This window comes from Bombina bombina, chromosome 1, assembly GCF_027579735.1.
Source record: "Bombina bombina isolate aBomBom1 chromosome 1, aBomBom1.pri, whole genome shotgun sequence".
In the NCBI taxonomy this organism is placed as follows: domain Eukaryota; kingdom Metazoa; phylum Chordata; class Amphibia; order Anura; family Bombinatoridae; genus Bombina; species Bombina bombina.
In genome coordinates this window covers 802,727,481-802,799,569 of record NC_069499.1, presented here as the reverse complement: position 1 = coordinate 802,799,569, position 72,089 = coordinate 802,727,481, and the positions used below count along the sequence as shown (strand labels likewise).

At 38.8% G+C, this 72,089-nt stretch overlaps 1 protein-coding gene across 1 annotated transcript; it reads left to right on the top strand.

Moving 5' to 3' along the window:
* Window positions 1–20,108: 20,108 nt before the first annotated feature.
* LOC128639932 (cadherin-1-like) lies at window positions 20,109–64,706 on the top strand. Its single transcript, XM_053692201.1, has 4 exons — window positions 20,109–20,266; window positions 30,459–30,573; window positions 58,010–58,215; window positions 64,603–64,706. The coding sequence occupies exons 1-4, from the start codon at window positions 20,225–20,227 to the stop codon at window positions 64,612–64,614; spliced, it is 375 nt and encodes a 124-aa protein (XP_053548176.1). The 5' UTR covers window positions 20,109–20,224; the 3' UTR covers window positions 64,615–64,706.
* The last annotated feature ends 7,383 nt before the right edge of the window (window positions 64,707–72,089 follow it).

The window sequence follows — 72,089 nt, the reverse complement described above, 5'->3', positions numbered from 1 at the left end:
TGCAATGTATAAAACAATCACAATTACAATCTCCTATTGCAATAAGGATTACCAGGTCAACGCGTTTCGGCCCTCTCTGGGCCTTTATCAAGACTGGTGTTTAGCAAGATTTGGTAGTCTTTTATAGCGGGTGGTAACATATTACCGGAAATGGTCAAGATTAGCCGTTTCCGGTTTGATTATGTGTTCTAATCTTAAATACGGTTATAGTCAAGCTATTGTGCATAATGACTACATAGCCTTGTAATATAAATCGTTTTTTTAACTCAGAAAAGGCTTTCAGAACCCTTCATGTGTGAGTTTAAAGACCTCCGTGTGTCATTTAAAATTAAGAGCAATACCGCTTGACGTCACTTCCAGTGGGTACTACTGCGGCTCAGAATCAAAGCTGCTTAATAATCTATTTGTACTTGCGTTTATATTTTATCCATATTGAGATATATTTTCGATCTTGCTTTGTAATATATGATGTATGTTATATATATATATTTTCTTTGTCGCTTCGCAAAAATAAAAACTATTTTGCTTTTCGATTTTTAGTCTGATTGCTATATGAGAAGTCCCATTGGTCGTGACGTCATGCCTTAGTATTGTCAATGCGCCTGGAAAAAGGACTGTCTCTCGAGGGAGAATGTAAAAGAATAATTAAAACCAAATATTATTATGGTGAAAAGTGAAAAAATTAAATTAAAGAATGGATGTTTTTATAGGAAATATTCTTTATCTGTTACTACAATAAACAATAAACATTATTCGGGCTATGATCCTAACAGAAAGTTTCCTTATGATATTAATAGCTGTTGTACTAAAATGAAGTGTGGTGGATAGTAAGGGGAATCTTACTTGAATAGGAGGGCCAATGGAAAGGGAAGGGTTTCCTTAATTTAAAAGAAGATTTTATTTTATTTACTTGCTAGAAGCAAGTCTAGTTTGCACTTAAAGGAAGCCGTTCTTAATATATAAAGTGCAGACCTTCATCTGTCTATTAGGCTGAAGTGTTGTTATTTAAATATGGTCATAGTGTTCCTAAAATTTCTAACATTTCTAACATTAGCCACTTAATCAGGTTAGGGGTGATCTTAGATGCAGATATATATATATTTATTCCTCTAACTATAAATTATCGTCATTATGAGCAGAACAATTTTCACTTAGGATATAAGTATTCTTTTATTTGGTAGAATAGGATTATCATTGGGGTTTATCATGGAGGAAATTTGTTCGCGTAATTTGCTGATCATGTCTGAATGAAAGTAAGTCTGAATGAAAGGATTCGCATGCTCTTAGATAGTATATATAAAATAAAAAATAAATGAAATAAATTAAAATAAAATAGACCACTGGGAGAATTTAACTATTAGTCAAGATGAATTCGACAGGGGTATGTTCTGAAGTTTTGTCCATGATTGAGTATTGAAGAGGAAGACACATTTTGTCTATAATTGGGCATTGAAGAGGGAGAAACAGTATGTTCTAACATGGAAGTACATTTAGGCGTGTTTGAAATGAAGTAGTGTTTATTTTGACTTCAGGAAAGAGGGGGGGTCCCATATACTACTAACTTCATACTAATTTACTCTTATAAGTGATATATTACTTGATATATTACTTTGTTCCTTTTGTTTTTGAAGGAACTATGTATTAGAGATGGGTCTTATTAAGTTCCACATACAACAGGAATGTGAGATGGTTTCCTGTTAACCTGCCTCTAAATGATCCTTGTTGGTTATGTCCAACATTTTTGGGCAGGGATGTGAAAAAGGAGGAATAGTATTTTCCAGCTGGACTATGATCTTATAATCTGCGGGGTTATAACTTTCTTTTTATATTTCAGAAGTTCAGTTCTTTTGATCTTGTCGACCTCTTGGATCTTCTGAGGTCGACAAGATCAAAAGAACTGAACTTCTGAAATATAAAAAGAAAGTGCACCCAATAGAGGAAGACAGTCTCAATGTGGTCATGATCACAGAATACAGTGAGAACAAGGGTATCATGGAAAAAATATTCCAGAAACACTGGTCACTTCTGAAAGACGATGACCTAATAGGTGACAAACTACCGTCAAAACCAAAGTTTGTGTATCGGAAGACTAAGAATCTATGAAGTAAACTGGCCCCCAGTATAGAAAAGAGGAAAAAACAGGGCATTGTGGATACATATGGAAGAGAAGTGAAAGGTTTCTTCCCCTGCCTGTCATGCAAAGCGTGTAAATGCGGCAAAAAAAACACAAAATTCTGCAGTTTTAACACTAAAGAAGAATACAAAGTGAATGAGCTGATGAGATGCCAAGACAGTGGAGTGATCTATATGTTACAGTGTTCGTGTGGTCTGAAGTATGTGGGCCAAACGTCAAGGGTCCTGAAAGATAGGATACGCAAACACTTGTTATTAATTGAAAAATTAAATATGGATACAGCCCTGTATAGACACTTCTCGACCAAACATAAGGGCAACATAAAAGATCTAACGTTTATAGGCATTCAGAAGATCAGAAAAGATTGGAGAGGCGGTAATTACACAAAAAAACTACTTACCGACGAATCAAAGTGGATATTCAATCTAGACTGCCTCCACCCAAGAGGACTGAATAATAAAGAAGACCTGTCCCACTTATGCAATTCGACCTGACCATAGTTGTGTATCTCTCTCCTCCAAGTACCAGTCTCTATATGAATTAGAGTATATGTCTCAATTTAGACTTTATCAGAGGTCTTAAATTCTGCTTCTATACCATTAGAAGGTATGATTTCCACCTGTGGCCTCAAGACAGATAAGCCATCATTTCTACTATACTTATACTCTTTCTAGGGCTAACAGACGTTATAACCCCGCAGATTATAAGATCATAGTCCAGCTGGAAAATACTATTCCCCCTTTTTCACATCCCTGCCCAAAAATGTTGGACATAACCAACAAGGATCATTTAGAGGCAGGTTAACAGGAAACCATCTCACATTCCTGTTGTATGTGGAACTTAAAGGGACACTCAAGTCAAAATTAAACTTCATGATTCAGATACAGCATGCATTTTTAAACAACTTTCCAATTTACTTCCATTAACAAAATGTGCACAGTCTTTTTATATTTACACTTTTTCAGTCACCAACTCCTACTGAGCATGTGCAAGAATTCACAGCATATACATATATGCATTTGTGATTGGCTGATGGCTGTCACATGGTACAGGGGGAGTGGAAATAGACATAACTTTTCAATTTATTTAACAAAAATGTACTATTAATTTGAAGTTCAGACTAAGTGCTATTGCATTGTCTTCTTATCATGCCTTTGTTGATTATGCAATTCTACAGTATTGACTGGTCCTTTAATAAGACCCATCTCTAATACATAGTTCCTTCAAAAACAAAAGGAACAAAGTAATATATCAAGTAATATATCACTTATAAGAGTAAATTAGTATGAAGTTAGCAGTATATGGGACCCCCCCTCTTTCCTGAAGTCAAAATAAACACTACTTCATTTCAAACACGCCTAAATGTACTTCCATGTTAGAACATACTGTGTCTCCCTCTTCAATGCCCAATTATAGACAAAATGTGTCTTCCTCTTCAATACTCAATCATGGACAAAACTTCAGAACATACCCCTGTCGAATTCATCTTGACTAATAGTTAAATTCTCCCAGTGGTCTATTTTATTTTAATTTATTTCATTTTATTTCATTTATTTTTTATTTTATATATACCATCTAAGAGCATGTGAATCCTTTCATTCAGACTTACTTTCATTCAGACATGATCAGCAAATTACACGAACAAATTTCCTCCATGATAAACCCCAATGATAATCCTATTCTACCAAATAAAAGAATACTTATATCCTAAGTGAAAATTGTTCTGCTCATAATGACGATAATTTATAGTTAGAGGAATAAATATATATATATATCTGCATCTAAGATCACCCCTAGCCTGATTAAGTGGCTAATGTTAGAAATGTTAGAAATTTTAGGAACACTATTACCATATTTAAATAACAACACTTCAGCCTAATAGACAGATGAAGGTCTGCACTTTATATATTAAGAACGGCTTCCTTTAAGTGCAAACTAGACTTGCTTCTAGCAAGTAAATAAAATAAAATCTTCTTTTAAATTAAGGAAACCCTTCCCTTTCCATTGGCCCTCCTATTCAAGTAAGATTCCCCTTACTATCCACCACACTTCATTTTAGTACAACAGCTATTAATAACATAAGGAAACTTTCTGTTAGGATCATAGCCCGAATAATGTTTATTGTTTATTGTAGTAACAGATAAAGAATATTTCCTATAAAAACATCCATTCTTTAATTTAATTTTTTCACTTTTCACCATAATAATATTTGGTTTTAATTATTCTTTTACATTCTCCCTCGAGAGACAGTCCTTTTTCCAGGCGCATTGACAATACTAAGGCATGACGTCACGACCAATGGGACTTCTCATATAGCAATCAGACTAAAAATCGAAAAGCAAAATAGTTTTTATTTTTGCGAAGCGACAAAGAAAATATATATATCAAACATACATCATATATTACAAAGCAAGATCGAAAATATATCTCAATATGGATAAAATATAAACGCAAGTACAAATAGATTATTAAGCAGCTTTGATTCTGAGCCGCAGTAGTACCCACTGGAAGTGACGTCAAGCGGTATCGCTCTTAATTTTAAATGACACACGGAGGTCTTTAAACTCACACATGAAGGGTTCTGAAAGCCTTTTCTGAGTTAAAAAAACGATTTATATTACAAGGCTATGTAGTCATTATGCACAATAGCTTGACTATAACCGTATTTAAGATTAGAACACATAATCAAACCGGAAACGGCTAATCTTGACCATTTCCGGTAATATGTTACCAACCGCTATAAAAGACTACCAAATCTTGCTAAACACCAGTCTTGATAAAGGCCCAGAGAGGGCCGAAACGCGTTGACCTGGTAAGCCTTATTGCAATAGGAGATTGTAATTGTGATTGTTTTATACATTGCATTTTTTATTCTTTTCCCACAGGTCTTTTTGCAGCAAGTTCGTTTTTGCAGCAAGTTTGTCTGTTTTTTCCTTTCCTTTTTTTCACTACTTTCTTCACACCATCCAACTCTTACTGAGGCCAGAGCCTCTAGGGGCATCTGTGAACCAAGAGACAAGCACTAAAACCACCTGATTTTGGATTAAATTTGTACACCAAATCACTTCTCAGGATTGACACTTTTTTATCTTTTATTTTGAAAATATGCAGTTTGGAATTTGCAGTTTGAAACACAGTTGCAGTTTTTTAGACATTACATTTTTAGACATTATATCTATTTCACTTTTTCTCCTTCTATTTGGATATTTGGAGCCCCTTTTTTGTGTTGGATTTTTCACATTTTTTACATCTTTTACATTATTTTTAAGGACACTTTTTAGTCACGTTTGATCCTTTTTTCTGTGACACCGCATTGTATTAATAACCTGGGATTAATTAATCCATAAGTGTTTTTATACACACCACCTATTGTTTAAGCATACCTCGCCAGATATTTTACTGTTACTTACTATGTTTTTATGTTAATTCAGCGTGGATTCATGCATTTGTGAATTTGTATACTTAATTTTATAATCGTTTTTATTTTGTATTAATAAAATACCTTTTAACTACATTTTTACCTTAGCCTTCGTATTGCTGGCGCCTGGACACACCCCTCATATTTGTTTCACACAAGGTGATAGCTAGGTATCACCGCCACAGGCATATAAGGTATAGGTGGCGCTGGGATACACTTCTACTTTATCTGTCCTAAAAAATGATATATACTTACCAGAAGACACCCATACACATATATCAGACAGCCAAACCAGTACTGAAACATATCAGCAGAGGTAATGGTAGGAGTATAATGTCAATCTGTAAAGGGAGGCAGCAGATGAATCCCTGTGACCGATTTACAGAGAGCCCTAGAATAGATTTCCCATAGGCAAAAACATGGTGTCATCAGGAAATACTCCCTTCACATCTCTCAGACACTGTACTTAGAGAGGAATTGGGCTTCAAAAGACTTAGAAGCACCTTTCACAGAAGAAAATCAAGCATATCTTGCTTTACCACCTTCACAGGAGGCAAAGTTTGTAAAATTGAAGTATGTGTGTGGTGGGAGGTGTATTTATAGGCATTTGAGGTTTGGGAAACATTGCCCCCTCCTGGTAAGAATGTATATCCCATACGTCACTAGCTCATGGACTCTTGCCAATTACATGAAAAAAATGGGATGGCTCCTAAGCTTACATTCCAGCTTGTTCAAATAAAGATACCAAAAGAACAAAGAAAATTTGATAAAAGGAGTAAATTAGAAAGTTGCTTACAGTGCTCTATCTGAATCATGAAAGAATATATTTGGGTTTTATATCCCTTTAAGGCTTCTAAAATATTGATCTGCAACCCCCATGTGTAAGCCATCACTTGTGTTATATGCCCTAAAGTCATCACTTCACATGTGGCTGTTGTATTTGGAGATATATTCACAACAGAAATAAAGTAATCAATTTTGACCTATTTGTAACTGCTTAGAAAACAATTTTGACAACAAAAGAAAAAAAAGAAAGTTGTAGGTAAATTATATACTCTGTGTGAGTCCCAGCATGCTAAGAATGTTTACACAACCCCCACTAACTGTGGTCAGGTTAAGACCTGCTGTAATGTTGTATATATAACATTTTCAATGCAAGAAACATTAATCTCTGTGTAAGAAGTTTGTGTTAGGTAAAAAAATTCATTTAAATATATAGAAAAATTAGTAAATTAGAACCACTAATCCCCATTGAGAACATAAAAACATTTATAAAATGATATAACACGAAGACCTTGAGATTTGTATATAAAATGTTCAGTTATGTGTAATGAAACAACTTTGCAATTTACTTTATTTTGCCACCTTTTTAATTAATTTAACTCGGACAATTGTTGATTTTTCAATTCACAAAACTTGAAATGCACCCTTCCGACCTACCAAGGCTAACCCTGCTACACATCTGCACCTTATTATCTTTAAAGGGACAGTCAAGTCAAAATTAAACTGTCATTCAGTTAGGGCATGCATTTTTAAACAACTTTTCAATTTATTTTTATCATCAAATTTGCTTTGTTCTTTTGGTATTCTTTGCTGAAAGCTAAACCTAAGTAGGCTCATAAACTGTTCTTTAAGCTGTTGAAGCTCATCTCAATGCATTTTGACAGTTTTTTACCGTTAGACAGTGCTTGTTCATGTCTGCCATATATATATAACATTGTGCTCACTTCTGTGGAGTTATGAGTCAGCAGTGATTGGCTAAAATGCAAGTCTGTCAAAAGAGCTGTGATAAGAGGCAGTCTGCCGAAGACAACTGAAATAAGGGGGCAGGCTGCAGAGGCTTAGATACAAGCTAATCACAGAGATAAAAAGTGTATTAATATAACCGTGTTGGTTATGCAGAACTGGGGAATGGGTAATAAAAGGATTATTATTATTCTTTATTTATAAAGCGCCAAAAGATTCCGCAGCGCTGCCCATGGGTACAAGCATAAAAGTACAATAAAGAAACAATACAATAAAAGACAAAATTTTACAGACAAATACAGGGGGAATTGAGGGCCCTATTCCCGTGGGAACATACAATCTAGATGTATCTATATATATCTTTTTTTCATTTTTATATTTTTTATTGAGGTTATTGTCATAACAACTTCAAATAAAGGACATAACATATTACAAGAAGTATTCAAAAACATTTTCTAAGGTTAGCCCGGTACCCAGAAGTGCTCAAGTAAATTATACAATTTTATTTAATCAAAACATTTCCTGAAAAACTCCAAAATGATAACTCTATAATGGTACCCAATAAGCTCAACTGAAACCTCATTTTATATTTTAAGGAATCTCCCTTAACTATTAGGAGGAGCCCCTCTTGGGCTCATGTAACCAAAGCTGCTTTCTAAAGGGAGTAAAATGATAAAAAATGGTCTCTCTTTGACCACAGGTATATTAAAGTAAGATTCTTAACTGATAACTGCAACTGAAGTATTTCTAAACAATAATAGCGGACAAGAGCCGCTTCATGTAAATTCCAGCCTAGATGCTGGATGTGAAGGATGGGGGGGGCGGAGGTAATTATATATGGGAACAATATAATATGAAAGGGCATTAAGTGTTGTAAAGTGAGAGCCAAACATATATGTTAATGGGTCTTAGTTTAGAAGCTTGAATATATACAACAAAATCTATAAATCCCTTGCCCATTTATTAAAAGTCTGAAAACTGCTCACTCAAGCATTAAAGAACGAAAGTGTACAAGAAATAATGTATATGCTTAAACTACACCTACAGCCCTAGGGGGGTAGTTATCAACGTGTCAACTTTCCTGCCTTCGCCGGCCCAATACACCCGCCTAAGCTCGCCTCACATCGCCGCCGCGGACCTGAAAAAATTCGCCTAAGTTATCAAGTAAAGCTGTCAAAAAGCCGCGGGGCGATGAGCAGCGGACTGTGAGAGTTATCACTCATCCGATCTCGCTGCTCTTCGGCTGTTTGACAGCTTTCTTGCTAGCCTGTCACTAAGCACTCACACTAAACTACACTGTTCTACCCCCTATACCAGCGCCCCCGGAACCCCCGCAACTAAATAAAGTTAGTAACCCCTAAACCGCCGCTCCTAGACCCTGCCGCAAGTCTTATAAATGTATTAACCCCTAAACCGCCACTCCCGGACACCGCTGCCACCTACATTATACCTAGTAACCCCTATCCTGCCCCCCCTATACTGTCGCCCTCTATAATAAAGTTATTAACCCCTATCCTGCTGATCCCGCACCTCGCCGCAAATAAATAAATAGTTTAACCCCTAAACTGCCGCTCCCTGAACCCGCAGCAACCTATATTAAATTTATTAACCCCTATCCTGCCCCCCACTACACCGCCGCCACTGTAATAAAATTATTAACCCCTAAACCTAAGTCTAACACTAACCCTAACACCCCCCTAACTTAAATATTAATTAAATAAATCTAAATCATATTTCTATTATGAACTAAGTTAATCCTATTTAAAACTAAATACTTACCTATAAAATAAACCCTAATATAGCTACAATATAAATAATAATTATATTGTAGCTATCTTAGGATTTATATTTAAGAAAAATTAAAGAAATTTGAACAGACTATAGAACAACTAAAAGAAGAAAAAATTCATCAGGGATTATCGAGACATGCAAGAAATCACAGATGATAATAAAAATGATATTGAGACAGACAAAGACAATGAGGTATGGGAAGACATAAAAACTCCAGACCCCTCCACAAGTAATTCTTTCAACTTCATTAACACAGGAAGCTCGCAGCCAATAGAATGCGAGCTCAATCTGATTGGCTGATTGGATCAGCCAATCGGATTGAACTTGAATCTGATTGGCTGATTCCATCAGCCAATCAGATTTTTCCTACCTTAATTCCGATTGGCTGATAGAATCCTATCAGCCAATCGGAATTGAAGGGACGCCATCTTGGATGACGTCCCTTAAAGGAGCCTTCATTCGTCGGTAGTCCGTTGGGAAAGAAGGATGTTCCGCGCCGGCGGGATGAAGATTCAAGACCCGGCTTCGAAGATGACCTCGCCCGGATAGAAGACTTCTTCAGCGCCTCTTGGAAGATGACCTCGCCCGGATGGAAGATTTCTTCAGCGCCGCTTGGAGGATCACTTCATCGGATGGAAGATTTCTTCAGCGCCCCTTGGATGATCACTTCTGCCGGTCCGGATGTCCTCTTCAGTTCCATCGGTGGCTCGGCTGAGTGAAGACAAGGTAGGATGATCTTCAGGGGATTAGTGTTAGGCTATTTTAAGGGGGTTTGGGTTAGATTAGGGGTATGTGGGTGGTGGGTTTTAATGTTGGGGGGGGTTGTATTTTTCTTTTACAGGCAAAAGAGCTGAACTCTTTGGGGCATGCCCCCACAAAAGGCCCTTTTAAGGGCTGGTAAGGTAAAAGAGCTTTGAACTTTTTTAATGTAGAATAGGGTAGGGCATTTTTTTATGGGGGGGGTTTGTTATTTTATTAGGGGGCTTAGATTAGGTGTAAGTAGCTTAAAATTGTTGTAATATTTTTTTAAATGTTTGTAACTTATTTTTTTTATTTTTTGTAACTTAGCTTTTTTTATTTTTTGTACTTTAGTTAGTTTATATAATTGTATTTAATTGTAGTTATTTGTAGGTAGTTTATTTAATTTATTTAATGATAGTGTAGTGTTAGGTTTAATTGTAACTTAGGTTAGGATTTATTTTACAGGTAATTTTGTATTTCTTTTAGCTAGGTAGTTATTAAATAGTTAATAACTATTTAATAACTATTCTAACTAGCTAAAATAAATACAAAGTTACCTGTAAAATAAATATAAATCCTAAGATAGCTACAATGTAATTATTAATTATATTGTAGCTATCTTAGGGTTTATTTTACAGGTAAGTATTTAGTTTTAAATAGGAATAATTTATTTAAGTATAGTGTAGTGTTAGGTGTAATTGTAACTTAGGTTAGTTTTTATTTTACAGGTACATTTCTCTTTATTTTAGCTAGGTAGCTATTAAATAGTTAATAACTATTTAATAGCTATTGTACCTAGTTAAAATAAATTGAAAGGTACCTGTAAAATAAAAATAAATCCTAAGATAGCTACAATATAATTATTATTTATATTGTAGCTATATTAGGGTTTATTTTAAAGGTAAGTATTTAGTTTTAAATAGGATTATATATATATATATATATATATATATAAATATATATACAGAAAGATTAGTATACCATCGTGGTAACTAAAACAGACCCAATTTTAAATTTAAGCTGAGGACTATCAGGTATTACTATATGCGGGAAGGATATGCATAAATGTGGTGTAAAACTTTGCTAGCTATAAACCCTCATTCATTTCTCTCATTTCATCTTATGCAAGTCGGGCCAGCCCACCACCCCGGCCGTAGGTAGCGGAACCACCCCAACCACCTTAATATCATAGTGAGGGGTCAACTTTCCCTGTGAAACCTGGTCCCTAGATAGCTCAATTGTCAATTCTCATCTATAAGGGGTCATAACACAGTTAGAAGATTAAGTACTACCTGACATCCATGTAAAATATTATAAATCATAGCCAAGATAAGTGCCATATAGAGCCAGTTAACCATAGGCGTGAAATATATGCCTTCAATTAGAGTAGCAGCTGAGTAATTTTGAAGCAGCACAGACATACTAACAATTAAACAATGGTCTCTGTAAACAGGTAATAGTATTCACACAGGGACATCTGAAACATCACATAGTAATATAAAACGGGCCACAAGGGATTAAGCACCCATGTAACTGTTCCATACAGTTTAAATATGTATTATTTTCACTAACATCTATAATAGTTATAGAGTGTGTTAATGGAACAGGTAATGTGTACGTGTAAGAACACCATCCCTGATGATAATGATAGGTAACTTATTGTACTTACTTTCATAAAAAGTTATGAGATAATATAAGAACAGAGCCAAAGGAGCCCACAGTTTCCTTTTGCTCAATGCTAGGAGAAGCTTGGAACATAACACTATATGGTTCAAACTGAACATTAATAGGAACAATAAGCTATATGAATTTTTAAAATGAATTGCGATAGTTACACATTAACAATATTCAACCTTAAAAAAACAACAACAAAAAACAAAAGACATGTAGCTCCCATACTGGTAAAGTCAAAGGGTTTAACCGGCAATGTGCAGAGATAAAAAAGGTGAGTGCTATAAAAAGCAATGTATCAGGTTGACTCCTATTCATAGAGCTATAGCTTAGTGTCTCTGAACTCTGCCACAATACAACTGTATATTTTGATAAATAAACATGGAATATAGGTCCAAGCAACCCATCTAGCTTAACAAATATATTAACAGTGGAGCAGATTTTAACCCTATCTTAAAATAGGAGTATGTGGGGTAGCCCCAAAAATAGTTAAATGGTAGTCACATAAAAGCCTTATACTCCTAAACACTGTAGGCTTGCGGTGTGTGTAACAACTTAACCCTTTAGAGTGCGCAGTCATGTCCTGTTCTTTGATAAGATCCCCAATGAGAGACCTCCAGGATCCCAGCATAAGTTCCATGCGTAAGGTAGGGGTAATATATAAGCAGGCAAAAGGTGTTGGGCAAAGGTACAGACCCCAACTAGGCAAAGCTGTGATCTTACTTCTGGACAGGTGTCTCGCATTGGCTTAGAAACGTATAACCCTGATTTTCTCTCGGCAGAGGACCGGACCTTCCGTGATCTCCCGAGGTGAGTATTTCTGAACAGATGGAGCAGTTATAGTCCCGTGAAACCACAATACGATCAAAGCGCTCTGTGGGAATTGCTCTCACAATCGTAGGTATAGTGTCCCTAATTGCGATACTGTGCGCTAGCGGCAAAGGCTTCTCCTGACTCCAGAACATAAGGGATGTGCCCCGTTGTCTAAGTCCCACGAGGAGGTCCCTCTGTGCAAACTTGTACATAGTTTTCTGCCCCCCTGGGCCTATCATATCCTCCGGAGCAGGGCCATTGTAGAGTAGAGTGGGTCCCACAGGTACACTGAGTATTTCAGCAATAGGAACAGCCGTAGTCTCCACTGTCCGTTCCACTCATGGAAGGGGTTGATCTATGTGCATCGGAAGCTTTATAATACACAACCCAGCTTGCATCGTTATCTCCTGTCGCTCCATGACAGTCCTTAAGCTGTCTGATATATCCTGAAAAACAACTGATATTTGTAAACTTAGCTGCCGCAGAGCCTGGTGGATATCTGAAGAGACCTCCTCCATACTTGAAGCCATAACTTTAGTAGGCCACAGAGACCTAGGTGTTTCCTAACTGGCACTGTCGGTCAGAGGGAGAAACTGTTATAAAAGTAAAGTTAGGAGGTCTGCTAATAATATAAAGGTATTCCTGCAGGTTTAGGGTTAGTTTTGGAGCCAATTGTAGAAGATTGGTCCTTTATTATCATTATATTAGGTACATTTCTGCAGGAGCTCTCAGAAACACATCTACCCTGTATGGCTGTTGGCTCCGCCCCCCCCATGTATCTATATTTTTAAACAATTAACTTTTTCAAGTAGACTGTTCCTTTAAGTGTTTGCAACTGTTAAACAATGTATTCCATACTAGCATTGTTATCTGCAGACTAAAGCCCAGATTGTCTTCCCCAAATAAGGCAAATGGTGGGTGAAGTTTGGCAATTGAAAAACAATTGCAACAAACAAGAGGTATAGAGGCCTATTTATCAAGCCGTCAACTGCGCTGCATTCGCCGGCACCAATACGCTTGCCTGACATCGCCTTACATCGCGGCTGCGGACCTGAATACGCTATCCTTATTTATCAAAAAAGCTGTCAAAAAGCTGCGCACCAAGTACAGGGTGATGAGCAGCGGACTGTTGTTAACTAACAGTCATCGATCTCTGCCACTATACTAAAATGTTTAACCCCTATCCCGCCGCTCCCGGAGCCCACCGCAACTCTAATAAAGTTATTTACCCCTAAACCGCCGCTCCCGGAGCCCACCGCAACTAAATAAAGTTATTAACCCATATCCCCCCGCTCCTGAAGCTCACCGCAACTAAATAAATGTATTAACCCCTAAAGCCCTGGCCTCCCACATCACTACCACTTACCAAACCTATTAAACCCTAAACCACCAGCCCCCCACATTGCCATAAACTAAATTAAGCTATTAACCCCTAAACCTAACAACCCGCTAACTTTACATTAAATATTAACTCATCCCTATCATAATAAATTTAAACTTACCTTTAGAATTTAAATTAAACTATATTAAACTACTAATTAACCTACCCTAACTATTATCCTAAAATTACATTAAACTATATTAAACTAATAAGTTATCTACCCTATTATCCTAAAATTACATTGAACTAACAATTAAATTAACTATATTATATTTTTAAAAACCTAACCCTACTCAAGTTATTTAAATCTACAATAAAGAATAGCCAATTGGAATAGCCAATAGAATGCGAGCTCAATCCTATTGGCTGATTGGATCAGCCAATAGGATGAAAGCTCAATCCTATTGGCTGATTGCAACAGCCAATAGGATTTTTTCAACCTTAATTCCTATTGGCTGATAGAATTCTATCAGCCAATCGGAATGTAAGGGACGCCATCTTGGATGATGTCATTTAAAGGGAAACCTCATTGTAAAGAAGACGTCGGAAGAAGAGGATGGTCCGCACCGGATGTCTTGAAGATGGAGCTGCTCTGCGCCGGATGATGAAGATAGAAGATGCCGTCTGGATGAAGACTTCGGCCCGCTTTGATGAAGACTACTGCCGGCTTCGCTGAGGACTTCTGCCGCTTTGTTGAAGATGGATGTCGGGTCTTCAAAAACTGTAAGTGGATCTTCAGGGGTTAGTGTTAGGTTTTTTTAAGGGTTTATTGGGTGGGTTTTAATTTTAGATTAGGGTTTTCGGCGGAAAAAGAGCTAAATGCCCTTTTAAGGGCAATGCCCATCCAAATGCCCTTTTCAGGGCAATGGGGAGCTTAGGTTTTTTTAGATATGTTTTTATTTGGGGGGGGGGGTGGTTGGTTGGTTGGTTGGGTGGTGGGTTTTACTGTTGGGGGGTGTTTGTATTTTTATTACAGGTAAAAGAGCTGATTTCTTTGGGGCAATGCCCCGCAAAAGGCCCTTTTAAGAGCCATTGGTAGTTTATTGTAGGCTAGGGTTTTTTTTATTTTGTGGGGGCTTTTTTATTTTGATAGGGCTATTAGATTAGGTGTAATTAGTTTAAATATGTGATAATTTATTTTCTATTTTGTGTAATTTAGTGTTTATTTTTTTTTGTAACTTAGTTTTTTGTAATTTAGTAATTCTTTATAGTAGATTTAAATAACTTGAGTAGGGTTAGGTTTTTAAATATATAAAATAGTTTAATTTGTAGTTTAATGTAGTTTTAGTATAATAGTTAGGGTAGGTTAATGAATAGTTTAATATAGTTTAATGTAATTGTAGTATAATAGTTAGGGTAGGTTCATTAGTAGTTTAATATAGTTTAATGTAATTGTAGTATAATAGGGTAGGTTCATTAGTAGTTTAATATAGTTTAATGTAATTTTAGGATAATAGTTAGGGTAGGTTAATTAGTAGTTTAATATAGTTTAATTTAATTCTAAAGGTAAGTTTAAATTTATTATAAGATAGGGATGAGTTAATATTTAATGTAAAGTTAGCAGGTTGTTAGGTTTAGGGGTTAATAGCTGAATTTAGTTTATGGCAATGTGGGGGGTTGGTGGTTTAGGGGTTAATAGGTTTAGTAAGTGGTAGTGATGTGGGAGGCCAGGGGTTTAGGGGTTAATACATTTAGTTATTTGCGGTGGGCTCCGGGAGCGGCGGGATAGGGGTTAATAACTTTATTTTGCTGCGGCGGGGTCCAGGAGCGGCGGAATAGGGGTTAATAACATTATGTAGGTGGCGGCGATGTCGGTGCGGCAGATTAGGGGTGTTTAGACTCGGAGCTTATGTTAGGGTGTTAGGTGTAAACATAACATTTATTCTAGCATAGAAATCAATAGGATATCTGGCAGCAGCGAACATGAGCTTTCGCTGCTTTCAGACTCCCATTGATTCCTATGGCATCCGTGGCCTCGAGGGTGGCGGATTGAAAAAAAATAAAAATGTCTATACCCAAAATTCATGTAATTCCAAACATACGTCAGTCATACACACACATAAAAAAGATTACACGAGTGTACATTTTGGGGGCGTGTCCGAGCAGCGTTCTGAATAGGACGCATAACCTGAAAGCTCCAAGCAGAAACTTTAATAATCCGCCGATTATTATTGTTTAACAGCAAAAATAAGCATATATCACGCAAAGGCTTCACAGTTCTGGTAATTGTGATCCATATTTACCTTTTCAGCTGTATATATGACGCTGGGGACACAGATCGGAACCTACAGGCCTAAGGCGGCGGTCTTATATTAGGCATCCACCTCCCCCCGGGAAGAGCCGGGTGATCAGTGCTGCCGGGTAATCTGGCTTACTGAACCTCTTCACAATCTATCACTACCCAGTCATCAAGCTAACATATTGATTTACATAGCTGAAAAGCTTGCAGATCGCTGTGACAGGGACGAGACATTTTTATGCAGTGTATTATAACAAGTATGGAGGAAGGGAGCTGCATGACAAGATATGAGGAACTTTTTGCAAAACTTGAAAATGCTATGTACAGGCTAATGGAGAGAGCACCGTATGACCATCTGGTGAGTCGCTTAGCACCTGAGAGTGAGCCTACATTTTATTCACATGAGGGAGAAGAGTACAGTAGCCACTTTAACGTTGACGATTCCACTCATATGTTGCAGGAGCCGCATATCACTAAGCAGAATCATCCAGCCTCTGAAGTTCTGCGTAGTTTACATAAAGTAAAGCAGAGTCCGAGACTACAGGAGCAAGGGCCCCCCTGTTTGCAGAAACCACCGGTGTTAACAGACCTGGCTATAATCTACAGGGAGGATCCCCACTCCTCATACATTAAAGCAAGGACTCATTCACCAGATAATAACCGGATTGCTCTGCTAGGGGAAAAGATGTCAATGAGTCAGACAGAAATAGCACAGATGTTTGGGGGGGCCCACAACCCTAATGAACTACATTATCCGACTGAGAAATACTTTAAGCCGGGCAAGCCTAATACCCACTATTACAGCAGATGCGGTTCTAGCAGATCCCGGGTCACACTGACCGTATTTCCAGTCGGCTCTTGGCTGAATATATATGACTATAACTATGATTCCCACAGCGATGGCCGGACCCCAAGGAAAGGAGAGGGGTAAAAGATCTCATTATACAGAATGCAGCTGGCTCTCAAAAGATATTTGTACCACTTTTTAACATTAAATGCTTTTCAGATCTGGAGACGTACTGGCTCAGTAATATAACTGGGTTAAGTAAAGTTACCTTTTTCACTTAGTTGCGCAAATGTTGTTAAATGTTATTATGTTGTTATGTTATAATCTTATTGACTGTGCCACAGTTAAAACAAACCTAATGGGCTATCAGATTGTATAATGTTTTTTAAACCAGTTAGCCCTGAGTTAACAGGGCCTGCTATTTTGCAGCCCAAGACACCAATAGTGCAGACATTATTGCTTATGTAATTACATCACTTTGGGTATATGTGTCTGGACCACTATAAGGCCTTCCCTCGTGGCTTCCGGCCGAAGCTACAGGAGGGGAGGGGAAAAAAAAAAATCTTGAACACGCACTAGCTCTTAGTTATTAAGCTCAATAGCGCACATTCTTAGTGTCTGCTAACTAGCCCTGTACACTCACTTTACGCTGAGCCTTGCAAACCCCTTACAAAATGCCTCATAATATACACTCTCCTCAAATAACTCCCTAAATTGCACGATCGCACTCCCTCATATTTATATCGATATTTCATCACTCAAAACAAATAATGCCCCTTCCCCATGAATGAAGCAGGAGGCCATTTGCACTTTAATTACTTTTTTATTAGGATGCCCAGTTTTGGTCTTTATTTTACAATTGTATCACTAACTGGTTTAAGTTTATGTTTTTGTTTTAGTATAATACCCCTATTTCTACTGTTTTCTTTTCTCTATGCAAATAAGGGCACATGAGTGGCCCAAATCACTTTAACAGGGGACAAAATGAGGACTGTAGTCAAAGAAATGTATATTTTCTCACTTTATTTTTGTTTTTTATGCAATGATTGTACTATTGCTGAAAATATTTTCTCTTATGTCAACAGCTTGTTTGCTGTGTACTACTCCTCAATAAAAAAATTAAATATTAAAAAAAAAAAAAAAAAAAAAAGATTACACCCCAGGCGTCCCTAGGGGAATCAAACATATGCTGCCATCTTGATAGAAAAAAAAGGTTTGAAGGACATAAAAATTCCAATGTTAAATGTAATATTGATAATCCCAAAAATTAGGGTGTTAATAAACAAAGTCAACGTAAATATCATCTGCTGAATTATCGTATCAAAGCTAAATGAAGCACTCTATGAATCAGTCACGCCTCTTATCAGCAGGTTTGTCACTTTTTACTCCATACAACAATCAATAAGTTTATACTGCAGGGTATTCCCAAGGCTATACATATGGCAATTTTGATGTAAACAGCACTGAAATATCTTGTTGCATATAGCTGTCAATGTCACTTATTAGTATACCAATATGTTAGCATGGTGTAACAATTAATTCCTCAACATGCTTGTTAGTGTAAAACCCAATACTTGTGATTCCGTTTGTATCACTTCCAAACTCTGTGCATACGTCACTCCCAACTTTAATCCACTTTCGCGGCAGGGTAGAGTTAACAGAAATGTAGCAATTAGTAACAACATGAATGTTAAGGCCAAGTGCATGCGTTTACACTGCAGAGTATTCCCATAACTATACATACGGCAATCTTGATTCAAACAGCAATGAAATGTCCCGCTGTATATGATTGTAAATGTCACTTGTCAGTATACCTGTATGTTAGCAGGGTATAGCAATTAGTTTGTCAACATGCATGTTAGTGTAAAACCCAATACTTGTGGTTCCGTTTGTATCGCTTCCACACTCTGTGCATACGTCACTCCCAACTTTAATCCACTTTCGCCATATGTATAGCCTTGGGAATACCCTGCAGTATAAACTTATTGATTGTTGTATGGAGTAAAAAGTGACAAACCTGCTGATAAGAGGCGTGGTATACAGCTAAACTTCACTGTCAGGATCTATCTGAGTTATTCATAGAGTGCTTCATTTAGCTTTGATACGATAATTCAGCAGATGAGATTTATGGACGTTGACTTTGATTATTAACACCCTCATTTTTGGGATTATCAATATTACATTTAACATTGGAATTTTTACGTCCTTCAAACCTTTTTTCTATCAAGATGGCAGCATATGTTTGATTCCCCTAGGGATGCCTGAGGTGTAATCTTTTTTATGTGTGTGTATGACTGACATATATTTGGAATGACATGAGTTTTGGGTATAGACATTTTTTTCTCTGTTTAGGCATATTAATAAAGTTTAGTCTTTTTTCATTAACTAGGTGTGCTGAGTTCTATATTGTATTATTTATTATAGTATTTTTATGGCGATGATATACTCTTGCACCCTCTTTACATAAATTACCAGTTAAACCGAATTATTTCATCATTTAAGTAGTGCTGTTACTATATATTTTTTGACATAAATCTATATGTATATAAGCATATACATATATATTTACAGGAAACACAGTCCCCATAGATAGCTATGTAAAGGCACTTTTCAGTGCCATAAGATGCTACAATTATTTATTTTTTTAAACAAAAAGGGACCTCACGCTTTATTTTGGGTGCAATTGGGGGATATTTTAAAAATTAGCCATAGGTCTGACCTCTACTAATTGTTACCACTTGTAATGGCTGGTTATTTATCGTGCGCCTGTAAACGGGTGTATTTGCCGTTTGTGGGTACAAAATAAATGTGTGTGTGTGTAGATACTTAGTCAACTCTATTTAATATGTATTCTACTGCTTCAGGAGGAATTATACATTTTTTATGTTACATTTCTAATATTTCCCAACTTAAAGGGATAGTAAACCCCAAAATGTTCTTTTATGATTCAGATAGAACATACAATTTTAAACAACTTTCCAATTTAATTCTATTATCAAAGTTTCTTAATTCTCTTGTTATCCATTGCTGAAGTAACAGCATTGCACTACTGACAGGAAGCTGAAAATATCTATTTAGCCAATCACAAGAGACAAATGTGTCCAGCACCAATTAGCAGCAGCTCCCACTGGTGTATGATATGTGCGCATTCATTTTCCAACAAGGGATAATAAGAGAATGAAGCCCATTTAAAATTGAAGTGAATTTAAAAGGGTCTTACAATTACATGCTCTATCTGAATCATGCATATTTTAATTTTGACTTTCCTATCCCTTTAATGAATACCAAATTGTGCTTTGTATGGAGGAGGGGTATAGGAATATAGCATATGCTGGCTCAGCTGGGTTACATCTGTATAAACAGCTGGAAGCTTTTAGTGGAAACCTGCATTTTTTCCCTCCCCCTAAAACCACTGCTTTTGCAAAGGGGAGGAATTTTGACTATAGTTACTCTCAGCCAGATCAAACATCTTGCAGTTAAGAAAGGACTTTGGCATCAGCAAAATGAGCTGCTATCGATTAGCACTTCTTATATTCCTGATCCAGGTAAAATGAACAGCAAAAAGGGTAAAAAACATATTTATAGTGAAATGGTTTATGTAACTGAGCAGTAGTATGTGACCATTACAGTTATACAGTGATGGGTTGTGTAATAAGGGTACAGGGCAGTTTATTTTAGCTTTGCAGAATCCTGTAACTTTACTAAAATGTGTCCCATAGAGTGAGAGGAACTTGCAATATGGTTGTGATATGTTTATAGCAATAATAGAGTCAGGTAAGGTTCTATGAACTATGCCATGATCACAGGAAATTTGTCTATAATGTTTTGTTTGTGGAAAGTAAAGTATGTGGAGCTAGACGGCTGCATCTATAGAACAGTCTTGCATAATAATAGTTTTAGGCTCTCATATGGGGTTTGCTTGGTTCCATCTTTAGTTTATTTTTACCATTCAGGATCCTAATGAGAAACTAATTATAATTCAGTTACTGTTTTGGGGACTATCAGTAGATCTGAATATCTAAATGAGTTTCAAAGCAGAATTAATTTGGGAAATACTGGAGTAAGGGTGGGGTCTTGTTATTGGGATGTGATATGTGCAGCATATACAGTGATGAGAAGAGAATTGTCCTATAATAGAGCAGTGGGAGATTATATGGTTGGCTTCATTGGTAATCTGTTAAAGTAAAATTTTCTGTTTAAGTAAGGGAAGTTAGCTAATCAAGGAAGTTAGGCAAACACGGATTTGGAGTAACCAAGGGGAAATATAAATATTTTATATTTTTTAAGTTAAACCAAATATTAAGAAAGTGTGAGAATTTCATTCAGTATACAGCTTGCCATATGTTTGCATCACTGGAGCAGCCACTTCAGGGACTATATGTCTGTGGCAAATGTGAGCATATTGTCTCTTTAGAAACTCGTATTGGAGTTCTGGAGGAATGAATTGCAACACTGCATGAAATCCAGACACTTGAAAGGGAAATGGATAGGAGTGAGCTTGTTGTTAATGGTTCTAGCAGTGGGAATGGGAAGGATTCAGATGAGGAGACTCCAGGATGTAGCTGGGTCACAGATAGAGGGCGAAGTAAAAGTAAGCGGAAGGGACAGGCCAGATTTCTCTTCATTCTCTTGCTATCTTTATTTGACAAAGAAGGCATCTAAGCTAAGGAGCCAGACATTTTTTGGTTTAGATTCTGGACAGCACTTGTTTATTGGTGGGTGAATTTATCCACCAATCAGCAAGAACAACCCAGGTTGTTCACCAAAAATGGGCCAGCATCTAAACTTACATTCTTGCTTTTCAAATAAAGATACCAAGAGAATGAAGAAAATCTGATAATGGGAGTAAATTAGAAAGTTGCTTAAAATTGTATGCTTTATCTGAATCACAAAAGTAAAAATTTGGGTTCAGTGTCTCTTTAAATGTATGACAACAAATGCAAGAAACATGACAAGTAAACTGGGGGAGCTTGAGCTCTTAGTTGCAGAAGAGGACTATGATATTATCGGTATAACTGAAACTTGGTGGGATGATTCACATGACTGGGCAGTTAACTTAGAGGGTTATACTTTATTTAGGAGGGACAGGAATAATAAAAGGGGTGGAGGAATCTGCATGTATTAAATTGTAATGTTAAACCTAAATAAAGAGTGGAGGAAAAAATCCTAAAAAAATATTACTTGGAACATGCTACAAGCCCCCCAACATTAGTGGCATAGAGGAAACTCAACTACTAATGCAAATAGGTAAGGCTGCTAATAACAGTGCTATAATTATGGGAGATTTTTACTACCCTGATATAAACAGGGCCAATGAATCTAGTAATTCAGCTAAGGGAGATAGATTTTTAAATGTTCTCAAGGATAACTTCTTGTCACAATTAATAGAGGAGCCAACTAGGAATAAAGCTATATTGGATTTAGTGCTATCAAACAATACAGATATATTATCAAACATAGAAGTCAAAGAACATTTGGGTAACAGTGATTTCAACATGGTCACATTTCAAATCTATTTTCATAAGGGTAAAAGGCATAGCTGGTCGCTACCAGATAAGGTGGACATATATAACATAGTAAACTTAACCTTAAACTAAAACTATGAATAAAAATACTGACACGAGAGTGGAGGGTAAAACCATTGCTGGCAGTTTTATTTAAATACAACTTTAAACAAACAACCGTAAAACCGTCTGCAAACTTGGATGGTGGCAAGTGAGATCTAAATTAGCCTCAACACGACAGGAGGTCAATGGCCAAGGGCAGCAGTGAAGGAACACTCCGCTGGGGATAGAGGCAATGAGGTTGTCAGGAGTTGCAAAGACCCAAAAACAAATGCGGGGCTCCTCGGAATTACCTAAGGCATTCCCCGGCCTTTGCCGTCTGGTCATTACTCCACACCAACCTCTCTATCTGCAAATGGAGCAGGCCATGACCTCCCGCCTTCAGAGTGTAAATTTAGGCGCTTCAACCCTTACGGGGCCCTGCTGGTACCTGCCATTTGGTGCCGGTTCCCTAGCAAGGGAAGCTAAAAGCTACTGGCCCTGGACTCAAGAAGAATGGCTCAAATAACCCTAACTTCTACAAGGGGTGATATGGTGAACTGAAACCGCCCAAACGGCAGCCGTAGAACTCACGCCGCCAAGCCATGATCCAGGGTGGGGGGGAGGGAAAAGACTCGCAGCTGTCCCAGAGGAAGAAGAGGCCCCAAGCCTGGTGCAGAGCCTTCTTAAAAGGTAGGAGTGACACTCCCTCCAAACAGCAACACTGTTGCAGACCCAGCAGCTTCCCTCCTTAACTTCCCTCACCCTGTAGGCCTTAACCCTTAAATCTAATCTAGCCTATTTGGCTCTCCGTTCTCAGTGTCTTAAAGGTTTAACTGGCTTTTAATTTTAAGAAAACAAAATTCAACTATTTAAAGGGAAAGCCTAGGCCAAAATAAACTTTCATGATTCAGATAGAGCATGTAATTTTAAACAATTTTCCAATTTACTTTTATCACCAATTTTGCTTTGTTCTCTTGGTATTCTTAGTTGAAAGCTTAACCTAGGAAGTTCATATGCTAATTTCTTAGACCTTGAAGCCCACCTCTTTCAGATTGCATTTTAACAGTTTTTCACTACTAGAGGGTGTTAGTTCACATATTTCATATAGATAACACTGTGCTCGTGCACGTGAAGTAATCTGGGAGCAGGCACTGATTGGCTAGACTGCAAGTCTGTCAAAAGAACTGAAAAAAAGGGGCAGTTTGCAGAGGCTTAGATACAAGATAATCACAGAGGTTAAAAGTATATTATTATAACTGTGTTGGTTATGCAAACTGGGAAATGGGTAATAAAGGGATTATCTATCTTTTAAAACAATAAAAATTCTGGTGTAGACTGTCCCTTTAAGGAAATTATTAAATACCATAAACTGGGGCAAAGTATTCTCTAATAAAAATACAGAGGATAAATGGATAACATTTAAAACTTAGTTAAATAAATATACATATCAACGAATACCATATGGTTATAAAAAAAAAAAAAAAATCCAAGCCAATGTGGCTAACTAAAAATGTTTTAAGAGAAATTAGGAAAAAACGTAGGACATTTAAATTATTCAAAGAAAATAGTACAGACTCAACATACCAAGCTTATAAGGAATGTAACAAAGCATGCAAAAAGGCAATCAAATTAGCTAAAATTGAAAATGAAAGATTAATTGCAAAGGATTCTAAGTCTAGCCCTAAAAGGTTCTTTAAGTACATAAATAGCAAAAAATCTAAGAAGGACAATATAGGTACATTAAAATGCGTGGAGGGTAGCATGATAAATAATGACAGGGAGAAGGCTGAGGAACTAAACCAGTTCTTTTCTTCAGTATACACAAGAGAGGAACCAATGGAGGATACTTTGGAACAAACTAGAACATGCCAGCCCATACCATTAACTGTGTTATGTCTAGAGGATATCAGGAAAAAATTATAATAATAAACCTTACAATGTGTACTAGCCAATCTTGGTCCTATTGTAAGGTTTATTATTATTATTATTACACATGTACATATATATTTATATATATTTTTCACTATACACTTTTCACTATCTATTTTAAGCTTTAATTAGCGCCTATGTTTTAAGGCTATTTAGTCCTCTTTTTTGGCCAAATTTCTCTTATACCCTATCACATATTCATTTAGAGGCTGGGGAGTCCTCTTGTTTTCATAGGCTTAATAGTGATTCCCAGCGCAGTAACCACTATCACTTTTGTGCTCACATAACTAGAAAAAGTTCAGAGAAGGGCCACAAAGCTAATAAGGAGAATGGAGAATTTAAGCTATGATGAGAGGCTAGCCAGCTGTCTGCCAGTACCCAGTTTGCTATATAATTAGTTGTTTTTTAAAAAAAATCCATATTTTTATGTAGTGTAGCTGCCCCCTCCCTCCATAACCTACCCCCCACCCCTCCCAGATCCCTTGGATAATATTTATCACCCCCCCCCCCCTCCATCAATTACACTTTTTATACTTTTCCATAGTGTAGCGGTCCCACTCGTTCCCGCCCCCACCCCTGTGCGCATAATCCCGCCCCCTCTGATGTATTTCCCCCAGCGATGGGCCGCACACCCGCCTCCCTGCAATGGTTCTCACCCACCAACAATATCTGCATCGGTGAGTAAAAAAGGTATTGCAGTGATGCCTCAATATCGAGGCATCACTGCAATACCTTGAAAGCGTCTAGAAGCGATCACTATTGCTTCCACCACTTGGAACCCAAGAGGACGTGCCAGGCACATCCTTGGTCACTAACTGACATCCATGTAGGACGTGCCTGGCATGTCCTCGGTCGTTAACCCCTTAACGACACACGTCGTACAGGGTACGTCTTACACACACCGGTCTTTAAAGACCAGTGAGGTACCCTGTACGTCGTCACTCTGTGGCCCTCTGCATTGGCCAGCGATGGTGCGATCGTTGGTGGGTGGGAGCCATTGCAGGGAGGCGGGTGGGCGGCCCATCGCTGGGGAACTTCCTTCCGGCCAGCTGTACTCAATGTCGGGTGCGCGCGGGAGGTGAGGGGTGGCTGTGCGATCTAAGCACAGAAAAAAAATCAAAGTGTGGGAGAGAGTGCTGGGAGAGGGTGGTGGGTGGCAGAGGAGGGGGGGTACTTTTTAAAAGTGATCTTGGAGGGGGTAGGGTATAGAGGGGGGCAGCTACACTACATAAAAAAGTGAGTTTTTTTAAAAAAAAGTTAACATTTTATTGCAAAGTGGGTACTGGCAGTTGTCTGCTGGCGAATAGTTAGTGGGGGGAGGGTTAAAGAGCTCTTTGGGGGGGATCAGGGAGGTTGGGGGCTAAGGGGGGATCCTACTCAGCAGAATATGATTTTTTTTTTTAATTTTTAAATAATAATACAAAAAAAAAACTTTTATTTTAGTACTGGCATACTTTCTGCCAGTACTTAAGATGGTGGGGACAATTGTGGGGTGGGGGAGGGAAGAGAGCTGTTTGGGAGGGATCAGGGGGTGGGATATGTCAGGTGGGAGGCTGATCTCTACACTAATGCTAAAATTAACCCTTCAAGCTCCCTACAAGTTACCTAATTAACCCAGTCACTGCTGAGCATAATACAAGTGTGGTGCGCAGTGGCATTTAGCGGCCTTCTAATTACCAAAAAGCAATGCCAAAGCCATATATGTCTGCTATTTCTGAACAAAGGGGATCCCAGAGAAGCATTTACAACCATTTGTGCCATAATTGTACAAGCTGTTTGTAAATAATTTCAGTGAGAAAAAAAAATTTGTGCACCGCATTTGGCGGTGACATGGTGGCATGAAATATACCAAAATGGGCCTAGATCAAAACTTTGGGTTGTCTACTAAAAAAAAAATATATACATGTCAAGAAATATTCAGGGATTCCTGACAGATATCAGTGTTCCAACGTAACTATTGCTAATTTATTTTTAAAATTTTTTGGATATCGCAAGGTGCTACTTGTATTTATTGCCCTATAACTTGCAAAAAAAGCAAAGAACATGTAAACATTGGGTGTTTCTAAACGCAGGACAAAATTTAGAAACTATTTAGCATTGGTGTTTTTTGGTGGTTGTATATGTGCAACAGATTTTGGGGGTCAAAGTTAGAAAAACTATGTTTTTTTCCATTTTTTTCATCATATTTTATTTAAAAAATTATAGTAAATTATAAGATATGATGAAAATAGAAAGTCCATTTAATGGCGAGAAAAAAAGGTATATAATATGTGTGGGTACAGTAAATGAGTAGAGGAAAATTACAGCTTAACACAAACACTGCAGAAATGTAAAAATAGCCCTAGTCCTTAAAGGGACACTGAACTCAATTTTTTTTCTTTCGTGATTCAAATAGAGCAAGTGCTGTCCAGAGTTCTGAACCAAAAAACCCTTAGATGCCTGCTTTTTCAAATAAAGATAGCAAGAGAACGAAGAAAAATTGATAATAGGAGTAAATTAAAAAGTTTCTTAAAATTGCATGCTCTATCTGAATCACAAAAGAAAAAAAATTGGGTTCAGTCCCTTTAAGGGAAAGAAATTGAAAAATGGCCTTGTCATTTTTCAATTTCTTTCCCTTAAAGGGACTGAACCCAATTTTTTTTCTTTTGTGATTCAGATAGAGCATGCAATTTTAAGAAACTTTTTAATTTACTCCTATTATCAATTTTTCTTCGTTCTCTTGCTAAGGGGTTAACCCCTTCGTGACAAGACAACTTTTCCCCTTACTCATTTACTGTACCAACACATATTATATACCGTTTTTCTCGCAATTAAATTGACTTTCTAAAGATACCATTATTTTCATCATATCTTATAATTTACTATAAAAAAATATAAAATATGAAGAAAAAATGGAAAAAAATACACTTTTTCTAACTTTGACCCCCAAAATCTGTTACACATCTACAACCACCAAAAAACACCTATGCTAAATAGTTTCTAAATTTTGTCCTGAGTTTAGAAATACCCAATGTTTACATGTTCTTTGTTTTTTGCAAGTTATAGGGCAATAAATACAAGTAACACTTTGCTATTTCCAAACCATTTTTTTTTTTCAAAATTAGCGATAGTTACATTGGAACACTGATATCTTTCAGGAATCCCTGAATATCCCTTGACATGTATATCATTTTCTTTAGAAGACATCCCAAAGTATTGATTTAGGCCCATTTTGGTATATTTCATGCCACCAATGCGATCAAATAAAAAAAAATGTTCACTTTTTCATAAACTTTAGGTTTCTCACTGAAATTATTTACAAACAGCTTGTGCAATTATGGCATAAATGGTTGTAAATGCTTCTCTGGGATCCTCTTTGTTCAGAAATAGCAGACATATATGGCTTTGGCGTTGCTTTATGGTAATTAGAAGGCTGCTAAATGCCACTGCCCACCACACATGTATTATGCCCAGCAGTGAAGGAGTTAATTAGGGAGCATGTAAGGAGCTTGTAGGGTTAATCTTAGCTTTAGTGTAGTGTAGTAGACAACCCCAAGTATTGATCTAGGCCCATTTTGGTATATTTCATGCCACCATTTCACCGCCAAATGCGATCAAATTAAAAAAATAACGTTACATTTTTCCCAATTTTAGGTTTCTCACTGAAATTATTTACAAACAGCTTGTGAAATTATGGCACAAATAGTTGTAAATGCTTCTCTGGGATCCCCTTGGTTAAAAAATAGCAAATATATATGACTTTGGCATTGATTTTTGGTAATTGGAAGGCCGCTAAATGCCACTGCGCACCACACGTGTATTATGCACAGCAGTGAAGGGGTTAATTAGGGAGCTTGTAGGGTTAATTTTAGCTTCAGTGTAGTGTAGTAGACAACCCAAAGTATTGATCTAGGCCCATTTTGGTATATTTCATGCCACCATTTCACCGCCAAATACGATCAAATAAAAACAATTGTTCACTTTTTCACAAACTTTTTCACAAATTTTAGGTTTCTCATTTAAATCATTTACAAACAGCTTGTGCAATTATGGCACAAATGGTTGTAAAAGCTTCTCAGGGATCCCCTTTGTTCAGAAATAGCAGACATATATGGCTTTGGCGGTAATTAGAAGGCCGTTAAATGCTGCTGCGCACCACAGGTGAATTATGCCCAGCAGTGAAGGGGTTAATTAGGTAGCTTGTATGGAGCTTGCAGGGTTCATTTTAGCTTTAGTGTAGAGATCAGCCTCCCACCTGACATATCCCACCCCCGGATCCCTCCCAAACAGCTCTCTTCCCTCCCCCTTCTCACAATTGTCCTGACATCTTAAGTACTGGCAGAAAGTTTTTTTTTTTTTTAAACTTATTCTGCTGTGTAGAATCCCCCGTTAGCCACCAACCTCCCTGACCCCCATACAGCTCTCTAACCCTCCCTCCTCTACCTATTTGCTGCCATCTGGGGTACTGGCAGCTGTCTGCCAGTACCCAATTTGCCCCCAAAAATGTTTTTTTTTTTTTTTTTAAATTAAAAATCTTTATTTTCTGTAGTGTAGCTGTCCTTGAGTCACTCTAAGCTGCAAACCATCTTTACATAAAATGATTGACAGGACAGGTGGACTTGTGAGCTGACATTCTAAAGGAAGTATATGGGCAAGTTGAGGAAAAGGAAAATGTAAGTAGTAGAGACATCTTAAAGGGACATTAAACCCACATTTTTTTCTTTCATGATCCAGATAGAGAATACAATTTAAACAACATTCCAATTTACTTCTATTATCTAATTTGCTTCATTATTTAGCTATCCTTTGTTGAAGAAATAGCAATGTGCATGGGTGAGCCAATCACATGAGGCATCTATGTACAATCAGCAGCTACTGAGCCTATCTAGATATGCTTTTAAGAAACGTATATCAAGAGAATGAAGCAAATTAGATAATATAAGTAAATTAGAATGTTGTTAATAATTATAGGGTGCAGTGTTGGTGAAGGCTTTGTACATTTGTCATTTTATTCTTGAGGCCAGTGAAGGTGTTGGCAAAGAGGTGCAGCAGATATAGAGGAACCAGAGAAGACACAATGGCAATAGTCAAGGCAGGAAAATAATAAGGGAGTGAATAAGAATCTTGAGCGAGGAAGTGCCAAATTTTATAGATATTTTTAATGGTTACTGCTATAGACTGTAATGTGAACAAGAGAGTTATATGATGAAGATTCATGCAATGTGGCAGGGATTGGTATATAGAGTGTGGGAACCTGAATAAGTCTAAGGGTGGGTGTATGCCATTTATAGAATACAGTGTTTCAGTACACTTTCAATAATATATAAAACCCTGGAGTGGCAGGAGGATGAAAGCAGGTTTTAAATGAAGAGGACAAAGTCGGATAATGTTGTAAAAGAGGAACAATAGATCAATTATAGCAAATTGATTATTGTAATAGGGAAGTGATAGGTATAGGACAGTTATCGGATGTAGAGTCTTGTATTAGGGCAATGTAATGATTGATGGAAATAAATAATTACACCGTATCTTTACCTCTACTGTTTGATTGTATTAGCTTTGCAATAAGCTCATCATTTCATTTCTAGTATAATCAAATTTATGAATGGATGTAGACCCAATATTATGTACTCTTAAAAACTTTCACATTTAGTGTAACTATTGCTTTTCTTTGATATAATATTACATCAATGATAATTGTGACCTAAAAAATAAAAATATCTCTTACAACGGCATGTAGTCCTCATTTTCTGGTGGTCACCCTGAGAATGTGCACAGGACTTCTTTCACAGTGAAGCAGGTTATAGATTAATTACTAAAATAAGTAAGAAGAGGTAACACACTTCAATGGAGTAGAGCAGGGCTGGCCAACTTCCAAAAACATAGGGACCACAGATAAATAGCCTTAAGGGCCTCATATAATTTTATGGCTATTAAACAAAAAAATAATGTGTTTCCTAATATGTCTAGTGGCACAGGGCCAGGTTTAGGTAAGGTTACGGAATAACCTCTGTATACTGTTTTTAACTATATGGGGCTTTATTTAGTTGTGGTCAACCAAAACAAATTTTAAAATTTTCCCGGGGCCACAAAAACTATTTCACACAGTTCTAGTTCTGCTTCTTTCCAGGGGTTGCAAAAACTAGTGCAGAGTAGACCTTGGGCCGCCAACTGGCCATCCCTGGTATAGAGCATATAAAATGTACATGACCCCTTGGTCCCCCTTTTTCAATGCTGTTGTACTTTTTAAATCTATTCATCTGTTGGTCTGTGTGTTTTGCAGGTGGCCCGAGGCCTCTCAGAAGTCACTGCACCATGTGAGCCGGGCTTCAGTGAGCAGGGCTATACATTCTCTGTGACACGTAAGGTCTTGGAGAGAGGAAGAATCCTGGGGAAAGGTGAGAGAGCTTTTTCTACTAAATATAACTCTATATTATGTGACTCCCATAGGTCCTAACAAAGTGTGCACCCAGGGAATTTTTTTATCTGCTACTTTTAAGCAAATATTTACAGAAGAAATTATAGGCCAGATTACGAGTGGAGCACAAACATTTGCGTGTGAGAAATAAGGGGTTTATTGCATGGGTTTGCGCTTGTCTGGCTTACCGCTCATATTATGAGTTGAAAGTAAACGCGATTGCTTACGTTAAAATGATTACAGCAACTTCAGAGCTCTGGTTAACTGTTTTTTTGTTTGTTTTTTTAGTTCTGGTTAACTGTTTAACAAAACATAAAGGTTGCACATAACACATCAAAAATCCTTACAACGTATAGTTACACTCATAATAACACTATGTGTGTACAGGTGAAACTCGAAAAATTAGAATATCGTGCAAAAGTTAATTTATTTCACTAATGCAACTTAAAAGGTGAAATATGAGATAGACTCATTACATCCAAAGCAAGATATTTCACGCTGTGATTTGTAATAATTGTGATGATTATGGCTTACAGCTCATGAAAACCCTAAATCCACAATCTCATAAAATTAGAATATTGTGAAAAGGTGCAATATTCTAGGCTCAAAGTGTCCTACTCTAATCAGCTAATTAAGCCATAACACCTGCAAAGGGTTCCTGAGCCTTTAAATGGTCTCTCAGTCTGGTTCAGTAGGAATCACAATCATGGGAAAGACTGCTGACCTGACAGTTGTGCAGAAAACCATCATTGACACCCTCCATAAGGAGGGAAAGCATCAAAAGGTAATTGCAAAAGAAGTTTGATGTTCCCAAAGTGCTGTATCAAAGCACATTAATAGAAAGTTATGTGGAAGGGAAAAGTGTGGAAGAAAAAGGTGCACAAGCAGCAGGGATGACCGCAGCCTGGAGAGGATTGTAAGGAAAAGGCCATTCAAAAGTGTTTGGGACTTTGACAAGAGCCACCACACACAGACAGATCCTGGACATGGGCTTCAAATGTCGTATTCCTCTTGTGAAGCCACTCCTGAACAACAAACAACGTCAGTATAGTCTTACCTGGGCTAAAGAAAAACAGACCTGGTCTATTGCTCAGTGGTCCAAAGTCCTCTTTTCTGATGAGAGCACATTTTGCATCTCATTTGGAAACCAAGGACCCAGAGTATGGAGGAAGAGTGGAGAGGCACACACTGCAAGATGCTCGAAGTCCAGTGTGAAGTTTCCAGAGTCTGTGTTGATTTGGGGAGCCATGTCATCTGCTGGTGTTGGTCCACTGTGCTTCATTAAGTCCAGGGTCAACGCAGCCATCTACCAGGAGATTTTGGAGCACTTCATGCTTCCTTCCGCAGACAAGCTCTATGGGGATGCTGACTTAATTTTCCAGCAGGACTTGGCACCTGCCCACACTGCCAAAAGCACCAAAACCTGGTTTAATGACTGTGGGATTACTGTGCTTGATTGGCCAGCAAACTCGCCTGACCTGAACCCCATAGAGAATCTATGAGGCATTGCCAAGAGTAAGATGAGAGACATGAGACCGAACAATGCAGAAGAGCTGAAGACCGCTATTGAAGCATCCTGATCTTCCATAACACCTCAGCAGTGCCACAGGCTGATAGCATCCATGCCATGCCGCATTGAGGCAGTAATTGCTGCAAAAGGGGCCCAAACCAAGTACTGAGTACATACAGTATGCATGCTTATACTTTTCAGAGGTCCGATATTGTTCTACAGGTATGTACAATCCTTGTTTTATTGATTGCATGTAATATTCTAATTTTCTGAGATTGTGTCTTTGGGAAATAGACATAAGAGTGCTGCCCACATTGCTGTAGAGGTTGAAGGGGTGGGGGGTCAGCCTGTCAGTGCACAGACCTTATCACTCACACTGCATCAAATTGGTTTGCATGGCTGTCGTCCCAGAAGTAAGCCTCTTCTAACGATGATGCACAAGAAAGCCCGCAAACAGTTTGCTGAAGACAAGCAGACTAAGGGACATGGATTACTGAAACCATGCCCTGTGGTCCGATGAGACCAAGATAAACTTATTTTGTTCAGATGGTGTCAAGCGTGTGTGGCGGCAACCAGGTAAGGAGTACAAAGACAAGTGTGTCTTGCCTACAGTTAAGCATGGTGGTGGGAGTGTCATGGTCTGGGCCTGCATGAGTGCTGCCAGCACTGGGGAGCTACAGTTCATTGAGGGAACCATAACTGCCAACATGTACTGTGACATACTGAAGCAGAGCATGATCCCCTCCCTTCGGAGACTGAGCCGCAGTGCAGTATTCCAACATGATAACGACCCCAAACACACCTCCAAGACGACCACTGCCTTGCTAAAGAAGCCAAGGGTAAAGGTGATGGACTGGCCAAGCATGTCTCCAGACCTAAACCCTATTGAGCATCTGTGGGGCATCCTCAAACGGAAGGTGGGGAAGTGCAAGGTCTCTAACATCCACCAGTTCCATGATGTCATCATGGAGGAGTGGAAGAGGACTTCAGTGGCAACCTGTGAAGCTCTGGTGAACTACATGCCCAAGAGGGCACTTAGGGGTGTACTCACTTTTGTTGCCAACGGTTTATACATTAAAGGGATACTGAACACAAATGTTTTTATTTTGTGATTCAGATAGAGCATGACATTTTAAGCAACTTTCTAATTTACTCCTGTTATCAAATTTTCTTCATTCTCTTGGTATCTTTATTTGAAATGCAAGAATTTAAGTTTAGATGCCGGACCATTTTTGGTGAACAACCTGGGTTGTTCTTGCTGATTGGTGGATAAATTCATCCACCAATAAAAAAGTGCTGTCCAGAGTTCTGAACCCCAAAAAAGCATAAATGCATTATTTTTTAAATAAAGATAGCAAGAGAACGAAGACAAATTGATAATAGGAGTAAATTAGAAAGTTTCTTAAAATTGTATGCTCTATCTGAATCCCGAAAGAAAAAAATTTGGGTTTAGTGTCCCTTTAATGGTTGTGTGTTGAGTTATTTTGAGGGGACTGCAAATTTACACTGTTATACAGGCTGTACACTCGCTACTTACATTGTAGCAAAGTGTCATTTCTTCAGTGTTGTCACATGAAAGATATAATAAAATATTTACAAAAATGTGAGGGGTGTACTCACTTTTGTGAGATACTGTATATGTTTATGTATATATATATATATATATATATATATATTATATATTTATATACACATATTAACACATAAATATACACTCACCGGCCACTTTATTAGGGTACACCTGTTCAATTGCTTGGTAACACAAATTTCTAATCAGCCAATCACATAGCAACAACTCAATGCCTTTAGGCATCTAGACGTGGTGAAGACGACTTGCTGAAGTTCAAACCGAGCATCAGAATGGGGAAGAAAGGGGATTTAAGTGACTTTGAACGTGGCATGGTTATTGGTGCCAGACGGGCTGGTCTGAGTATTTCAAAAACTGCTGATCTACTAGGATTTTGACGCACAACCATCTCTAGAGTTTACAGAGAATGGTTCGAAAAAGAGAAACTATCCAGTGAGCGGCAGTTGTGTGGACGACAATGCCTTGTTGATGTCAGAGGTCAGAGGAGAATGGGCAGACTGGTTCGAGATGATAGAAAAGGCAACATTAACTCAAATAACCACTCGTAGGTATGCAGACCATCTCTGAACGCACAACACATAGAACCTTGAAGCAGATGGGCTACAGCAGCAGAAGACCACACTGGGTGCCACTCCTGTCAGCTAAGAACAGCAAACTGAGGCTACAATTCACACAGGCTCACCAAAATTGAACAATAGAAGATTGAAAAAACGTTGCCTGGTCTGATGAGTCTCGATTTCAGCTGCAACATTCAGATGGTAGGTCAGAATTTGGCGTAAACAACATGAAAGCATGGATCCATCCTGTCTTGTATCAACGGTTCAGGCTGATGGTGGTGGTGTAATGACGTGGGGGATATTTTCTTGGCACACTTTGGGCCCCTTAGTACCAACTGAACATTGTTTAAATGCCATGGCCTACCTGAGTATTGCTGCAGACCATGTCAATCCCTTTATGACTACAGTGTAACCATCTTCTGATGGCTTCTTCCAGCAGGATAATGCATGTCACAAAGCTCAAATCATCTCAAACTGGTTTCTTGAACATGACAATGAGTTCACTGTACTCCAATGGCCTCCACAGTCACCAGATCTCAATCCAATAGAGCACCTTTGGGATGTGGTGGAATGGGAGATTTGCATCATGGATGTGCAGCTGACAAATCTGCAGCAACTGCGTGATGCTAAAATCTCTGAGGAATGTTTCCAACACCTTGTTGAATCTATGCCACGAAGAATTAAGGCAGTTCTGAAGGCAAAAGGGAATACAAGATGTACTTAACAAAGTGGCCAGTGAGTATATATATATATATATATATATAAAATCATATACATATATATTTATAATTTGCTGCCATTGCTTCCCTACTTACCCCCTTCCCTGCATGAGGTTCTCTTGCCTGTCTCACGGCATGAGAACAAGACTCCCATAGGAGCCTATAGAAGCGCGCTCACTTTCGCATTGCTGTCAACTTATAATACCAGTGCACATTAGCATGCACTGGTATTACTCAATGGAGCGCAAATATCGCTTTCTTGAAAGGGATATTTAGCACTTCACTTGTAATCTAGCCCTTAATGTAAATATTGACAGAAACTGCAGAATATAATGTGTTAAAGGGATACTGAACCTAATTTTTTTCTTTCATGATTCCGATACAGCATGCAATTTTAAGCAACTTTTTAATTTTCTCCTGTTATCAATTTTTCTTTGTTCTCTTGGTATCTTTATTTGAAAAAGCAGGAATGTAGTAAGCTTACGAGCCGGCCCATCTTTGGCTCAGCACTTGGGTACAGCTTGCTGATTGCTGGCTAAATGTACCCACCAATCAGCAAGTGCTATCCAGGGTTCTGAACCAAAAATGGGCCGACTCGTAAGCTTACATTCCTGCTTTTTCAAATAAAGATACCATGAGAATGAAGAAAAATTCATTATAGGAGTAAATTAGAAAGTTGCTTAAAATTGCATGCCCTATCTGAATCATGAAAGAAAAAATTTGGGTTCAGAATCCCTTTAACTCAATTCTTTAGTTACAGAGGCAAGCTCTTCATGATGATTCTAATCCAAATCCTCTGTTTAAAAATAAAGATACATCTTATGAGCCTTAGTCGTGTCAGTGTGATTGTGTTGTAGAATCCCATATTTATCACAGAAAAATAAAAGGATAAAGGACCTCAGTGGATCAAAAGTCATGCTGCATAAATTTCCAAGCATAGCTTGCATATGCAAAGACTTTGAAAATATATAATCTGTCCATACCTGGGCCTGCATAATCAGTGTTAGAGTTCCAGGTCATAAATTTAGATGTTGGTGGGAATGGTGTAATTACCATTGCTATCTGTATATTCTGCCGCCTGGACAACAGGCATGATCGTCCCTGCTGTATCTTTGGCTATTTGAGAGGAACCTAGAATGATATTATCTTTTCGGTCTAAGGGTATTTGGATCGTTAGAATGCAGTTTCTTCTCACAAATAGTGTAAACACAGGGGCCGAATTATCAAGCTCCGAATGGAGCTTGATGCCCCTGTTTACGCACGAGCCTTCAGGCTCGCCGGAAACAGCAGTTATGAAGCAGCGGTCTAAAGACTGCTGCTTCATAACTTGTCCGCCTGCTCTGCGTAGGCTGTCGGCATTTATCGATGTGCGAGCGGACATGACACGATATAGCGTATCATGTCCGCCGCACTTTGGTAAATTGGCCCCACAGACTTTGTTTTAGTCTTTGACCTGTCCAAAGCTTTTGAGGAAAGCTTCTGTCCACGCTGTAATTTCTCCATGTCACCCATTTGTTTTCTCTTCACCTCTGAATGAGGTTGGTGGCGTTATATAAGGAGAGTTATTTTCTTTGCTTCCCATAAACCTTGTTTCAGAAGTAGGTATAACAATTGAGGTGATTGAAGCATGGTTGAATTGAGATTACGTAGCTTTGACTCAAGTAGGCTCCATAGTGGACTAAATCGATCTTTCTGTGTGAAATAACGCCAACACCGGAGGACGCCGCCGACTCCTAGTGTGACTCCATTTGTATATCAGTCAACAATGGATTAAATGTCGGTATACTCACAAGTGGAGAAGCACCAATGTGCTGAATGACGCAGGCTGGGATCTCAGTGTCCCAGCTCACTAATCCAAGCGATAGGACAGTATCTCTCCAAACCTCCCTTCCAACTCAGATACGTGCTTGTAGTGATAAAAGGCTTTATTAAAACATTTAAAAACAATTGTTAAAACCAGGGGTTGACAATCCCCTTAGACAATTGCTACGCGTTTCTCAGCGGTAACACACTCTTTTCTCAGGCATATGTCTAATGAATACAAGCACGGTTTTTAAAACAATCTCTCCACCTATCAGAGTGAGCCATCCTCTCACATCCCCTCCTACAACATTTGTTATGAATCCCCATGATAATTAACTACTGCTATTAACTGTTACTCTTCATGTTACATATGTTGCATAATAAACCTTGTCTAATCTTGCCTAACAGTCCAGTTCTAAACAATTTGTAAATACATTATTTAATACGTCTTTGTAGGAGGGGGTGTGAGCGGATGGCTCACTCTGATAAGTGGAGAGATTGTTTTAAAAGGCTGTGCTTGTATTCATTAGATATATGCCTGAGGAAACAGAGTGTTACCGCTGAGAAACACGTAGCAATTGTCTAAGGGGATTGCCAAACCCTGGTTTTAACAGTTGATTTTAAAAGTCTTTTATCACTACAAGCACGTGTCTGAGTTGGAAGGGAGGTTTGGAGAGATACCATCCTATCATTTGGATCAGTGAGCTGGGACACTGTGAGATCCCAGTCTGCGTCATTCAGTACATTGGTGCTGCCCCACTTGTGAGTATACTGACATTTAATCTATTGTTGGCTGATATACAAATGGATCAAATTGGATCTATAAGAAACTGCGCCTGGAATCTAATCTTAAAGCTCCTTTACAGGTAATCTTCCCTATAATTACCGTATAAAATTACAAAGTGTTAAAACAATATGGAGTAAAGGAGCGCTGTGAGCTAAATAAGATAGTCTGGAGACCTCTATACAATTTTATCAAACGTACATTTATTTTAAAATATGATTAAAAAGTATAGTGCATTGGTATATATTAGGGACGTCTCCCTGAAATTAAAACAATTTTGTGTTATATAAAAACAATACAGTATAAAGTGTTTTGAGTGATCTTTCTAAATAATTCCACCTTTCTAATTTTATTAGCCTATTCCACCTTAATGATATGGTGCCGCAGTTGTAGTGGCTTTTTTCTCAGTCTTTCAATCACAAAGTAACAATGTCTCTCTTATGATTCTATAAATTGTAATTATATAAGTCACTTGTCTTTACAATGTCTTTTGATGTTTTCTATAATTTGTAGACTTGTCTATAATATAGATATTTTTGTTTACGTATAAGGATGGGCTTACCGGGTCTTCTGACACATCTGTGTCTGATGGTTTAAGATGGTTCTTACCGGTGTATGTTTTCTGCCTTCCCTCTTTGCATAAAGTAAGTTTCTTAGGTGTCAAAACCTGATCCACGCTCTTTGGTATTGAAACCTGGACCACGCTCCTGCGTGTATGGGTTTCTTTTATGCTGCCGGCTTGAAGCAACTTTTACCCCTGCAGTCTGGGTTCTTTGTTTCCCGGGCAGCCTCCTGAGACAGGTATTCACGATGCACGCCTCCAACGCGTGTATTGGAACTCGGACTTGAATTCACAAACGGCCGTTTGTCTTAAACTTTCTTTCCCTCTCTTCTTTCAAAGTGGGGTTAGTTTAATGGGTGTCCAGTTCTTTGTAGTGTAGAGAACGTCTACGCGTTTTGCCAGTAGGCTTTATCAAGACGGATGATGTTGGTTGTTACACCGGCATTTTAAAAAGCCCTCCTTTCATTTCTATTGGTTGATAGGTATTCTGTTCTGATAGGTGTCTTTTAGAAAGGTGGATTTCTCTGATTTCTTTAAGGTGGAATCTTTTTGCTTCTTTCTTTGTTACTTTATAAGAGCTTTAGATATCCCCTGTTTGCTACTTTGTATAAGGTGGAATATTTTTACTTTTTCTTTTGTTAATCTATATAAACTTTCTATATCTGATATATTTGGCTTTTTTAACAATATTCAAATTCTGGAATTCTCATCATATGGTGGAATTATCAGCCTTCTATTTTATATCATGATTATAAATAACTATATTCGTTTCTTATTATACTAAACTATTTTTTATATGTATGTGAAAGAATTAACGATCTGTTTTAAACAGATATTTCACTTCTAATTTATTATTCTTTGTATGAATTTCAACATATATAAGTTTTTAAACATAGTTATTTAGTTTTTTTATTATTGATCTGTGTAGCATATTATTTTTTATTATTGCATATATGTTTATATAGTTCTATATTTCTCCACTTTTTCATAATATATTTTTATTTTCTTATCAATTTATTTAGCTCTTTGTCGATGACTTCATTCATACAGTTTAGAGTATTTCAGAGATTTGGGACTTTTTTGTTAAAAAGGTTGATCTATAGTGTACTGTATTTACATGTATTCTACTAATGGATTTTAATTTATGACAAGAGAAACGGGGATAAATCTAATTCTGAGTTTAATCCCGCAGGGTAGAGGGTTTGCATGTTGTAAATTAGCTCTGCTTCTGTTCTTAGCAGTTTTTCTTCAAAATTACCCCCTCTCCATTCGGGTTTGAGCTTTTTTATGCCCCAAAAAGTAAATTTTTTAGATTATTATTATGTACTTCCCTAAAGTGGGTGTAAAGGTGTGTTTCTAGGTTTCCTCTGTCTATGCATGATAAATGCTCGCGTATGCGTTCCCTTAGGGTCCTGGTGGTCTCCCCTATATATTGTAGATTACATGTGCATTGTATAATGTAGATGACACCCTTATCCTGACATCTTATGGTTTCTTTTATGTGATGTATTAAACCATTTTTATTGGATTTAATGTTCTTACGTTTGCTACTGAATTTGCAAGACCTACAGCCAAAACAGGGGTAGAAACCGGCTAATTTATTGCCTAGTAGATCTTTTTCTAATATGGAATTCGTTTTAAAATGTCTGAACTCACTGGGAGCTAGTATTTTTTTGAAATTTTTTGCTTTTTTGAAAATTATTTTTGGATTATCTGTCATTTTTTCGCCTATGAGAGGATCTGTTTGGACTAGATGCCAGTGTTTTTTCAATATTTTTTGTAAAGTGTAGTGATCACAATTGTAATCAGTTATTAGTGCAATATTGAATTTATCTTCCTTTTCTTCTTTATTGTCCATTTTATCAGAGTTTGTATTTTTATATGTAAGTAGACTTTTTCTCTCTTTTTGATCTACTTGTTCCTTTGCCTTTCTTATTGTCTCTGTATTGTATCCTCTGTCAGTGAATTTTTTCTCAAGTATCTCAATCTGTTCTAGATAATCTGATGTTTTCGTGCAATTGCGCTTTATCCTGAGATACTGACCTTTGGGGATATTTTCCTTCCATTTATTTAAATGGCAGCTATTGAAATGTATTAGATTATTTGCGTCTACTTTTTTGAAATGTGTTTTAGTGATTATTTCTTTTTCTATAATTTCAATATCCAGATCTAGGAATGTTATTTTTTCTTTATTGGTGATATATGTGAAATTAATTCCTATATCATTATTGTTCATATCTAAAATGAATTTGTTTAACTCTATAGATGTCCCCTTCCATACAAAGATGATGTCATCAATGTATTGAAAAAACACTGGCATCTAGTCCAAACAGATCCTCTCATAGGCGAAAAAATGACAGATAATCCAAAAATAATTTTCAAAAAAGCAAAAATTTCAAAAAAATACTAGCTCCCAGTGAGTTCAGACATTTTAAAATGAATTCCATATTAGAAAAAGATCTACTAGGCAATAAATTAGCCGGTTTCTACCCCTGTTTTGGCTGTAGGTCTTGCAAATTCAGTAGCAAACGCAAGAACATTAAATCCAATAAAAATGGTTTAATACATCACATAAAAGAAACCATAAGATGTCAGGATAAGGGTGTCATCTACATTATACAATGCACATGTAATCTACAATATATAGGGGAGACCACCAGGACCCTAAGGGAATGCATACGCGAGCATTTATCATGCATAGACAGAGGAAACCTAGAAACACACCTTTACACCCACTTTAGGGAAGTACATAATAATAATCTAAAAAATTTTACTTTTTGGGGCATAAAAAAGCTCAAACCCGAATGGAGAGGGGGTAATTTTGAAGAAAAACTGCTAAGAACAGAAGCAGAGCTAATTTACAACATGCAAACCCTCTACCCTGCGGGATTAAACTCAGAATTAGATTTATCCCCGTTTCTCTTGTCATAAATTAAAATCCATTAGTAGAATACATGTAAATACAGTACACTATAGATCAACCTTTTTAACAAAAAAGTCCCCAAATCTCTGAAATACTCTAAACTGTATGAATGAGAAGTCATCGACAAAGAGCTAAATAAATTGATAAGAAAATAAAAATATATTATGAAAAAGTGGAGAAATATAGAACTATATAAACATATATGCAATAATAAAAAATAATATGCTACACAGATCAATAATAAAAAAACTAAATAACTATGTTTAAAAACTTATATATGTTGAAATTCATACAAAGAATAATAAATTAGAAGTGAAATATCTGTTTAAAACAGATCGTTAATTCTTTCACATACATATAAAAAATAGTTTAGTATAATAGAAACGAATATAGTTATTTATAATCATGATATAAAATAGAAGGCTGATAATTCCACCATATGATGAGAATTCCAGAATTTGAATATTGTTAAAAAAGCCAAATATATCAGATATAGAAAGTTTATATAGATTAACAAAAGAAAAAGTAAAAATATTCCACCTTATACAAAGTAGCAAACAGGGGATATCTAAAGCTCTTATAAAGTAACAAAGAAAGAAGCAAAAAGATTCCACCTTAAAGAAATCAGAGAAATCCACCTTTCTAAAAGACACCTATCAGAACAGAATACCTATCAACCAATAGAAATGAAAGGAGGGCTTTTTAAAATGCCGGTGTAACAACCAACATCATCCGTCTTGATAAAGCCTACTGGCAAAACGCGTAGACGTTCTCTACACTACAAAGAACTGGACACCCATTAAACTAACCCTACTTTGAAAGAAGGAGAGGGAAAGAAAGTTTAAGACAAACGGCCGTTTGTGAATTCAAGTCCGAGTTCCCATACACGCGTTGGAGGCGTGCATCGTGAATACCTGTCTCAGGAGGCTGCCCGGGAAACAAAGAACCCAGACTGCAGGGGTAAAAGTTGCTTCAAGCCGGCAGCATAAAAGAAACCCATACACGCAGGAGCGTGGTCCAGGTTTCGATACCAAAGAGCGTGGATCAGGTTTTGACACCTAAGAAACTTACTTTATGCAAAGAGGGAAGGCAGAAAACATACACCGGTAAGAACCATCTTAATACCATCAGACACAGATGTGTCAGAAGACCCGGTAAGCCCATCCTTATACGTAAACAAAAATATCTATATTATAGACAAGTCTACAAATTATAGAAAACATCAAAAGACATTGTAAAGACAAGTGACTTATATAATTACAATTTATAGAATCATAAAGAGAGACATTGTTACTTTGTGATTGAAAGACTGAGAAAAAAGCCACTACAACTGCGGCACCATATCATTAAGGTGGAATAGGCTAATAAAATTAGAAAGGTGGAATTATTTAGAAAGATCACTCAAAACACTTTATACTGTATTGTTTTTATATAACACAAAATTGTTTTAATTTCAGGGAGACGTCCCTAATATATACCAATGCACTATACTTTTTAATCATATTTTAAAATAAATGTACGTTTGATAAAATTGTATAGAGGTCTCCAGACTATCTTATTTAGCTGACAGCGCTCCTTTACTCCATATTGTTTTAACACTTTGATATACAAATGGAGTCACACTAGGAGGCGCCCTACGGTGTTTGTGTTTTTTTACACAGAAAGATTGATTTGGTTTATTATTATTATTATTATTATTATCAGGTATTTGTAGAGCGCCAACAGATTCTGCAGCGCTGTAAACATAGTCAATATACAGGATAGCTTTTGCAGGGATCAAGTGGGTATAGGGCCCTGCCGAGAGTTTCACTTTTGTAGTCGGCTCTTATGAAGGTGATCTGCAAACAGCTGGGCTCATAGGCTTACATTCTAAGGGGTTCAAGGGGAAAGCAATGGAGTTAGGAAAGGTTAGTGTTGGTATTAAGCATCCCTGAATAGTAGAGTTTTTAGGGAGCGCTAGAAGCTGTTAAAACTAGGGGAGAGTCTTGTGGAGCGAGGCAGGGAGTTCCACAAGATGGGGGCCAGTCTGGAGAAGTCCTGTAGACGGGAATGTGAGGAACTAACAAGAGAGGAGATCCTGAGCTGATCGAAGGGGACGGGAGGGAGAGTATCTGGAGACAAGTTCTGAAATGCAGGGGGGAGCAGTGCAGTTGAGAGCTTTGTATGTCAAAGTGAGGATTTTGTGTTTAAGGAAGCCAGTGAAGGGATTGGCAGAGAGGTGCAGCAGATGAAGAGCGATGAGTAAGGAAGATGAGCCTGGCAGAGGCATTCATAATAGATTGTAAAGGAGCTATGCGGCAGCTGGGTAGACCAGAGAGGATGGAGTTGCAGTAGTCGAGGCGGGAAAGGATGAGAGAGTGGATTAAAATCTTAGTTGTATCTTGTGTAAGGAAATGTCTAATTTTAGTGATGTTTTTAAGGTGGAAGTGGCAGGCTTTAGCCAAGGACTGAATGTGAGGAGTGAAGGAAAGATCTGAGTCAAGTGTAACCCCAAGACTTCGGGCATGCGGGGTAGGAGTAATGATGGAATTATTAACAGTTATAGAAATTTTGGGGGTGGAGACATTGGAAGAAGGGGGAAAAATAAGGAGTTCAGTTTTGGAGAGATTTAGCTTAAGGTAGTGAGAGAACATCCAAGATGAGATATGAGAAAGACAGTTAGTGACAGCCCCGTCAAGCTTACACCCCCCAAAGGGACATATTACATGGTGGTGATTCAGCTACAGCACAGCCTGGATATCGAACAACAGATTGGTATTGGTGACACTCACTATTATTTTTTTGGACACATTTGTCTGGACATTCTTTATAGATACATTCTTTTCAGTCAATTTATTATTATACATTCTGCATTTTATATTTTAAATTGTATATTCTGTGTTTTACACTATATATTTTGTGATTCACGCTTTTGGATTACCGAGTAACTCCTCATATATACAATCAAGATATCATTATCAGAAAATAGATTATATTATTAGCTGATAGGTTTTGTATTTTGTTAGCACCCCCTGGTAATCATTACAATATATTGTTTTGACATACGATAAATCCATAGTGGACGAAAGTTTTATTTCCAACTGCTGCAGGATCCAGTCAGGGAGCGCTTTGTCCAATAACGACTGTAAGAGATTCTCAAGTCTCTGGCAGTGTGCATCAAATCTCTGACTGAGGGCTTCATCTCTCATGTTTAACAGTGTCTTGAGCATTTCAAATAGTTGTAACAGTCTGTTGAAAGCTGTAGAGGTTGTGTCGAAGCGATGTGGTAATCTGAGGATCTGTAGCCCAAGAGTGACTGAGTAACCCAGATAACCGGAGGGGTCGTTACGTAATAATGAGCCACCACTCTAGAACCAAATTGTCTGAACCACAGCACCAGAATCATATAAACAACAAATAACATATAGGATGGGGCCGCACAACATACGACCTAGCTCAGGAGCAGGTGAAGCTAGAGAAGTTTATTCAAGCATCACAAGGATTTTAATCCAAAATATTTTCCCTCAATGGCTAGTTCCTGGAAGCGAGGGACATAGGACAGTACTGACTGTGCAATGTAAATCTTCTCTCTAGAGTTGTAGTCACAAGTCTGCCTGGGAAAGTTTCCCAGTCTACTCTTGTTTGGCCAAAAAGATGTACTCCGTCAGTACTTCCTCTACTGTTAGTTACAGTATAGGATAGGCTCTCTGCTTTATTCTTAGCAATATGGGTAGGATCAATGGAGGGGACATTTACTGGGTAAGTGCCTGTATGTCTCACACAGCCCACAGGCTGCAAAGGGTACAGTTACCATCAAGACAGTACACAGGAGGTGAACACACTAGGAGACAGTATTAAAACAGATTTGCCTGAACTTTACAGCACATTGTGACCATTGTAGAACACATATACATTCACAACTGCCTCATTTACAGACTTGGATGTTTACAACATTACTGTGGGGCTTAAACAATTTCCATGTATGATTATGTGCTTATTTTTGCTGTGGCTTAACAGATTGTCACCAATGTAGTCTATTTGGGCACAGAAGCATGCCCCATTTCCCCTTTAACTGCCTTATTTATTTATGGGGCTGGTACTCCTTATTGCAAGTTACTGTATTTTTTTAAGGGACCTTTCTGTTAAAGTATTCTGAAGTGCCCGGACACTGTATTTCAGCGTACCTCCTAGCAGTCACCATTCTTAACGCTACTCTTCTGTCAGGCAAGCAGTAAGAGCATTGGGAAGGATGATGCCGGAAAGCTGGATGCAGATTGCTGTACGGAGGGAGGTACAATAGTTTTTTTTTGCACTGAATATCATTTCTGGTGCGCTTTCCACAATCCCCACCACTATGCCAGCCTTAGCACTCTATCAGACCTTCCACGCTTAGCATTTCTGAGTGGTACCGGGTGGGAGATCTGATTATAAGAGTGGTGGGGGCTTGCTATTTGTTCTTAAGTGACTCCCGGTCTTCTCCTTCATTTTGGGGGCAACTGTATGTCTTTTCATGAGATCCTAGTCTGTTGCCTAACAGTAAGTTGGTTACACATGTGGTCCTGTTAGTTTACTAAGGGAAGCCCTGTTGATGTGGATGATTTCCTAATGGGTACATTCATCCCCTTGTGTTACTACATATTGGTATTTTTGCACTGGTATTTGTCTCAAATGGAGCAGAAAAGTGCTGGAATTAAACCCTATATAGGGCATAGATCCCAGTTTGTTCTGTTCCTGTATACACACACATGGCACAGGTAGCATTACTGTTTTCTCTCCAAGCTGCAAAGTTGCTTGTTTTTTGATATTGACTATTATGACGCCTTTCCAATACAATGTAAATTATCTCTCTAGTCCTTTACTAGGAGGTGAGGTCCTAGCAGTTTCTATGGTTACTAGAATCAGTTCTTTAACGTACTTAAATTTAGATCTGGAACTGGTTGAAGCTTATTTTGCTGTTTCAGCTAGCTAAAATACATTTAAGGTTTAGGTCCCTATGCTTAGGGAGGATAAACCCTTCAGAGAAAATAGATGTTTTTTTTTTCAATGTAATGCTAAGTCAGGCTGAATTTTTGCGTGGCTGAGTATTTGTCTCAGTAATTATATTAAAAGGCTTGAGACAAGCTTCCATGTCCTCTCATTTCCTAGATTCTCCAGGTTCCAAATTTCAAATTGGAGCTCTGGAATAGGTAACCATTGTGGCTTGGCAGACAGGGGAACAGCTTTACAGGCAATAGGTTGGTATTTTGTTTTCCAGGGGCAGCATCTGCTAGTTTTTCATGTTGCATATCCATTTTGTAATGCATGGTACAAGTTTTGGCTTGGCTAGAAGAACTATGCTCTCTAGAAGACAGCGCTCCATTCAGAGGGTCTAAGGGTAGGAAGTTGGAAGTTCCTACGAATAGTTTTCCTGCAGGAGGTATGTTTCCTCACCTAGCTGTGGCTCAGTATTACAATGGCCCAGCAAGCCAAGGGAGAAAACCCAGGCTTACTTCTTGTCTTAGGCAGGACACTTGCCATGACTCCAAGGGTGTCTCTTATATTGAAGTAACAGCATCTCCTTGGTGTAATCCTGTCAGAATAGTTTCTCTGGGTCCATTCTGAAACTTAAATTTTACGCTACAATACAGCCTTGGTTTCTAATGATGGAAGACCCCTATGCTTACAGGCAGGGTCTGTGGATGCTATGTTAGGTTGAGACATTTATTGCTCTTCCTTTAACACCTTTGTTTCCTTCCTGATTGGATGGTTCTTTTTCCCAGTCACGGGGTGACAAGGGAGCCTATATAGGGGTATATTTATTAATGTGTGAGTGGAACATGATACAATGTAGCGTATTATGTCCGCCGCACATTGATAAATGCCGACAGCATATGCTGTCGGCATTTATCATTGCACCAGCAGTTCTTGTGAACTGCTGGTGCAATGCCGCCCTCTGCAGATTCGCGGCCAATCGGCCACTAGCAGGGGGTGTCAATCAACCCAATCGCATTCGATCGGGTTGATTTCTGTCTGCGGCCTCAGAGCAGGCGGATCTTGATAAATTGGCCCCCTAGTCTCAAGGTAAGAAACCAATGAGTACTTCCGGCAAAAGGTTAACCTCCTTTCACCAATCCAAAGATCAGAAATCTTATTTCCAGAGCCAGTTTGCTCTACGTTTTTTTCTGGAAGCATATTACAGCCTGGAATCCAAGCATCATCAGAAGTCTCTATCCAGGGCAAGGGCTTGCATGGAAGTACAACTTCCAATCAGGTTTCATTGCTGGTAGGGGGCAGATTCAGCTTTTCACAGAAAGCATTATTCCAGTTTGTTTCAGGAAGACGTTTGGGGATATGGGAGAATTTGCCCCAGTTTTTGTGTCAGGAAGCAGGATAGTATTCTATTCCATCCAGTTACATTCCAGAGATAGAGGGAATTTTCATGTGCATCTGGATCTGAAATTGCTTAATGAGCTATTGAGCTTTCATTCACTCTCAGGATGGAAATGATCAGATATATCCCTTCTTTTTAGTTCTTCATTTTCATTTCATGTCAATTATAGACTTCCTGCTTTCCTGAACATTTTTTTCCAAAAGAAACACCTCCGGTTCCTTGGTCGTTCATTCATGGACAAGCATTATCACTTTTTACCTTGGGTCTTGTGACAGCTCCCAGGATTTTTCTCCAGCATTCTGTGTCCTCTACTACTATTATTATGATCAAAAGCGGCACATTTGAATATTTAATTTCTGGGGTTCTACAGTCATTGTCCTAGAGATTTTGTTTAGAGTGGCATTTTCATTGACCAGGACAGTTTCTGAGTTGTTTCCTTGGAGATTATTAGCCAGGCATTGGTAGTTTCTTTCTTATTTTCTAGTTGGACTTTTTAAAAGAGAGATTTTTAACAATTATAGATGTTGTCTAGGCCATTGATGTTTTATCTTCAGGCTTCCAAAGACTTTTCACAGTCTTCCAGTTATTAGCAATTAGCAGAACAAAATGTTAAGGATGCAACATGGAGTCTTTCTAACCTTCTCTATATTTTGTAATGTTGATGGTTTTTTTTTGCCTTATTTAAGGCAACTTTTGCCAGAAAATGTCTTCAGGTTCTGGTTCTGGCAGATAGATGCCCTGCCTTTTCCTTTTTTTTCCCCACACATTTTTTTCGTGGACTCCAAAGCTAGGGTATTAGTTCCCAAAAGTAAGGAATTTTGTAGACTCTCATCACCATTAGAAATAAAAGATAATTATGCTTATCTGATAGATTCCTTTATTTCTTGGTGTTCCACAAACCCGCCAGAGTTTCTTGGTGGCGGGCAGTTCTAGTTTGCGCACCTTCAATCTAATATCTTACTTCTTCCTCTTATTCTTATTATACAAAGTACTGGGAGGGTCAGGGAAGTAGGAGGATATTCAAACTTTGTTGTAGGGTGTCTTTGGGGCCTATCTATCAAGCTCCGTATGAAGCTTGAGGGCCTGTGTTTCTGGCGAGCCTTCAGGCTCGCCAGAAACACCAGTTATGAAGCAGCGGTCTGAAGACCGCTGCTCCATAACCTGTCCACCTGCTCTGAGGAGGTGGACAGATTGTTGCAATTCAACCCGATTGAATACGATTGGGTTGATTGACACCCCATGCTTGCGGCAGTGTTCTGCCCTGCAGTGCCCTTTTTTACAAGTGGGCCATAAATCATAAGCACAAAGTGTGTACAAAACATACTGAGCTGTGCAATAACAGCTGCTGAATCCCCACATCTCTTCTCTAGGTGCATTCTGCCTACCAGGACTTCTACTATAATTCATTTCAGCACAGTACAGAGCAAGACAGGAGATAAAGCAGCTTCACATGATCGATGCATTTCTGGATGGCAGCAAAGGAAAGAACCAGCAATATTGTTCCCCCGGCCACCACATACACCCCTCATATATGTAAAAGCCTGGGTTCAGGTATTTACTTTCTTTCACAATTTAAAACAGAAAAATAAAGTACCTGTAGCCAGCCTAAAACTAGTCCTGCCTACCACAGCTCTTCACTGTGCAGTTCTTCCTCCTTTCCTTTATGAGAAGCCTGCACTAGTGGGAGGGGGCGGGACCTGTATGAACATCATCACAGAAATGAGTAATGGGGCAGAAACAGCCCCCCTGCATCATGCACATATAATCTGGATGCAGTGCCAGCACCTCAAGTGAGCCCGCGGGTGAGGTGACACAATTGCAGGAGGATTACTGCTCACAATTTAAAACAGAAAAATAAAGTACCTGTAGCCAGCCTAAAACTAGTCCTGCCTACCAGAGCTCCTAACTGTGCAGTTCTTTCTCCTGCCTGTAGAGAAGCCCGTGCTAGTGGGAGGGGTGGGACCTGGTCGATCATCATCACAACAATAAGTAACGGGGCAGAATCAGCCCTGCATCATGCTGCACATATAATCTCGATGCAGTGCCAGCACCTCAAGTGAGCCCGCAGGTGAGGTGACACCATTGCAGGAGGATTACTTGAGTAGAGTAAGCTCCTGCCTGTTGGTATCATCCCCTGGAGCGTGTCACCCGGGTGCGGCCCGCACCCCCCGCACCCCCTAGTGACGCCACTGCATACTGTACATTTACTAAGCACCACTCCCCACATCCATACACTGCCTTCCTCTTATTTATGTATCTGCTATTCCTATGGGACCTCTTTAAAATAATAATCAGGTAAATAAATAAACAGATCACAGTATACACAATGCACACAGCCTAAAAGGAACAGCTCACACCATGCACACAGTTCACACACACACAAACACAACCCTAACAGACTTAAAGGGGTGGAGATAGCTTGCACTACATGCACAGCAAACACACGGTCTTAAAGGGATAGATCACAGCACTTATACAATGTACACAGACTTAAAGGGACAGCTCTTAAAATGTAGACAAACAGTTGGCCCCATAAATGTATTTATATTGCTTGATTGTAAACTTTAAAAACAGGACCTTTACATCTTTTTAAGATCATCATGATAAAATGTTTAATATTATCAACAGTAATTGTAACCTGGATCAGACGCTGTGGGGTACATTTACCATCCTGCAGATGGACAGATAAGCAAGTAGTGAATCTGCCCACCTGCAATCGCCACTTGTGATGTTTTATTGCAGGGGGAAATTTTACATTGCACAAGAAGTTTCTTGTGCAATGCTGCCCCCTCCTCTGGTGCAACCAACTTCACTAAAGTTCACAAGTTATTTTTTATCACTCAAATGATAGTATAGTGCACTAACATCTGTATCTACGGGTGCACTAAATCTCTATTATAATAGACTTCTATGGAGGTGCTCTGTAAAATGTATGTTGGATAACACTTGAGCTCTAACCGGATGGTTGCTAAGTTGGTGTGCAGGTTGTGGAGTTCTTCATGGAGTTCTGTGCTATACTATTAATAAGAATAATTTACTTAAAGGTTCCTTAAACAGAAAAATACAAGATAGACATAATGAATTCAAATCAAAGATTAGCCTTAGAATAATATGTAGCTGTATCTTTTACAATTATATTGTAAAGTATAGTTGTTTAAAGGGACACTGAACCCCAATTTTTGTCTTTCATGATTCAGATAGAGCCGGACATTTTAAGCAACTTTCTAATTTACTCCTATTATCAATTTTTCTTTGTTCTCTTGCTATCTTTATTTTAAAAGCAGGAATGTAAATCTTAGCAGCCATCTTATTTTAGGTTTAGCACCATGGATAGCGCTTGCTTATTGGAGGCTTACATTTACCCACCAATAATCAAGCATAACCCAGGTTCTCAACCAAAAATGGTCTGGGTCCTATGTATCACATTCCTGCTTTTTAAATAAAGATAGCAAGAGAACGAAGGAAAATTGATAATAAGAGTAAATTAGAAAGTTGCTTAAAATTGCATGTTCTATCTGAATCATAAAAGACAAAAATTTGATTTAGTGTCCTTTAAATATTGAAAATATAAGTGTAAACAAAGCTGTGTGGGAACCTCTTTAGATAATCATATGTTCCACACAGCCTTGTTTGGACAGTCTCTTGTATTGCCTGTGTTTGCCCTTAATTGTCATCAGCAGAAAAGGTAGATAAGGAGAAAACTTATGTTCAAACATGGTGACCATTACAATTTTCAGAGTTAAGATAAGAGATTAGCGTTTGAGATAAATAATATTTATGTGTTGAAGTTGGGGGACATAGGAAACAAATGTATATCTGCAGAGGTACTTGCTACAAAAAAGTTCGAGAAACACTTCTCTAATGTAATACATTTTTATTTCTCTTGTAAGGTGTATCCAGTTCACGGATCATCCATTACTTGTGGGATATTCTCATTCCCAACAGGAAGTTGCAAGAGGACACCCACAGCAGAGCTGTTATATAGCTCCTCCCCTAACTGCCATATCCAGTCATTCTCTTGCAACTCTCAACACGCATGGAGGTAGTAAGAGAGAGTGGTGAAATATAGTTAGTTTTTTATCTTCAATCAAAAGTTTGTTATTTTAAATGGTACCGGAGTTGTACTATTTTATCCCAGGCAGTAAATAGAAGAAGAATCTGCCTGAGTTTTCTATGATCTTAGCAGGTTGTAAAACTAAGATCCATTGCTGTTCTCACATATGTCTGAGGAGAGAGGTAACTTCAGCGGGGAGAATGGCGTGCAGGTTACTCTGCTATGAGGTATGTGCAGTTACAATTTTTTCTAGAAATGGAAAATGCTAGAAAATACTGCTTATACCGGATTAATGTAAGTTAAGCCTGAATACAGTGATTTAATAGCGACTGGTATCATGCTTACTCTCAGGGGTAATACCCTTATAAAATTGCAATATAAAACGTTTGCTGGCATGTTTAATCGTTTTTATATATGCTTTGGTGATTAAACTTTATTGGGGCCTAGTTTTTTTCCACATGGCTGGCTTAAATTTTGCCTAGAAACAGTTTCCTGAGGCTTTCCACTGTTGTAGTATAAAAGTTACAGTTGTTGCAGTTACAATTACAAACTGTGACATCCAGCTTCCCTCAGGATTCCCCTGTATGCTATAGGACAAATTAAGGGGTTAATCATCCATTTGCAAGTGGGTGCAATGCTCTGTTAACTTATTACACTACACTGTAAAAATTTTGTTTGATTTACTGCCTTTTTTCATTGTTTTTCAAATTTTGACAAAATTTGTTTCTCTTAAAGGCACAGTAACGTTTTTTATATTTGCTTGTTAACTCGATTTAAAGTGTTTTCAAGCTTGCTAGTCTCATTGCTAGTCTGTACAAACATGTCTGACATAGAGGAAACTCCTTGTTCATTATGTTTAAAAGCCATGGTGGAACCCCCTCTTAGAATGTGTACCAAATGTACTGATTTCACTTTAAGCAATAAAGATCATATTCTGTCTTTAAAAAAATTTATCACCAGAGGAATCTGACGAGGGGGAAGTTATGCCGACTAACTCTCCCCACGTGTCAGATCCTTTGACTCCCGCTCAAGGGACTCATGCTCAAATGGCGCCAAGTACATCTAGGGCGCCCATAGCGATTACTTTACAAGACATGGCGGCAGTCATGGATAATACACTGTCAGCGGTATTAGCCAGACTACCTGAATTTAGAGGTAAGCGAGATAGCTCTGGGGTTAGACGAAATGCAGAGCATACTGACGCTTTAAGAACCATGTCTGATACTGCCTCACATTATGCAGAAGCTGAGGAAGGAGAGCTTCAGTCTGTGGGTGATGTTTCTGACTCAGGAAAGATGATGCAACCTGATTCTGATATTTCTACATTTAAATTTAAGCTTGAACACCTCTGCGTGTTTCTCAGGGAGGTTTTAGCTGCTCTGAATGACTGTGATACAATTGCAGTGCCAGAGAAATTGTGTAGACTGGATAAATACTATGCAGTGCCGGTGTGTACTGATGTTTTTCCAATATCTAAAAGGTTTACAGAAATTATTAATAAGGAATGGGATAGTCCAGGTGTGACGTTCTCTTCCCCTCCTATTTTTAGAAAAATGTTTCCAATAGACGCCACCACACGGGACTTATGACAGACAGTTCCTAAGGTGGAGGGAGCAGTTTCTACTTTAGCAAAGCGTACTACTATCCCTGTTGAGGACAGTTGTGCTTTTTTAGATCCAATGGATAAAAAATTAGAAGGTTACCTTAAGAAATGTTTATTCAATAAGGTTTTATCCTACAGCCCCTTGCATGCATTGCTCCTGTCACTGCTGCTGCGGCGTTCTGGTTTGAGTCTCTGGAAGAGGCTTTACAGGTAGCGACTCCATTGGATGACATACTTGGCAAGCTTAGAGCACTTAAGCTAGCCAATTCTTTTGTTTTCTGATGCCATTGTTCATTTGACTAATCTAACGGCTAAGAATTCTGGTTTTGCTATACAGGCGTGCAGGGCGCTATGGCTTAAATCATGGTCAGCTGACGTGACTTCAAAATCTAAGCTGCTTAACATTCCCTTCAAGGGGCAGACCCTATTCGGGCCTGGTTTGAAGGAGATTATTGCTGATATCACTGGAAGAAAAGATCATGCCCTTCCTCAGGACAGGTCCAAATCAAGAGCCAAACAGTCTAATTTTCGTGCCTTTCGAAACTTCAAGGCAAGTGCGGCATTCAACTTCCTCTAATGCAAACAAGAGGGAACTTTTGCTCAGTCCAAGACGGTCTGGAGACCAAACCAGACCTGGAACAAAGGTAAGCAGGCCAAAAAGCCTGCTGCTGCCTCTAAGACAGCATGAAGGAACGGCCCCCTATCTGGTAACGGATCTAGTAGGGGGCAGACTTTCGCTCTTCGCCCAGGCGTGGGCAAGAGATGTCCAGGATCCCGGGGTGTTGGAAATTATATCCCAGGGATATCTTCTGGACTTCAAAGCTTCCCCCCCCAAAAGGGAGATTTCACCTTTCACAATTATCTGCAAACCAGATAAAGAGAGAGGCATTCTTACACTGTGTACGATACCTCCTAGTTATGGGAGTGATCCATCCAGTTCCAAAGGAGGAACAGGGACAGGGTTTTTTACTCAAATCTGTTTGTGGTTCCTAAAAAAAGAGGGAACCTTCAGAACAATTTTGGATCTAAAGATCTTTAACAAATTCCTCAGAGTTCCATCATTCAAGATGGAAACTATTCGTACCATCCTATCTATGATCCAGGAGGGTCAATATATGACTACAGTGGATTTAAAGGATGCTCATCTTCACATTCCGATAACAAAGATCATCATCGGTTTCTCAGGTTTGCCTTTCTAGACAGGCATTACCAGTTTGTAGCTCTTCCCTTTGGATTAGCTACAGCCCCAAGAATCTTTACGAAGGTTCTAGGGTCGCTTCTGGCAGTCCTAAGGCCGCGGGGCATAGCAGTGGCCCCCTTATTTAGACGACATCCTGATACAGGCGTCAAACTTCCAAATTGCCAAGTCTCATACAGACGTAGTACTGGCATTTCTGAGATCGCATGGGTGGAAAGTGAACGAGGAAAAGAGTTCTCTATCCCCACTCACATGAGTTTCCTTCCTAGGGACTCTGATAGATTCTGTAGAAATGAAAATTTACCTGACGGAGTCCAGGTTATCAAAGCTTCTAAATTCCTGCCGTGTTCTTCATTCCATTCCGCGCCCTTCGGTGGCTCAGTGCATGGAAGTAATCGGCTTAATGGTAGCGGCAATGGACATAGTGCCATTTGCACGCCTACATCTCAGACCGCTGCAACTATGCATGCTCAGTCAGTGGAACAGGGATTACACAGATTTGTCCCCTCTACTAAATCTGGATCAAGAGACCAGGGATTCTCTTCTCTGGTGGCTATCTCGGGTCCATCTGTCCAAAGGTATGACCTTTCGCAGGCCAGATTGGACAATTGTAACAACAGATGCCAGCCTTCTAGGTTGGGGTGCAGTCTGGAACTCCCTGAAGGCTCAGGGATCGTGGACTCAGGAGGAGACACTCCTTCCAATAAATATTCTGGAAGAGCGATATTCAATGCTCTTCAGGCTTGGCCTCAGTTAGCAACTCTGAGGTACATCAGATTTCAGTCGGACAACATCACAACTGTGGCTTACATCAACCATCAAGGGGGAACAAGAAGTTCCCTAGCGATGTTAGAAGTCTCAAAGATAATTCGCTAGGCAGAGACTCACTCTTGCCACCTATCAGCTATCCATATCCCAGGTGTAGAGAACTGGGAGGCGGATTTTTTAAGTCGTCAGACTTTTCATCCGGGAGAGTGGGAACTCCATCCGGAGGTGTTTGCACAATTGATTCATCGTTGGGGCAAACCAGAACTGGATCTCATGGCGTCTCGCTAGAACGCCAAGCTTCCTTGTTACGGATCCAGGTCCAGGGATCCCAAGGCGACGCTAATAGATGCTCTAGCAGCGCCCTGGTCTTTCAACCTGGCTTATGTGTTTCCACCGTTTCCTCTGCTCCCTCGACTGATTGCCAAGGTCAAGCAGGAGAGAGCATCGGTGATTTTGATAGCGCCTGCGTGGCCACGCAGGACCTGGTATGCAGATCCGGTGGACATGTCATCCTTTCCACCATGGACTCTGCCTCTGAGACAGGACCTTCTACTTTAGGGTCCTTTCAACCATCCAAATCTAATTTCTCTGAGACTGACTGCCTGGAGATTGAACGCTTGATTTTATCAAAGCGTGGCTTCTCCTAGTCAGTCATTGATACCTTAATACAGGCACGAAAGCCTGTCACCAGGAAAATTTATCATAAAATATGGCGTACATATCTTTATTGGTGTGAATCCAAGGGTTAGGATTCCCAGGATATTATCTTTTCTCCAAGATGGTTTGGAGAAAAGGATTGTCAGCTAGTTCCTTAAAAGGACAGATTTCTGCTCTGTCTATTCTTTTGCACAGGCGTCTGGCAGATGTTCCAGACATTCAGGCATTTTGTCAGGCTTTGGTTAGAATCAAGCCTGTGTTTAAACCTGTTACTCCCCCATGGAGCTTAAATTTGGTTCTTAAGGTTCTTCAAGGAGTTCCGTTTGAACCTCTTCATTCCATAGATATCAAACTTTTTATAAGGTTTGTTTCCAGGTTGTGCAGAAATATAGGAACTCAGCTGCAGACTTAATGAGAACTGAATATGTATCACTTTGTTGAACAGGCTATTAATTAGCATAGACTGTTTGATAAAGTGAAATAAAGTTAATGTAATTTACATAGGAGGAGATAGAGTTATAATTCACTCTATTATTGTAACTGATATCAGTATAGGAGTAAGATTCTGAAATGTAAGCAGAGTTCCAAATTACTCATACATAGATTAGCAAGCAGGTTTTAACAAAGGACTTAGGTGTTAAGTTTTCCTTCACAGCGTTACCAAGATGAGGGAATTACATACGAGACACAGAGTCTTTGTACTAGCCCGCTATAGAGCCGAGATCAGTAACCGCTGGTAGGAGGAGCTGAGACTCTGACTGACAGCGGCACAAGCGGCAGTGAAAACTGTAGCTCCGGTCACAGAAGAGGTAAGCGGCTGTCTCTAAATGAGAGTTTGAATTGTAGGTGAGACAACCGGTTGAGTGCAATGTCAGAGGGCTTGATAAGATGGTAAGTGAAGTCCCACAGAGAAGGCGTGTGGCTTGTAAGCAGCTGCAGGGAAAGTGCCGATTACGGCAAAACATGAAATGTGATAAAACCTTTGTGCAGCAGAGGGTATTAGGAGCTATATGAAAGTCGCTGTGTTATAATCCTCCTGAGGTAAAAGGATAAGTAGAATCCAGGTGACAAAGGAATAAAGCTTTGTAATCCACAAGGAGAGCTTGATAGAGAACTCAGTAGCAAAGGATAGCAGGACTGCTACAAACAGCTACATGTGCAATAACTAAGCACCTGTCTGCAGTCAGGTGATGACTTAAATGCAGACAGGTAGAGACCATGTGATTGAAAGGTAACTGGAAAAAGCGGACTGGAATCCTTACACTTTTATCTTGGAAAGTTCTGTTTTTGGTAGCTATTTCCTCGGCTCGTAGAGTCTCCGAGTTATCTGCTTTACAATGTGATTCTCCTTATCTGATCTTCCATACGGATAAGGTAGTCCTGGGTACCAAACCTGGGTTTTTACCTAAGGTGGTATCTAACAAGAATATCAATCAAGAGATTGTTGTTCCATCCTTGTGTCCTAATCCTTCTTCAAAGAAGGAACGTCTATTACACAATCTGGACGTGGTTCGTGCTTTAAAGTTTTACTTACAAGCTACTAAAGATTTTTGTCAAACATCTGCTTTGTTTGTTGTCTACTCTGGACAGAGGAGAGGTCAAAAGGCTTCGGCAACCTCTCTTTCTTTTTGGCTAAGAAGCATAATCCGCTTAGCCTATGAGACTGCTGGCCAGCAGCCTCCTGAAAGGATTACAGCTCATTCTACTAGAGCTGTGGCTTCCACTTGGGCCTTTAAAAATGAGGCTTCTGTTGAACAGATTTGCAAGGCGGCGACTTGGTCTTCGCTTCATACTTTTTCAAAATTTTACAAATTTGATACTTTTGCTTCTTCGGAGGCTATTTTTGGGAGAAAGGTTTTACAGGCAGTGGTTCCTTCCGTTTAAGTTCCTGCCTTGTCCCTCCCTTCATCCGTGTACTTTAGCTTTGGTATTGGTATCCCACAAGTAATGGATGAGCCGTGGACTGGATACACCACAAGAGAAATAAATTTATCAGGTAAGCATAAATTGTGTTTTCACGTTTGCAAAGGCATTAAATTCCGTTCCAGAGCATTAATGTACTGGGACCTGGCTGTTGAACATATCTGGTGATCTAATGACGAGACATATGTGTAAATCACATTAGTGCATTGCGGCTCCTGAGTGTGCTTTTCAACAAAAGATACCAAAAGAACAAAGCAAATATAATAGTATGTTGAAAAGTCTCTATATATTGCATGCTCTTTCTGAATCATGAAAGTTTAATTTTGACTTTCCTATCCCTTTAATCTCTACTGTACTCACAAATGTGATATTTCTTTCTTCAAAATGTTTAATCTCTCTCATCTCTTTAAACCCTCAGTGAAATTTGATTCCTGCTCAAGTGCCCCCCGTGCTCTCTTCTTACCGGAAGATACACGTTTCCGCATTATTTCAGATGGGACTGTAACCGTCAAAAGGCAGATCACACTTCACAGAGGTTCCACCAGCTTTGTGCTGAATGCCTGGGATGTTGGTGGCAAGAAACACTCAGTGCCTATATATGTATGGAATGAACAAGATCAGCAGGTAACACAATCCCTTTGAGTGAATCAATTGTTTTTAACCATCCAATGAGAATCACATTAGATAATATTAACTAGTAAATCAATTAATGCCGCTAGCACTTGTGTGAATCAATGTATTTACTAACCTGTACTAAAAAAGAAATAACCCTTGGAAAAATGGAGCTGCTATGAAAAAAATCACCTTTTTTTATATCTAGAGCTCCTCAAACAATGTAAATTGCATACGTGTTAAACGTCCTGTGAATGAACATATCCATTTAACAATTAGGGTCAGATCTCACCATAAGAAGCAGAGGCAGTAATAGATGGTACTGAGTGCTACACAACCCTTTTCATTACTGTAGTACACCAAACCTCAAAAGGTACCAGCTGCCCTAGATTTGTAATATTCTTTTATACATGTCTAGTGCTTTACGCAGAATAAGAGGACATGTAAAGATAGAATGGCTTTACCACATAATAAAGACAGAGGTAGGAAGTAGGAGGTGACGCCCCCACCTGTAACACCTATAAAAAACAAAGAGATGTAGCTACAATGAAAAGAAAAGTTTGTTAAATCACAGTTTGAGAATATAGGTAAAATGTCTACTCCTTGTGCTAAACCACAGGTCTGACAGCACAGGAAAAATTAGCCATTTGAAGGCTGCTAAATATCAGATACTCAAACAACCTAGGGAAAAGTAACCAGGTTTGCAACTACAACTTCTTATTTTAAATCAACTCACTCAAAAGCACCAACACTAAGATTTTATACATTCACCCTGACCTACACAAAGCCAAACATGCAGATCTTTCACAAATTCTTCAAATGCCCACCATTTTCACATTCAGTCAGTCATGTGCCGTGTGGCCGCCTGTTCCACCCACCTCTCTCTGTAGAAGCATGTCTGCAGACTGTTACCATTCAGACATCCCAACCTGCAAAAAACTCATTTCCGGAAGGTACCCCCCCTCGGGACCCCCCCCCAAAAAAAAGGGATGAAAAAAAAATACTGCCAAGAGCTGTCCTCTCAATTTGTATATTGGCAGTATTTTTTTTCATCCCTCTCTAACTACACACAAACACTTACAGAACACCGGCCGCCTGCTATATTTTCTCCCCTGTTCATTGGTTAAGACATGGCCACATCAGTGTGTCTCTCTATTATGCAGTGTGTGCTGATTTTTTTGATAGACCTGGGTTACGGCTGGACGTGGACGGGTTGATAGTACTCCCGTCCCTTAAAACCTGGCTTCACCATTTTGTCTGAGGGTTCCGATCACGCTATAGCACTAGGGGTAAAACATTGTACTGGAATGCACACGTGTTTGAAACTGGAACGCATAGCGGCCATATTTGAACTGGGGCACTTTACACAGCTCTTAAGGATTGTTTGCCCATAATATATATGGCAGGCTACTTTTATCTGGTTTCCGGGATATTATATGTCATTTGCGGGTGTCAGGGAGCCGCTATTTAAATGCGGGAGACTCCCAGACCTTCCGGGAGAGTTGGGATGTCTGCACCATATACTTTGTGCACAGGGGTAAAAAAAAATTTTCTAGGCCACTCTACTAGCTAGATTTATGGAGCCTCCTTTAAGCTAAGCCTTAATTACATGAACGCAAGCACCATCAGACATGTTCATGAACAACATACAAACATCTACAGACATCTGCTTATACTCAGACATTAAAAATAAAAGCCAAAATGTTCTGAAGGAATAACTCCATATGCTTACTATAAGGTAGCATGAATGCTTCTCGTTGTTACCAATAACTCAGGCAGCAGCAGAAGAATCAGCATTAAACCTGTTTATATTGAGAACTATAGAAACGTTTTCTAGATTTGCCGAGCATTTTGTGTTGAGATCAAAATGTGCATTTGGGGAAGGTTGCATCTAAACTTTGGTGACATGATTTGGGGAAATGTTTTGGTAAATATACATGCAGTACAAACCGCAACAAGCTGCCTTCAATCTAAATACATACATATGTATAAACACAGAAGCAGACACCCATAAACACAAATACATAGACACGGAGACACACACACACACAAAATACTCACACACACACACAAAATACTATCTTGTTCAGAGAAGAATTGCCTGGTATTTTGGCGCTGGACTGTCATTGGGCAGGGTCAGACTGATGCTGCAGGATAGTTTTTTCTCTGTGCAAGGCACAGGGGTATATTTATTAACGTACTAACGGACATGATACGATGTAGCGTATCATGTCCGCCGAACATCGATAAATGCCGAAAGCATATGCTGTCAGCATTTATCATTGAACCAGCAGTTCTTGTGAACTGCTGGTGCAATGCCGCCCCCTGCAGATTTATTGCCAATAGGGCGCTAGCAGGGGGTGTCAATTAACCCGATCTTTTTCGATCGGGTTGATTTCTGTCCACGGCCTCAGAGCAGGCAGACAAGTTATGGAGCAGCTGTGTTTCCGGTGAGCCTGAAGGCTTGCCCGAAACAGGGGGCATCAAGATCCATACGGAGCTTGATAAATCAGCCCCATAGTGTGCTAAAAGAGACTGCACAATGAGTGGCACTGGCCTTGTGAACAATCACAGTAGTTTTTCTAGCTTATGATCTGTCTCAGTTAAGTGCGTCTCTCTATTTTCTTGTATATATAGAGATACAGACAGCCATAAACACACGTACATCTACTCACGCACACACACAAAATACCCATACATACACATGATTGCAGGCACCAAAAAACATGCATACATCCACTCACGCACAAACATACACAAAATACCCAAACATACAGATACATACGCCACTCTCTCTGTCGCATACATAGTTACCCTCAGTGCTCCATTAATTTGTAAAACAACACTTGGGGGCCGAATTATCAAGCGGCGGGCGGACATGATTCGCTGTGGCATCACCAACATCGCTAAATGCCGACAGCATACGCTGTCGGCATTTAACATTGCACAAGCATTTCTGGTGAAATACTTCTGCAATGCCGCCCCCTGCACATTTGCGGCCAATCAGCCTCCAGCAGGGGGTGTCAATCATCACAATCGTATCTGATCGGGATGATTGCTGTCCGCCACCTCTTACGACCGCTGCTTCTTAACTTTGGGGGTAGATTGCAGCATCCACTGCTTGATAAATCTACCCCTCTCTTTGTTCTTACTTTGCTGTCAGTAATAGTTTAATATAGTATGCAATTGCATGGATAACGTACTTGAACTCCATCAATCAGTTGATTTTTTTTTATTTTCTCACAAGGAATGGGTGTTTGACAGAAAACTGCTTATCAGATTTTGTATGTTAGCCTGTGAAGGCTGCAAAATCTGATGGGCAGGAAACAGCTGTGCTTCAAAATCTGACCGGCAGCTTGTTCTGTCGAATTCTGCAATGGTCACGTGTGTGCTCAGGAAAGCTGTCCCACATTCTAACTGATCACCGACAGAACACTGGCCACCCTCTTCCCCAAATAAGGAGTTATGTGAGGCTATTAAAGGGACATAAAACACATTTTGTTTATTCAGAAAGAGCATGGAATTTTAAACAACTTTCCAATTTACTTCTATAAATTAATTTGCTTCCTTATCTTGTTAGCATTTGCTAAAAGTTTTATCTAGGTAAGCTCAGGAGCAGCAAAGAACCTAGGTTCTAGCTGCTGATTGGTGGCTGCATATATATCGATTTTCATTGGCTCTCCCATGTGTTCAGTTAGCAACTAGTAGTGTATTTCTGCTCCTTCAACCAATGATACCAAGAGAATGAAGCAAATTTGATAATTGAAGTAAACTGGAAAGTTGTTGAAAACTGTATGTTCTACCTAAATCATGAAAGAAATATTTTTGGGTTACATGCCCCTTTAAGTAAAAGCTCTACGATAAGAGCTGGCATTCACTCAGATGTATCTTGTAAGGCGGCGGGCCCCTCTTACCTCTGCACTGCTCTTTACTCTAAAAAGTCTGCCCTCAGTACATCAAGCACATTAAAAATCGCTACTCTCTGCTGGAATCCCACTATATACTGTATATATATATATATATATATATATATATATATATATATATATATATATATATATATATATATATAAACACCATCCATAAATACTTGTGTGCTGGTCTGGAGGAAACTGTGCTAGTAAGAGGCTAAGCACAGCTTAGACGGAGCAGTGGCTGGTGGCCACCTGAAGTGATGGGCCCGGTAGCAGTAGTTACTCCCATGGTTTCTTGACATCTTAGAAAAAGCATGGTTTAAAATAGAATACAAGATAAAAAGAAAATAATTAGAATTAGAAGCCACTTTATTTACACAGCATGTTATTAAAAACATATTTCTACAAACAGACCTAAACTAATAAGGAAAAAATAAACAGCATGCGTGATGCACGTGTTTTAAATATTATAATATAAAGAAAAATGTAATATAAAAAACTGCTAACATTAGACAGATATCCATTATTATTATTAATACTAATAGTAATAATGATAGTAGAAGTAATATTATTATTAATAATGTATTATTTGTTCTTTATGGAAATTAAACATATATAACTAAACAATATAGCAAATTTGATATCCACTTTAAAAACTTTAATTTATCTGTCTCTACCTAATCATGTATTTTTAGTGGAAAAATAAAGGACCGGTAAATAGAGTAGATTTTCAAAACCAACACATGCATGATAAAAAGATAATGCAAAAGCACTTAGGGGTAGATTTAACAAGCAACAGATGCTGCAATCTACCCCCGAAGTTTCTGGCTCAACGGAAACCTAAGTTAAGAAGCAACAGTCGTAAGACCGCTGCTCCTTAACTTGTCCGCCACCTTTAAGGTTATGATTGAGATGATTGACACCCCCTGCTAGTTGCCCATTGGCTGTGAATGTGCAGGGGGCAGCATTGCACAAGCATTTCACAAGAAATGCTTGTGCAATGTTGAAGCATTTGCTGTCTGCATTTAGCGATGTCAGCCAGACATGATTCGCTACAGTTAATCATGTCTGCCCGGCATTTAATAAATCTACCCCTTAATCTGAACTTCAAATGGGTAGTAGATTTTTTTTCTGACAAATTTCAAAGTTATGTCTATTTCCACTCCTCCTGAATCATGTGACAGACATCAGCCAATCATAAATGCAATTACATATATTCTGTGATTTCCTTCACATGCTCAGTAAGAGCTGGTGACTCAAAAATTGTAACTATATAGTTACTCCTCTATCTGAATCATGAAAGTTTAATTTTGACTTGAGTGCCCCTTTAATAATTTTGCAATTTAAATAGGCTGCCATTGGCAATTTACTTAGGTTTCACAACCCCATTTATGCTCAAAGATGCATTCTTCTAGAACAAAGTTATCCAAACCAAGGTCACATGGACCACAGTGTGGCTCATCAGTGATTTTTTTAAAAAGTCTTCAGATTTTGTAAAATTTCAGCATATTGCAGAACTTTCACTATGACAATATAGTAAAGCATTTGGCTATGATCCCACACTACTTTAATATTTCTCATACACAGTGTGCCTATTCATGTAACATTGTAATTTTTTCTGCAGCCAATTAATTTCTATCTTGCTTGAGGGCATTCATAGATTTCTGGATCTATATGCCTATGTACTGTAAGTCTATGAAACATGAACGCATGATGATTCTATATGTTTTTAAAATGTCTTATTTATCATTTGTTTGTACAGAAGTATAGATTTTGTGTATTATTTTAAAGGGACATGATACCTAAATGTTAACGCATTTGAAAGTAATACAGCATATCTGTAAAAAGCAGACTAGAAAATATCACCTGGACATCTCTATGTAAAAAAAGGAAGACATTAACCTCAAAATGTCCTGTTTCCACACCCCACTGTAAAGAATACTAGTCCCAGGACTTGAAAGGGTGTGTGCAGGCACAGGTATGTTATTTTCCTATTCAATTTAAGTGAAATCTCATGAGATCACACTAAAGCAATGCATGGCCTCAGCACTGCAGCAAAGCAACGCATGGCCTCAGCACTGCTGCTGCTGATTGGCTATTTTTCCCCCCAACTTGCAATTTTACAGCAGCTGAAGGATAACTGTTCACAGAGCTCTCTGCTGAGCTGAAGAAATTATGAGGTAAAATATCTTCCCTTTTTACATAGAGATGTTCAGGTGATATTTTCATTTCAGCTTTTTACAGTTATGCTGCATCACTTTCAAGTGATTTAGCATATGATTATTATGTCCCTTTAAATGTGCGTATCATTATAGTAGACCTTCTTGTAACAAGGTAGGAGAGCTCTTGTTTACATTTGTAATGTTACATTAGTTCATGAAACTGGAAATAATTTTGTATACATCTTTACAGAGACTGCAGAACAACAGGGTTTTCCGTGAGCGATTTCCTACTTATTTAACTAGTTTCCCCTTTAATTTACTAGGTGTCAGCTTGAGAGCATCCAACGACGACACTTATTTGTTCAAAAGAAGACTCCTTTCATATTATGCTTGTGCTTTTTTAATTAAATAAATCATTTGCAAAATATTTGTATTTTTTTTTCTTTTTGTTACTAAATTTTTAGTTCATTGTTTGCAAACCAATCTAAAAAAAAACGTATAAGGAAAAAATATGAAGAAAAAAAACTTTTATTGTGACTACTGACTCACAATAGTTCATTGTATAGATCATCAGCACATTTTTTTCCACAGAAAACTTGAATGACCAGTGTTTTCTTTTGCATCAGGGAATACTGGGTAAGTATATTTAACTTTGTTTCACAATGCCTCACCTTTTTGCTTCAAATATCGGTTCTGAACATGCAAGTTTGGCACTTCTCTTAAAGCATAGCAGGGATTGAACTATACAGAAAGAGAAATCACATGTGTACAGCTGTTTTGGTCTCTATAAAGGTAGTAGAAAAGTTATCTGATTTGTTAACTGTAGCCAACAATGCAGATAGTTAACAACAGCAGGAATCTGGGAGACTATAGAATAATCTGTGAACAGGACGGGGGTGAAATCCAGGGAAGCAGTCCAAAACCAAATAGAGTGAAGGGTTAAGACCGTAGCAGAGGTCAGGGCACAGTTCTAAGTTCAATAACCAGTATATCAGTCCCCAGGAAGCCAATCTTAGTAAAAGGGGTAGACAAGCAGCATAATCCAAAAACTTTCCAAGGTAAGGTTCAGGATACCAGGGCAAGAAGAAGAGTGCTTCTGTATCTATGCAAATAGCTAAGCACTGAAGGGGAGTCTGAAATGTCCTTTTAACACTTCCCATTCAGTCTTGGCGTCAGGAACAAGGCCAGGGTTATTTCTAGGTAGATAGATGATAAAAAGGCACTAAGGCACACCACAACATCCAGAAAGCCGACCGCACTAAAGCATCAGTTAGCATGGCCCCTGTCTAGGACAGCATCAGATCCAAGAGCAGCAGCATGCCTCTTCATAGGAGCCTCCCTGGCTAAAGCACCTGACCTAGTGTAAGTGTGTGGCTCCGCTGTGCTGGGAGGCTGAAATAGTCCCCTCCCAAACTGCGACCTCAGGGCGCAAACAGGACCAGGACATGAAGGATGCTGAAGAGGAAACCTTCTTATCAATCTTGGAGTATTCAAATTAACCACCATCTTCCATGAATTCTGTTCAGGACCATATTCTTTCCATTTGATTAAATATCCAGAATGAATTTGAGATGCCAGAATCTTTTTAACCTCGAATTCATCTACACCACCCCCATAAACAGGTGGTGGAGGAGGAGGAACATGTTAATGAAATGGATTATTACAACATCTCTTGACCTGAGATACATGGAAAACCAGATGAATTCTAAAACTAGGAGGAAGTTCAAGTCTCACAGCCAAAGCTTTGTCAATGTCAGAGATCCTCTTTTTGAGAAAGCACATCTCCAATAGCAATATTAGATGCGTCACCTTCCGGGAAGAATGGTCTGAACATCTGGCTTAAGGAGAATAAGAGCAGAAGTAAACTAAGTCTTGAGTCTTTCAAAAACCCTCTGAGATTCAGAAGTTTAAACAAATGATCCTGGCTCAGAGTATGAAAGGTAATAGGGGCACAGCACAGACCTCAAGAAAATTTCTAATAAAATGTCTATAAAATTTACAAAACCGATAAACCTCTGAACAGCTTTCTTATTGTTAGCTACCGGCCACTCAAGGATTGCAGAAACTTTCTTGGGATCCATCTCAATATGATTAGGAGAAAATATATATCCCAAAAATTTAACTGTAGAGACAGAAAATTGACACGTCTCCAATTTGGCAAAAAGACCATTCTTCCTCAATCTCTACAAAACTGAACAGACATGAGTGACATAAACTTCCAATGAATGGAAGAAGATTAAAATGTCACCCAAAAAGATCACAATGTAAGCATCCAGTAGGTTTTTAAAAATGTCATTTAAATTTAAAAAGTGACCATAACTGGTGCGAAAGATGGTATTCCACTCATCACTAATGTGTACTAAATTGCAGGCACCAATCTTAATGAATACTTGTGCTCTTTTTATTCTCTCTAGCATCTCTGGAATCAAAGGCAAAGGGTAACAATTACAAATGGTTAGACTATTAAGAGCTCTGTAATGCACACAAGGCCTCAGACACCATTCTTATTTTAAACAAAAAGATACAAGTGCCAGTAAGAAAATTTGAAGGTCTAATAAATCCCCCAAACTTGCAACTTCTCTTCTATATACTCATTTAAATGCTGTAGTTCTGGACGAAACAAGGAAATATTCTTCCATAAGGAATAGGAGCATCAGGAACCAGATCAATTGAACAACCATATGGTCATCTTGAAGGCAGCAGTCTGCACCTTTCTTTTCAAAAACCTCAAAAAATATAGGGTTCGGGAAGAGATGAGTTTTCCTTTGGACAGATACTTAATACCATGTCAGGTTTACATAGACAAGAGCATTTATTAAAGACAGAAACAATCTCTTGAGTAAACGATTTTCCACTCATAGGGCTACCATCAGCAACAAACAATTGAACAGATGTAGATTTTGACTGTAATGGCATCTCAATATTTCTCGCTAGAGTGGAATCTTTTAAACAGCCACTTGCGCCTGAATCAATTATAGCTTCCACTTTAATTTGCTTCATTGACCACTGCAATGAAAGAGGGACTGATAAGTAAACGTTCACTGGAAAGGATGAAGGATTCAAGAAAACTGCTGCAGAAGCTTGGTTACCTTGTTTGAAGGTTCTTGGGTCTCATAGGGTAATGACAAAGAAGGCGTCTACTCATTCCACAGTAGAAGCACAAAGTAAGGTCTCTCCATCTGGAGCATTCAGAAGCACAGATAGATCATTTAATAGCTCCAATCTGCATCGATATTTCCACAGGACCAGACTCAGCAGTCACAGCAAAAGGACTTAAAAAGGGGTTATTGTCAGGGAACCAGGAATCAGACAGAAATGTGAATTGCTAAATTAATCACACCTTTATTAAAAAATAACAAAAATTAATAAAGAGTCAAAAAGCCAAATGACAAGCCAGGAGTCAAAGCCAGTACAGGTAGTCAGACGAGCCGGGTCAGGAGCCAAAGTGAGTAGTCAGATGAGCCAGGGTCAGGAACACAAAAATCAGCAGAGTCATGAACAAGCCAGCGATCAGGAACCAAAAGGGACGTCAAACAAGCCAGGTAGTACACAGAATCATGAATATAGGATTTCACTGAGAAGTCAGAGGCAACGCAAGGGCAAAGGCAGACGCAACTGTGGCACTTTAAATAGTAAGTGATGACATCATAATTCTTGGTCTGCAACCTTTCACTGATGATGTTCTCTAGTTTGGCCATAAGAGGGAGCCTGGGTGTAGTGAGAAGCATTACACACTCTGCAGCAGGAGAGTAGAGAGACAGGTGAGTCAAAATTGCAGTCAATATAAAAAGCAGCAAATAACAAACGAAATCAGGGTAAAACCCTGACAGTTATCAGGAAATACTGGAAAAAAAACAGAAGTTTGAGAAGCAAGCCACTCCTGATGACTTATATGGAATCATCTGTCAATCTGGATCACAAGAGCAATCATATTCCCTAAGTCATTAGGAGGACCAATCCAAGCCAATTCATTTTTAAGTTTTTCTGAAAGGTATAAGCAGAATTGGTAAAGGAGAGCAGGTGCATTCCACTCTGTATCACAGAAAATGTGGCAGAACTCACACATACATAGTCCACCACTAGTCTCTTGCCCTGGCGAAGAGCTCTTAAAGCTAATTGAGCAGAAGAAATGTGATGAGGATCAACATACAAAATGCACATAGCAGTAACAAAAGAGTCCCGGGTGTTGAAAATTACCCTACTAAAAGGGCAATAGCAGTCCAAACCTTAAAAAGTCAGTAGAGTAAGCCCTAGGCTTTTAAGAGAACATAATTTGGCAGGCAGTGATGAAGGAATGGAACTGCTTATGATCACCATTAAAATTCTATGGCAAGGGTGGATTAGATTCCCCCAAAGGTGAACAATTATAATTCTTGAGGCTGGAGGTTGTTGACAGAAGTTCCACATGGGGAAACAGTAGTAGCCTGTAAACGTTCCACACATTGCAATAAATTTAACTGAGAGACATGTAAATCCTACATGATATGGGCCAGAGTAGACTGTTATTGAGATAGGGTAGTAATAATGTTCACCATCTTTTTTGGAACTATCTTGGCTTGGTTATTATATTCATAGTAGAAAAGTCACCTGATTTTGTTAATAATGCAGAAAGGAAATGACAAAAGGAATCTTGTAGTCTATAGAATAATTTGTGAACAGGCCAGGGGTCACAACCAGAGAAGCAGTCCAAAACTAAACATTAGAGTGACTAGATAAGATAGCGGCAGTTTTCAGGGCACAGTTCCAAAATTAAAAAATCAATGTATCAGTCCTCAGGAAGATCTTAGTAAAAGGCATAAACAAGCAGCATAATTTAAAAACTATTCCAGGATCAGGTTCAAGATAGCAGGCCAAGAACAAGTATACATTTGAATAACCAAGCACTGAATGGGAAACTAAGATAACCTTTTAACACCCCCCATTCAAACTTGGCACCAGGGTCACTACCAGGTAGCCAGGTGATAAAAAGGTGCTAAGGCAATGTACATACAAAACCATGAAGACAAGGAGCACACCAGGATATCCAAAGAGTCAGCTGCAACATCATCCGATCCCAGAGATGCAGTGCATAACTTCACAGCAGCCTCACAAGAAGCACCCAACCTGAGGTAAGTGCAGTCCAGCCTTGGCTAAGCTGGTAGACCTGGCAGTCTCATTAAACCTCTCCTTAAGGCAGCAATTAGAAATCTGTGATTTGCTAATGAGGTATGATATCTCTTGCTGTGCTATGCTTAAAAAAAGCATTGACAAAAGGAATCTATGTTTAAAATGGATATGGTATTGTGAAGCTTATTTGCATATTCCAAGAACCCCTGCTGCACTGGGAAACACATGATAGTTCAGGTTTTTTATGGAAAATGTGCAATTATACAGTGATCTGGCGAGTGAGGTTTAATTATTAAGAAAAGCAGACAAGATTTAAAGTACATGTTATACTTTTGTATCAGGACCATTCCTAAGGAAGGGCATAGGGCATAGTTTGACTTATGAATTCCTAGTCGGTGCATATGCTTGCTGTCTGGTCCAGGGGCATGTTTTTCAAAATCAAGAAGAGCACAGGACAGCTCATTGGAAAGTATCTCTTTAAAATTAAAAATGTTATGACCCTTTGGATAAAAGATATGATAGCTTGTGCTAAATTGGTAAGCTTTCTATATTAATGTAAGCTCAATTGGTTGTTCTTCATTATAAATCAAGTAGGATCTGTATAGGTTTAACTTGATGGACTTCCTCATCTACTATGTTACTATGTATGTATATATTTCAGGTGTCTCATGACCTACTAGAGATTAGGGGTAGATTTAACAAATGGCGGGCTGACATTATTCGCTGTTGCTAATCATGTCTGCCCGACATTGATAAATGATGACAACATATGCTGTCCGCATTTATCATTGCACACTCATTTCTGGAGAAATGTGTGTGCAGTTCCACCACTTGCACTTTCACAACCGATCGGCCACTATCAGGGGTTGTCAATCATCCCCATAGTATCTGATCGGGATGATTACAGTCTGCCACCTCAGAGGTAGCGGCGAGTTAAGGAGCAGTCTTATGACCACTGCTTCTTAACTTATGTTTCCGGTGAGCCGGAAACATCGGGGGTAGATTGCAGCATCCGATGCTTGGTAAATTTACCCCTAGGAATTTTAACTAGCAGTATGTGGCTCTAGAAGAGTACATTTCACTGTCATGCTCATGGAAGTGGGTTAAGGGGTTTGGAGCTCATGTGAGGTGGTGCCAGACTTAAGGGGGTCTTGTGCTCTAAAAGGGGCCAGAGGAATAGACTTCTTAGCGGAACTACCCCTTTTAGGCATGATTGAATGAACAGGCAGACAAGGCAAGTTTTATTGTACTGGAGACTCAGATACTTGAAGCAGGATTGGACAACAGTAACGTCCACACAGGAACTGCAATCAGAAGTTTTCCCTCTAGGACTAGAAACAGTAGTCTCCATTTTAGGGCCAGTAACTGGAGTGCCCACTTTAGGGAGCAAAGTACTGGAGTGCTTACTTGGGCCAAAGGTAGCAGTGCCCACACTAAGGCCAAGACTGTAGTGCCCACTTGAGGCTGAGACTGTAGTGCCCACTTGAAGCTGAAGACAGGAGTGCCCACTTGAGGCCAAGACAGGAGCAGGATAAAGAAGCTGGGCAGACACCCTCTACAGAGCTTGGGTACTTTAGCTGGATACTGGTACTTGGCATTCACCCTCCAGAGCTTGGCTGAAGTAGCTGGAGACTGGTACTTGGCAGATACCCTCTGCATAGCTAACACAGGGAGAATCTGGAAGAGTAGTCAGAAATCAAGCCAAGTTCAGAGTACCAGATAAGCAGTCCAATTCTTTGTCATACACTGGTGAGATCAAAACGAGAGGTCAGGAGACGAGTCGGGTACAGGAGCCGGAACATCCACCTGAATAACTTGTATACAGGCACAGGTCAGAGGAATAAACAGAGTGTAATCCAAAATGTCAGGAAAGGGAGTGGTCTGGGAGGCTGCCTTAAATAGCGGTGCTGATTGAGAAACTACCTGCAGTTGGCAAGTAGGTGGAGCCAGAGAGTTTGCCCATGTAGGTAGCAAGCCAGAGCCCTCCAGTGGTGCAGAGACAGAGCAACAGGATGAAACAAAACCAGCGACAGAGGTCCAAGGTTCAATCCTTGGCACAGATGTGACATTAACGATCATTCCCTCACACATACTCTCGCTTTACCCCCTCTAGCTTGAACACAAGTTTGATCCTGTGTGAGTTAAATAAAGAAATTAGTGACAAGGACAGTTTTCAATTTCACCTACTGGATACCATATTTAAGTTAAAAAGGGGATTTACACCAATATTATGCATCAATCTCTGCAAAAAAAGATATAATTGCACACAAATTAGACCTGTCATTTTAAAGAGATTTCTATTCTTTCGAATGAGTGGATCACGTGATCTTCTGCATATCACAAGGTTGATATATAAATGTCAAATATATGAGGGTTTTGTATCTAAATACACCCATATTTTTACACACCCACCTCAGGCACTAAAACCCTGATTAAAAAGCTGAAGTTCGGTTGGTCTTAGTTGTTTGGAAAAATAAAAAACTGTTAAAATCCCGTCTGTAATGGTAGATATAATCAATTTCCGAAATGCCAAACAGATAGACGTGCGCCTCATGTGCATATCAATCAGTCATATTGAAACAGGAAATGTATGCATACATAGGGATACTCAGATTTAGCAAAAGCACCCTAGTGTGTTAGTAGACACAGGTTTATAGTTTATCAGCTCACCCACTCCCGACAACAGGAACATTCCAAAAATCTT

Bases quoted from the DNA above. Each gene is read 5' to 3' on its own strand.
- LOC128639932 (XM_053692201.1), top strand. From the start codon at position 20,225: ATGAGCTGCTATCGATTAGCACTTCTTATATTCCTGATCCAG. The intron at 20,267-30,458 runs GTAAAATGAACA...TGTGTTTTGCAG, and splicing joins TTCTTATATTCCTGATCCAG to GTGGCCCGAGGCCTCTCAGA. The intron at 30,574-58,009 runs GTGAGAGAGCTT...TTAAACCCTCAG, and splicing joins AGGAAGAATCCTGGGGAAAG to TGAAATTTGATTCCTGCTCA.